Below are 69,312 nucleotides of genomic sequence, written 5' to 3' on the forward strand. Positions count from 1 at the left end.
TCAGACTATATTTATAAGTAAATTTAATGGAAGGATGTATTTAAATCATCCATTCCACAAAATTGGGGACTAATAGTTAATCTGAAAAGATGATGAAAATATCATCTATATAACATTTGTATATAGAGAGCTTATCTCAATATGGATTTAAATTATAAATTAAATTGGTTCTAGTCTTCTAATAAATAAATTGGCAATGTTTGGAACGATGCCAGACCCCATGCTGACCCCTTGGATTTGATAGAAAAAGTCCTGATTGGACCTAAAGTACCCCATCTCAATAATAATATTGGACAACTCAGTAAGGAAATAAGTAGGAGGTCTTAATTCCAATCTTCCTTGAAAGATTTCAGTCAGGACTTCACAGACTTCATTGTGGGGGATATCTGTATATAAAGATCCCACATTCAATGTCATCATTATTATGCCTTCCAGGCAACTAATACCTTCTAACTTGCAAATGAAGTATCTTGTAATTTTAATGTAAAAATCCATTCTATTTACAAATAGCTAAAGGAAAAAGTTCAGATATATTACAGGGAGCTCAAAGAGTGATCCAGTGCCAAACACAATCGGTCTGCCAAAAGGGGGAAAGCCAAGTTTGTGTATTAAGAAATATATAGAACACGGGAACTCTAGGTGATGTTTTAATTAGAAATTTAGACAAACTCTCCATAATGAGAACTAATATTAGAGTTTTATCAAGAGAATGACAGCTTTGTCATATCCATCTTGTACACTGCAAGGCCTAATAAAATCCTTTTTCCCTTGTCACCATTCCACATAGCTCAGAAGTCATAGCTCAGGTGTTAATGTTTGGAGATCAGTGTACTTTACTCCAAGGTCATCAGTCCAGTTAGCTGGTCTGAGATAATCCTCATTATTTTCTTCCAGCTGTAACTGGTTTCTTGGTGCCTAATTGAATGAGTTTCTGTTTAGGAATGAAAGAGGAAGAGTCAGCCTGTTTTCAAGAATAGTCAGACTAATATGTAATCTGATTGGTTCATTGATAATTATTTAATGTGGCTAGCTAGAGGCATAAATTAGTTACTCAGTTACCTTTCATTTTCTTTGTCAATACTCTGCCTCTATTTTAAGAACTTTGCACACGTACTAAGGACTTCTATTGTAGTTTTTAAGTATGCTTTCTAGTAAGTAAGCTATATTCTTTGTTCTGTTGTGTACCTGAAATGTTCCTTATGTTTTTGTGTTCTCTGTATGCTTTTTAATCCTGTTTTACAACCATTCTTTTAATTTAAAAAAAATCTGTTTTGAGTTTTGAGTACTAGTTTAGGGCCCAGGGCTTCGCATTGCTACCACCCAAAGGCCAGGTCGGGCCTTTGGCAAGCTTCCTCTATAGTAATCTAAATTAGTGAAAAAATGTGATCCATGGGGTCTTTATCTGTTCTACTGTTCTACTCAGTGACATATAATTGTCTATATACTTCCTTTGAGTTATCCTCTGTGGTAAGCACCACCACAACTCACCCTTTATTGACTTCTTTAATTATAATGTTGTTATTAAGAATTAACTTATCTTTAAAGGAACAATTTTTCATCTGCAAACTCCTATGCTCAGATTTTTCTGAAGAAAAGATATCCCTCATCGTCACTTTTTCAAAAGCGGTGATAGGTTTAAATTTAGGTTTTAATTTAAGTTTAAATTTATTGTCAACTACTTAATTGTCATAGCCAAGGAAAGCATTTAATTTTATTTGCCTAATTAATTTAAATGTCCACCTAAGTTTGAAAGCCATTATATTCTGGGGTGGGTCCAAAGCACACACAACCACAGCAAGGTCAGAAACAAGTAGACACATTGCATTCACACAGGTTTAAATTTGTCAACTCCTTAATTGTCATGGCCAAAGAAAGCTTTTAATTTTATTTGTTGATGGAGAGGGGGGCGGCCTCTGCCCCTGCAGCTCTACAGCATTGTTTGGAGTCGGTCGCTGGTTGGTTGAAGCAGAGTAGGTTAAAACTTAATCCAACAAAGACGGAGGTCCTCTGGCTGGGCCGGGGGGAGAGACCAAGGGAATTCCAGCTGCCTATATTGGAGGGGGTCGCTCTGGCCCCGGCATCCCTGGCTCGTAGCCTGGGGGTCCGCCTGGACTCTGCCTTGTCAATGGAGAGCCAGGTGGCCCATGTCACCCAGGTTGCGTTCTTTCATCTTCGCCAGGCACGGCGGTTGGCCCCCTATCTCTCCCAGACCGACCTGGCCACTGTGATCCATGCGACAGTCACCTCGCGGTTAGATTACTGTAACTCGCTTTACGCGGGCCTTCCCTTGCGATTGATCCGGAAGTTGAAGCTGGTCCAGAATGCAGCGGCACGGCTTCTGACAGGTGGTGACTACTCAGATCATATCACCCCTGTGCTGCGCCGTCTGCACTGGCTCCCCAGTGGAGTTCCGGATGCGTCTTCAGGTGCTGGTAACAACCTTCAAGGCGCTTCGCGGCATAGGGGCCCTCATATCTGGGGACGCATCACCCTTATGTCCCACATTGAGCCCACTGCGTTAGGCAGTGGCAGAATTGCTGGTGACCCCTAGCCCCGCGGCGGTGGGTGGCCTCAACCGGGCCAGGGCAGCTACGGCTCTGGCCCCAGCCTGGTGGAATCCTTGCCTCCATCAGTCCGGGCCCTGCGGGATCTTGGCGAGTTCCGCAGGGCCTGTAAAGATTCAGAATTATTCCACGGGCCTTTGGTGAGGCCGGCCAGCGGTTTTATGCCCCACTGAAATGCTGCGAATTTCCATCGTTGTCATCTTGGTTGGGCCTGCTATGATTCCATCTGGGCCCTGCTCCCTCCCTTCCTTCTTTCATTTTCTCTTGCTTTTTAGCCTTAGGGCGAGCCTGTTTGAACTGTTTTATACTGTTTTGTATTGTTGAATAGCTTGGATCGTTCTAAAATTATTTTTAAATTATTTGTAACTGCTGCCGGAGTTTTAATGTTTAAGTTATGCTGTTGAGTTGCTGTTAATAACAGCCATGTTGTTGAGCCGCCTCGAGCCCTCCGGGGAAGAGGCGGCCTATATAAATCTAAAATATAAATAAATAAATAAATAAATTTGCCTAATTAATTTCAATATGTCCACCCAAGTTTGAAAGCCATTATATTCTGGGGTGGGTCCAAACCCTACGCTCAGATTCAGCACTCTAATCTCGTCAACAGACAGTACTCTTGAAGAAAGATTGGCAACTATGTCCTCCACCTCACTCACCAGGCAGAATGGAAAAAATTAGGCCTCCTCCTCTTTCTATTCATTTTTCTCCCTGATGTGGATCTATCTGGTAACCACTCCCTGGCCCCTTCCACACATGCAGAATAATACACCTTCAATCCACTTTCAATGCACTTTGCAGCTGTGCGGAATAGCAAAATCCACTTGCAAACAATTGTGAAAGTGGATTGAAAGTGCATTATTCTGCCTGTGTGGAAGGGGCCCCTGTGAACGCTTCATCTTCCGAATTGGAGGTAATCTCATCCCTGTCTGTCAGATCAACATCAGAATAACTATAAGCATCCTGCCATGTTACCCTTTTCTGTCTCCAGCTATTATCTTGATTCCATTTATATATCTTATTGGAATCATAAGCTTTATTGTCTCTGGTAATTGTTTAAATTTTCAGATCTTTAGTTTTTTTTTCAATTTTGTTTATCATGTGGATGTGGCAGCAACAGTCCTTTATACTCTTTTAACTTCTATACACTCAGTTAACTGGGTCACTGCCGTCCCTATCAGGTGTGGCCATTGAGAGGAGATCTTGCTTTACATAGCAACCGGATACTAGCTCAGGAAAACCAGAAAGCCTTTGGAAATGTGAAATTCAGCCTTGAATCCCTGAATACGTTGGTGCCACTTAGTTTTTAGGTACAGAAAAATGCAAGAAGCATCCTTGTTTTAAAAGGAGCACTTTGGAAAGAATGGCATTTTATCTACTGAACTAAAAGATTTTCTATACTGCAGGTTTCAAGATCATATCCTATATTCAGCCAGCTTTGTCTGGGGCACCCTTCTCCTAGGTAACTAGCACTTGTACTATTCAAGTATTGTCTTGTATCGCTTACTTCCATTAAACTGCATTGCTGTGGCAAAAATAAAGCCATAAAGCTTGTGCAGAGAAGAAGGGAGTTCAAGGAAAGTCAGAGGATGAAAGATTGTCTGCAGTTCAGAGAAAGAGCTCATGTTGTTCCTTTAGAGTATGTAACAAGTTAACTCACTGCTGGAGTAAAATATTAAAAAGAAACCACCCCATAGCAGAGTTTTGATATTGTTTAGATGTTATTACAGTACAAACTGGTACACAGCACACATTCCTGCTCCCTGATAGGCTGCTGAGTTGTTGATATCAAGGAACCTCTAATAAAATTAAATTGCACTGAAAATTGTAAAAACAGTTTAGGAAGATGTAAGCAGATGGTTTAAAACTTATTGTAGCCACAATCCCATCATGTCATGAGAACTCCTACTTTATAGTAAACTACAGTTTAGTTTTATGAAGCTTGAGGGGCAAAAAAGTAGGACGGGGGGGATAAGTGTGAATTGCCGAAACATCTATCACTTAGATAGAAATTTCTTCTTGGGGATACAGAACCAGAAACCTCACCAGCTGTATATTAATATAGTCTTCATTTAGCTTTGCAGTGGGAGTACCAGATCCAGTAAGCTCATCAAGATGGGGGAGATGGGATTGCTCTTGTGAATTTCTCAGGCCCCCACTTGTCTGTATACTAGCAGCAATGTTGGCAAAATCTGAGGTTATGAGAGAGGAGGCACGTTGGGGCAAGAAATTTTGTCCCAGTGTGCTGCTGCCTTGTGGTGCACCAAGAGAGGAGGCACGTTGGTACATGATTTCTAGTCCCGATGGGCTTCCTCTTGCCTCATGTGTGCTTCTTGCTTTCTTCAGAGAAAGCAAGAGCACTTCTGGCATGACTTTTCATGCCAGAGCAGGGCAAAGGTGGGGAACAGCTGGCAGTGGGCAATTGGTCTATGCAGACCAACCTCTGTGAGTCTCTTGCCTTGCAAATTTTACTGGGTTGTCATAAGTAGGCTGAAGTTTGACAGCACTTTACAAACATAGGAGAAGGGAAAGAGGAAATAGTGTGGGGAGGGAGATACAGGGGAAAATAAGGTTCCCCTCCCCCCAGTTCTTGAGGGTTCTATACCATGCAAATGGATCTTGTCCAATGGCTGGCACCACACTACTGGGCCATAGTTTTCCTGGGTATAGTCTGCTGGAGAGGGGAGAATAAAAACTGAAGACAGAGAATCAGATAAATGTTGTTTGGCTGTTCAGTGGGAAGGAGATAGACAAGCTGGAAAAGAGGCGATGATATGGGGGCTTTCAAGAAATGGAAAGAGTGGAGGGGAGTATGAGATGTCCCTAGTAAATCCTTGTAGATTCCCACTTGTCTATCTACATTTAACAATTTAAAATGACAGTTAAGCAAAATACATTAAAAAGATATTCTTGCTATACATAAATATAACAGTTCTAATTGGAAAGAATGAATTACTTTCAATGGTAGTATGATTAGCATTCCTTCAGTGTGGATACATTCTGGGACCCCACCCAAGCCTGATACAAATACTAGAGCCCAAACAGGCAAGAAAAATCAACACTGTGGAACCATTCATCAGTCCCTACACCTAATACATAACCAGATCAGGAAATAAACCCTCTGGCCTTGTTAACAAGCCTTGACTGATTGCTGCATAAGCCTGTTAGAATATTATTACATTTACTGACATGATCTGATCGGCATATTGAGGTAATGTCAATCTAAACATTTACTTAAGGCTGCTTAGTAGCATTTCTCAGCATGCATCAGTGTACTGTATTAGGGAAACATGGCAGTGATAAGCAACAGAGCAAACAGAGTAAACAGTTGTTTACAAAATTAGAATGGCAATTTCTATGCTCTGTAAAGTAGCATGTTTGCTTTCACCATGTGTATTTCTGGGTGGATTTTCAATGGAAATGGTCCCTGATCATAAATATTAAGTTCAGCTGCAGTATGAGCTAGGTAGAATACATTTCAGGCTTCATTGGGAGAAGGAGATTTGTGGGACACTATAAGATTTTCAGAAGCCTTTACATAGGTGGGTATGGATGAGGACTTGTATAGGTGAATATATATCTTGTGTTAATGTTTGTATTTGCAAGTGTAAGTGTAATGAAGTTGTTTTTAGGTGCTATATAATTTTTATAGTACACTTTATGTTTTGTTCCTGGTTTTTTGTTTTTTTAAATAAGAAAATCTCAATAAAATTATTTTTAAAAAAAGATTTTCAGAAGCCTATTACATCATATAGCTGAGATTAAATTTTAAAAATCAATTGAATTAGAAGGGACAACATATGCATTTCTTCCCTATGAAAAAAGCATGGACAGACAACCAGCAATCTGGCTCGCATTCTGTTCCCCGGTTACTGTCATCACCCCTGCAGGGCAGTCCATGGACCCAGAGTCCTCAGAAGAAGAGCTAAAGGGAATAGTAACATCACCTAAGCAGAAATAAGGAAGAACTCTACGAAGCAACAATAACAGTACACTCAGCAAATCCAAGGGCAGATCTCAAGGAGCTGGCTATTGTGGCAACATCACCAGAACTCTAAGTTCCTGGGACAACTGCATGTCAGTCATGTCATATCTAGGATCCTCCCACAGCTGGCAGGAATGGCAGAAGCAACAGATTTACACAAATGTAGCTGGGGAAAGATGCTGTGCCTCAGTGGTGAAGCTACCAGGGGAAGGATTTGGGTCACGTTGGGGGTGCAAAATTCCCCTGCCCCTCTCCCTTCCCCCGGACCCCCCCCCCGTGGCGTTCCCACTACACTTTAGGAAACCAAGCTGGCTGGAGAACAGGCCTGCCTGTTCTGATGGGAACTACATTTCCCAGGAGACCCTGGGAAATATAGTTCCTACCAGAACAGGAAGGCCTGTTCTCCAGCCGGCTCGGTTTGCTAAAGTAAGTGGGGGGGGCGTGGGGGGGCATGATTTTGACAACTCAGTCCAAACCTCCGGATCAACCTGGCAAGAGGGCACATATATGCATTAAATAAAATTGGCAAGGGAATAGCCCCTTGCAGGATACCCGTCGCCAACCCCTCTGTCCTCAGTCTTGAAGGAACGAGAACAGCCACTGCAAAGCTGTCCCAGATATCCCACTGCCAATTAGATTGTTGGTGAGAACATTATAATGGACCAAGTCAAATGCTGCCATTTAGTCGAACAATAGCAGCAGTGCTGACCCATCTTAATCCAGGTGTTTACAGACATAATCTGTTAAGGCAGCTCCAGCCATGTCTACCCCATGGCCAGTGCAGAAGCCAGATTGGAAATGATCCATGATCAATGACCCTCCAAATAAACTGGAGCTGCTCAGCAACTGCTCTCTTGATTACCTTCCCCAGGAAAAGTAAATTAGACACCAAGCAGTAATTGAGTAGACTGAAAGGATCTGAAGATTTTTTTTTAAGAGCAGTCCCACTACAGCATCCTTTAAGCTACTGGGGAAGCTCTCAGTTCTGAGGAAAGATCAATAATTTTCCTCAAAAGGGCCTGTTCCTCATCCAGGGTCAGCTTCACGTCAGGATGGGCACAGGCCCTGGAGGCATATAGGGGGCTTGGCTGCTTCCAGGATTCTGTCCTCCCAGCAGGGGCGGAGCAAGGGGGAACTGCGCCAGGGCACACGCACGCTCTGCACCCTTGCTGCAGCGCTGCCTGCCATGCCCCAGAACGCCCCAGAACGCCCCTGCCCCAGTGCATTCCTGGAGCATCGCACACACCCCCCCCCCCCACATGTGAGCTCCCAAAGGCACCTGGTGGGCCACTGCGAGTAGCAGAGAGCTGGACTAGATGGACTTTGGTCTGATCCAGCTGGCTTGTTCTTATGTTCTTATGTTCTTAGGGTCCTGACACAGTCCTGGAGGTCTTTCACAGGGCTTCATGGTGCAGATCTTTTCACAAGCCTTTCCAGTGTAACTAACATTTGCCGTTTAATTCTGGAAATCCTCTAAATCCAGTGCAACACAGTTTCACACAGTCCAGTTTAGTTCTTCTCTTCTATCATCTTTGCTGCATATCTGCTCTGCTCAGTGGGCAACTGTTTAATAGACAGTTTAATCATTCACAGGTCATATAAATCAGTCACAAATAAATCCTGTTTCAATAATATCTTGCGCTTCAGTGTTTATCTAAGTAGTTGTTATTGCTGATAGCCACGAATAGTTCATATCAGCAACATCCTTGCACATGCACACTTCTGTGCAAACTCGATACAAACCAATTCTACATGAACCAAATACACACTTTTGACTACCAGATGCATTTGTGATGAAATTTGCAGCATCCCTACTACACAGTGCCCATCTGGTATAGCTAGATTCATACCACTGCTGCAGTAAATAATCGGTTTAATGTGCAACTTTGTGACTGTGCATTAGCATTGTAGTTGAGAGACTTTATCTTAATAATAATAATCTCTCACCTTTAGAGAGCTTGGTTGATAGTATTCCTTTCCGGGGCTTTCTTGGAGGTTACTCTTGTAGGCTAGAACAACCTGCAGAGTTAGGACTACCCTGTACCAGCCTATATTTAGCAGACTATAGGGTATTTTTATTCCAAAGAGCTTTTTGCTGATTTTATATTGCCATTTTATATTTTTGTGTAATGATTTGCATTGCACTGTGTATTTATGATTTTATTGTTATGCTTTGTGCATATTTGTAAGTTACCTTGAGTTCACATTTTAGGGACATGTGGTCAAAAAATATGATAAGTAAATTATTATTTTGCACTTGTGATACCCTTTGAGTATCTCAGAATGTTCATAATATATATTTACACATTCAAATGGAAGAGTTTTTATTTTGCAGACAAAGCAGAACTAAAGAAAAGACACTGTCCTGATGACAGCATAATGATAATTATAGAAACTCGATAATTCAACTTCCTTTTTCTATGGAAATATGCATTGGATTGAAGTTTTAAAGCCAAATTTTAAGCCACTGCAAAACCGACAACTGCTTCTTTGTGGAGTAATTTATACACCAGCCCAAAGAGGACCCCAAAAGAATTATTGTCATTCAAAAACAAGGTCTAGGATCACTGCTCAAGTAGGTGTTGTTTTTGTTGGTTTGTGTCCTCTAAATTCCATGTCATTAAGCAACATGGATTCCTCAGTTACATATCTCTATACCAGGGGTAGGGAACCTGCGGCTCTCCATATGTTCAGGAACTACAATTCCCATCAGCCTCTGTCAGCATGGCCAATTGGCCATGCTGGTAGGGGCTGATGGGAATTGTAGTTCCTGAACATCTGGAGAGCCGCAGGTTCCCTACCCCTGCTCTATACAATGGAAGTAGCAGATTGGAACAATCATACGGGGCAGTTTCCCAAGCTCTTAGGTCGATTCCGCACTTGCGTTATAGACCTAAATTCGAGCTGCATTCGACCTAAGTGCTCCGCACAACCACTGGGATCGACGTGGTTTTGTACCAGCTTCGCCCCGTGTAACGGTCAAATTTCCGACTCCAGTTGGGAACTACTACTTTTACAGGGAACCACGTTCGAACTCAGCTCGATTCCAGTAAAGTACAGAATCTCTGGTGCCAGGAGTCCCCCATTCAGCCAATCACAGCTGAGTGTTTTGGGCATGCGTACAGCTGGCCAATCAAAAAACGCCACCTTCGTCCCTCCATTCCTGTGGCAGGTTTTTTTTATAACGTATGTGGAGATAGACGGAACATGGCCGTAGAACAGTAGCCAATCAGAATGGAGCGGTGAAGAGGCACAGGATGATTCCGCCCTCCGAGCTGGGATCAAGCTGGTTGCAGTGGGGAACAACAATGGCTTTAACCTAGGTTAGTACCCTTCTCAGGGAACTGGGTCGAACCTATTTTACTCGTGTGTGGAATCGCCCTTAGTTTGATGCTGCTAAAGAACTTGAACCATCTCAAAGGCAAGCTAGCTGGGGAAACTACTACATCAGTGTTAATGCACCATGTTCCCCAAGGATGAACAAAGTACCAGATTGGAATCAGATGGCACTCCAATGGAGGAGGAGGAGGAGGAGGAGGAGTTTGGATTTATATCCCCTCTTTCTCTCCTGTAGGAAACTCAAGGGGACTTACAATCTCCTTGTCCTTCTCCCCTCACAACAAACATGCTTCAGACCCCAACAGGGGAGGAGAGGACTAGGAATGCACATCCTTGATTTGAGAACATTCTCAAATGACTGGTTCTGCTAAAGATGCTTAGATAGAGAAATTTATCATAAGAGAGGAAATTCATTTTCTCTACAATACACCTACAACACTGACAATGGCTTTCAAGAAAGATCTGAAGATTGTACAATACTAACATTGCCAACAATGTACATATTTCTTTGTTTCCCTATTATCTCTAGCCAAACAGATTTTGCAAGTTTAAATTACTGCAAAGCCTCCTTTCCAAAGATGACAGAGATGGCTTTATTATATCACCTTTATCACTTTGAAAAACTATCATTTTCTCCTCTTTTGCACAAAATGCATGCACACACACACCAAGGTTACATTGGAATTAATCTTGTAACCACGCAGTTCTTGGGAATGCCAGAATATAACTGACTTTCACACACAACTGTCTCATGTTCATGAGCATATGCATGACTGAGTCAAAGGTGAAGGCAGTGTTTCACACATACATAAAAAAGTTTTCACCCTGTCTTCTCTTTCAGTGATTATGTGAGGAACTTCAAAAAGGGACAAAAATATTTACATGAATATGTATCTGAGCATCAGTGCTCTCAAGCATCAGTATATCCCCCCACACAGTTTGAAGAGTTATCTTCCAAACTGGTTGGGGCTAGATGGGGCTTTTGCCCAGGAAGGTTTCTGATTGGCTGTGCAAATTTTTAGAATGTTCGTTTAGTATCTCCCACCACAGCACAAGGATGTCTGAAGATAAGGTGCATGTATATAAAACAATATTTTAAGCAATATGTTCCTTTTTTAAAGATAATCTGGTAAACAGAGTTTCTGCCTGAAAGAATGAAGAGATACTATTAGATATATGCATGGCCTAATTCTTGAGATTTTGTGGTTGGCTCCATCTCTTATGACAGACATTTTGTGGCTGAATCCACCACTCTCTGTCAGAGTTCCAAAGGTGCCTACAGGCTCAAAAAGGTCGAGAATCCCTTTTTAACTTAAGCCTGTTTGCAGTCCCCACTGGAATGCTGAATCTATATCTTTTTTTGTGCAAAGCATCCTCTCTGTTTTTGCTCAGGCGAAAAAATGCCTTTTTTTTAAACAATCCATAAGATTTGGTTATATGCTGATACCATAGAGGGAATACCCTACCTTGAATCTACTTCATTTGTTCTCAGTGGCATTGGTGCATGTGACGGATTAGTCTCTCATAGAGTTAATTTGCGGGGGTGGGGGCAGTTAGCGGGAGCAACAGCACCACAGTAACAGCCAGAACACAACCTGATGGGCTGGGCTGTAATGGTATAGCTGGCAGCCACAGATAGGGTGTGCTGTCTGCTATAAAAGCAGGAAGAAGCCTGTCAGTAGGAGAGAGGTAACTGACAGTCTTCAAAGCAGACTGAGAGTTGGTGTGACAAAAAGAGATTCCTGTCACTTCCTTAGAATCAGTCTAGAGATCATGTCTAGTGGCAGTGAGGCCAGTGAGAGACAGATAGAGGAAGGCTAAGTGGCCAGATAAGTGATCTCAGACAGACTGAGAGGAAGGATCACTGAATACCAGAGGCTAGAGGCCTAAGTTGATGAGAGAATAAAGGGAAACCCATTACACGGAGACCCTCCCAAGCCAGTAAAATCCCTTTGGAGATAAGGGTGGGTGTTTAAGGAGTGGGTTCTGGACCATGTGTGGAAGGTTTACTCAAAAGTCTCTACTAAAAGCCAAATCTTACTCTGTAACCATTAATAAGTACCTGCCTAAAGTAATGCTTATGTGCCTCTCTGAACCATCATCCTCAGAAGAGAAGTCTGTTAAATAAAAAAATCAAGTTTTTGTGTTTTAAACTTTCAAGAGCCTCTCTATACGTTCCATTTGCTTCAGTTTCTGGTGACAGTTTTATATCTATAGTTTAGTGTCCCCTGACAGGATTTTCTGTTTAAAGGCCTGTGTGTGCGTGAGGTGAGGGGAGTGCCTTAGACCAACTAAGTCAGCTACCCAAATATCCACTCTCAATAACAGGCTTCACTCCCTTTTTGGGGCCTCTGTCTTCCCTCAGGGAGTGGGTGCACAGCCAAAACTTAGGACAGAAAACAAAAGAAAATATAATGATGATTCAGCAGTCATTAGCCTAAAAGCATGTACAAAACAACATGAAAAAGACTAATCACTGGTATGGAGAAACATTTTACACCCTACTCCCCAAACACACACATAAAACCAAGTAGGTTGCACAGTTGAGGAGGAAGGCATGTCTATGGAAGCTAATAACTGCTGCAGACCAAAGCTGGTTGTGTTTTATATGTAAGGTATAAAGACAGCTAGGGATTCTGCTTGCCAGCTGACACCATAACTGAGCTGATGGTGTTGATCTTGGAAACTGTGTGGAGGAGTCCAAGGATGATTGTCCATGATGACTTCAGCATACATCTGGAAGCCACCTTGTTGGGTCAAGCTCAGGACTTGGCAGCTGCCAGAACAGCCATGTACCCACTTCTGGGATAGACTCGTTACATGAAAGAAGATACGTGGAAGGGGGGTTGCTGTACTGAGCAGCTTTATGGTGATATGATTAGGGCTTGTGGTCAGATCCTTTTTTTACTGAGGCAATAAACCTCTGAATACTAGTGCTAGGAATCAACATTAGAGAAAGACCTTGGTCTCCATACCCTGTTGGCTGGACCTTCAGGAAAACTGGCTGGTCAACCACTATACAAAGAAGGATGCTGGACTAGATAGACCATTAGTCTGATGCAGCAGGGCACCTGTTACATTAGACTAAACTACTGTTTAATTCTCATGATCAACATATAATTGAGCCATTCAACTGTGGCTAAATCTGATCTTGAATTTGAGCTTTAGAACACTGGGGATCGCAGATGTAGCCACAACAGAGGCCTGCAATGAACCATGGAACTTTTCATAAAATAGCAATGTTTGAAGAATTTGCAAAAGTTAAAAATGTATAACATCTGCATTTCGCTGGGAGAAAAGCATCACATTTGGAACTGTTACACGTTTATGACAGACCCTTCCATGACTACAATTGAACAAGATTTGCAGTGGTGGATTTTTTAAGCTGATTGCTTTCTTAACTCTAATGACTATTTCCACTGAAGCTAAAGGCTAAACTAGCAGGCCAGGACATTAGGGAAATTATTTGTAAGTCCTTCTAGAATCAGGAAGTTCGATATGACAGAGGCTATTTTTGGATAAGGTTGACTGCTTGTTGACTTCAACCCAGCACAGACATTTCACATTTTATAAGCCAATATTTATGGTTCAGCGTGACTCTCTATTATGAATACCAATTTTAGTTTACTGGAGGAAAATAACACAATTTCTTCACTTTTTAAAAATACTTTCCCCCTCTGCATTTGTATATTTTTGCTGTTTATCAGCATCCCGGATCCATTGCTTTCCCGCTACTTAAAATTCCTTAAAAGGGATTAAGAAAATGGTTGCATCGCTAATGAAGCTGCTAGCCAGTGTTCCAGGATGCGGTCTTGAATGAAAAAACTGTTCTCATTCATATCTACAGGTATTTCTACATTTGCTCTAGTGTTCAAGTTGATTACATTTATTAACCACTGAATAACATAAATACTAACTAATCACACAATATGTTGTCTATTGAGTGAGTTTGGATCCAAAGGCATTTTATTTATGCAAAGATGACAGCACAATTTTTGCAGATGTCCAACCTGAGCTTCCAAGTTCTACACTGCTCGCAATTCCTTTGACCTCAGAAGTCAGGTTTTTGATGGTGCAGAAAACAGGAAGAATCATTTGACTAGTGGAGCTGCAATGGCAGTTCTAGGGATCTAACCCTACTCCCCAGAATCTATGTATACATACACATACAAATCCCAACACAGGAATTCTATGATGTTGATGTACTTGGAAGGATATTTGGTTGTGTTACATGCTATTAAGGGATTTCTGACTTATGGTGACCATATGAATGAATTAATGGCCTCCAAAATGTGCTTTCATTAACAGAAGAAGAGTTTATAAAGAACTATACCCCATCCATATTGTAAGATAGACAGGAAGCTTCATTCCTGACTATACCTTTAATGAGAAGGGAGATAACAATTAATACCTTACATGGAGATGATGATGATAAAGAAAGAAAAGGAAGAAGAAAGAAAAGGAAGAAGAAGAAAAAGTAGTAGTTTGGATTTATACCCCACATTTCTCTCCTGTAAAGAGAATCAAGATGACCTACAAGCTCCTTTCTCTTCTTCTCCCCACAACAGACACCTTGTGAGTAAGTGGGGCTAAGAGAGTTCGGAAGAACTGTGACTAGCCCAAGGTCACCGAGCAGGAATGTAGGAGTGCGGAAAAACATCTGGTTCACCAGGGCCATTTCTGCATGCCCAAAATATCCCGGGGAAAAATATCTCTCTGCAGCCAAAAATTCCACATGGTTCCTGGTGCTAACGTGGGCCTGCCCCAGTGTTGCCCTGTGATATTTACCTTAGCCCAGAATTTTCAAAAATTGCCAGTTTGGAGGTTCTTTTAAAAAATCTCAGTGTGAACCTGCTTGTGCCTTCTACCATGCAAAAACCAATCGGAAGCAGGACTGGTTTGTTTTTTCCTCCCAGCTGCCTCATCTCCCCCTCCTGATGTTCACTAAAAAAACAACAGCCAATCAGAATGCAGGACATCGGACATGCTCAGAGGCAGGGCTGGAGCAAGGGGGAACTGCGCCCGGGGCATGCATGTGCCCTGTACCCCTACCATGCCCCCACCTGCCCTTGCCATGCCCCCGCACCAGCACTCTCTGAGTTCATTGCGCGCGCACCCTGCCCTTTTGGCGCTACCCCACTGCTCAGAGGTGCTTGCAGCTGCCACTCAAAAACAACAGGCAATTAGAACACAGGACACTAGGCATGCTCAGAGAAGCTTCCGAAGTAAATACAGAAGTCCTGTGCTTGTGTGGAACAAACAGGAGCATTTCATTCCGATCCCAACTCTGCTCCTGAGAAGAAGTGGGGAGCTGTGTGGAAGAAGAAACAGGGATAAATTAGATGCAGTATGTAAGACCACTGTTCAAACCTGGTATAATTGTACTGTGAGGAAACATCCCAGATAAGCCTCTGGCTCATTCCGCACATGCAGAATAATGCACTTTCAAACTGCTTTCAGTGCTCTTTAAAGCTGTGCGGAATAGCAAAATCCACTTGCAAACAGTTGTGAAAGTGGTTTGAAAACGCATTATTTTGCATGTGCGGAAGGGGCCTCTGCCACTCCGGTGGGAGAGTAGGGAGGAGATGCATATTTGCATCTACTCTAAGAGCTTCACACTCATCAAGAAAACCAGATGCCATAGACATCCCTTTCTGGATCAAGGTGTGGGTATGCAAGGAATATGCACGTGGAGCTCCTCTCACCATTTAAAGGAATGGGACAGTCCTGAAGGGATCCATATATGCACCATATCAAAACATTTTCTCCAACGTAAGTCAAGTGCTACTGGTTGGGTGAACAGATGGACATTCTTGAACTTGCTCAAATCGTAACCTAGCCATGAATAAGTCACAATTTCAGTTACTTTTCTGTAAAGTGGGAGTTACAAGCATCTTCCTGTTCAATTTTTGGATGAATGAGGAAAAGATTGCAACCACTTCATGTGTAGTAGAAATTATTAGTGTTAATAAATAGTTGACATTTCAAATTATTAGTTCATATAGGCATAGAGAAACTCTCAGTAACATAACTCTTCCATTACATATTTATTTATGGTGAATGTGGTTTTAATATTATCTATATCATTCCTCTGAGAATAATCATTCGTTATGTCAGGAACCACCATACGCTGGGGAAGTTTTCTTTTTCCACTGTTTTCCTTCCCAAATGAAAAAAATATATCCATTCTGACAGCTCCGACTAGAGCACAGAAAGCCCCATCTAGTGTTGCTCATATTTATTCTGAATTCAATATAAGCAGAGCGAACAAGCTTGGAATAATTGCTAAAAATGCCATCCATTTTTAATGTCAGGCATCGTAATCTGATTTTTCTCTACACTGTGTCATATGACGGCTCAGAGACAACAGGATTAACATCTTTTAAATCAAAAGCAGTTAAACTATGCAAGCGCATAGGGACAAAAAAACTACACCTGCCTATCCCCACCCACATAGTCACATTTTATTGCTACTTCTTAATGTTAAATTTCATAGCCCAGGCTAACCTGATCTCAACAGTTCTCAGAAGCTAAGCCAAGTCAGCCCTGGTTAGTACTTGGATGGGAGACCACCAATAAAGTTCAGGATTGCTATGCAGAGGCAGGCAATGGTAAACCACCTCTGAACCTCACTTGCCTTGATAATCCTATGACAGTGGTGGCGAACCTTTGGCACTCCAGATGTTATGGACTACAATTTCCATCAGCCCCTGCCAGCATGGCCAATTGGCAGGGGCTGATGGGAATTGTAGTCCATAACATCTGGAGTGCCAAAGGTTCGCCACCACGGCCCTATGAGGTCACCCTAAGTCAGCTGTGACTTTATTTATTGATTGATTGATTATATTTCTATACCGCCCTCCCCCGAAGAGCTCAGGGCAGTGAACAAAACAGAAATAGAGCACATAGATCAAAAGCTAAAATCCATTAAGTATTAGTTAATTTTTGGCTCTATATAAAATAACCCCATCCCATTAAAACGCAGCATTGATGACACTGTCAACTTTTTTTGGATTGGCAAAAAAGTTAGCCCTGTGTCGGAGTGGTTGCCAATTCCCGTCTATTTATTCAGATAACTGAGATGGAAAGTGAGAAGATATTTCAGAACTAGAGTACAGTTCGCTGAAAAGATATAGTTTGAAGTGACACTACAAGAATCTTACCCCAGTTATACATTCCTGTCAGTTAGCTACCAATCACACAGAAGATAAACTGCTGAAAAGAAGATTCAAGGAGATTGTGAAACTTTGCAAAGTCAAGAAATAAAGCAAATCTACTTGACCAGGTCACTGTAGCCTCAGAGGCAGATTCCTAAATGGTGTCAATTTATCATGTTCAGTGACAAAATAGAAGAAAACATCTGTTTCACAGGCCAAGGATGGGTTAAGTATAAGGTAGAGGGGGGAAGTTCATGGTGTCTGCACCAACTTGTAATTTATCAAACATTGCTATTTGATTACATAGCAAACCTCAACAGAATACCCGGTGCCCTGGATGATTTCTGCCTTCAAAATATATAGCATTTTAATTTCCAGGCTGTCCCACAATTGGCAGCTGATACATTAAAGTTAACTCTGGCATAATATAGTTCTGCTTCTATATTCAGCCAACAGCAGAAGGAAATAGCACAACATTCATGACTGTGGGCAGGATGGTGGGAAAGTTAACATAGCAACAATGACATCCACAAAACATTACTCATCATCTTTTAATCACAATGCTGCACACCTTTGACACTCTCCACATTACTCATACAATGGAAATAATGGACAAATGGCAATGACTGCAACATCACAATGATTTCATTGTCCACACTACAGACACAAAGTGCATAAAAACATTCCCAGGAGAATATCACAGAACCTCTTCCTGTCAGAGTGAGGCCTCCTATAAGGTGCTAGGTAGGAAAGAAGCAACTTGCAGCCAGGTGTTATAGTGTTTCCCTCAGACTGAAAAATCCCATAAAAGAATAAACAATGACCATCTACAGGCAATACATTTTGCCAAGCAATAGTGTCAGCATTGAGCCAGCTCTGTACACTGGCAAATAGGATGGGTTCCACTTTACACAACCCACCTTCCCATTATGCAACTCACAGAATGAAGTTCAAAGCCATGGGTCTTACAGAAGAAGAGGAAGTTGGGTCCAGTCCCTGACTAATGCCTCCACAGATTAACTGTGTGCTACAAATACACTTTAACGCACTCTGGGGGCAGGGGAACTTTATAATATTAGTAGCGGGGCCCAGCCAGCATTGCTGTGGCAATTGTCCTTCTCATCACAGTTCGCAACCTACACAGATGTCCATGCAGGTCCAATGATCCCCAGCATTGGACCTGCATGGGGGTGGGGGGTGGTCAAATGGAATCCCTCTTTCCCTTTTCAGTTCACATTGTTATATGGTGGTGTCTTGTTTTTTTAGTATAAGGTAACCCTTCCAATTCCACAACGGAACTGTCCAGAGTGCGAATCCCGCTGTCCATGAGGCTGGTTGACACGCACAGTCCTGGCTTGGGTAAGGCAGAACTGGAGCAAGGAGGCTATCCCAGTCAGGCAGCAGAGGCAGGGTGGTGGGTGCTCAGATCGAGGCCAGCTCCCTGGGTTCTTAAAGGGCCATGTGCAAAAGAAGCAGAGCCAGTAGTGTTGGGTCGCCCCCACCCTATGGATTTTCTTGGAAGAAAAAGGCAAACTCCAACTCGCTTTTAGTAAAAGAGAGCTGTGGTGAATATGGGTGAGGAAGTGGGTAAGTGGTGGTTGGATGTGAGGGAGGGCAGAGTGAGGTGTGTGAGGATGAGCTGGATGTGTATTGTGTGGTAGCAGTGGGTGAGGCACAGAGAGTGAAAGTTACCTGCACGTGTGTGGGGGGGGAAACCCCACCTGACGTCTCACACGGCAAAGTGTGTATGTGTTTCACTTCCACTCGTATTACCTAACAGTATTACCTATTTACTGTTTTCACTGCTCATCTCTGCCCATCTGCACGAACATCCTAAGCCCTCATCCCAAGCCCTCAGGCCACAGACAGACAGGCTGCACGAACATTCTAAGGGTGACAGTTAAACAGAGGCAGCTTCATGGCCTGGTGCACCAGGAAAAAGACGTTTTACCTGGCTCAGGTATGGACTTTTGGCGATTTGAAGGTCTGATTACCTGCCCGCAACAGGGAGGAACGTCATGTGAAAAATTGGGGGCGATTCGTCCAGCCGTTTCGGCACTAGGGAGTGACTAACAAAGTCACTGTTTGCTTTTTATATATATAGTATTATAACATAGGGTCTTGAAAATCCCAGCTCAGTTTCTGTTTTCTTGCAGAAGTCATTGTATTCACCAGTCCACGAACAGCAAATATGATTACTTTCCCTCACCTCAGGGTTATACTCCATTACAAAGGAGAAAAGGGGCAATATTGCATCCTGCCTCTGTCTTCTCCCTTCTTTTTCATTAAGCTTCCTCCCATTTTTTCCTCCTTTTTAAAGCTCCAGCTTCACCCCCTGGTCCTTAAAATAATCTCCACCCTCCTCTTCTCAGCTCCATGCTCCACCCCTTGCTCTCCACAGCCACATCCTGCCTTAAAGCACTGGGGCTCAGAGAGTGCTTCCACGCATTTTTAGCCTCTTTGAGGTAGACTGCTAAAGCTGCCTTGTTGCTGAGGCTACCCTGGCCCCATCTTCCTGCCCTGGTGTCATCCTGTTCCACCCAAGTGAGACTTGCAGCTGGGACTAAAGGCATATCCTGCTCCATCAGTCAGCTCGTTGCCAGATAGCCCTCCATAACACTAAAGACAATGGCCATTTATGTACTTGTGGTCTATCCTGCAGTGAATGTACTTTGCCTTTGGGTCAGATTCACCCAGATTCACCTCACCACGCCACAGATCAAATAAGCCCAATGGTTTTTGAAATGTGGAAACTGGCAGGAGGCTCAGTGGGGCGGGACACGTAAAATACCAGCCCTCCAATACCATCATATCATCACTGCTGGCACAAACTGAAATTGATGTCTTTAATTTCTTTTTTTTTTTTTGTCCTCCGGCACCTTGGCTCATCTCTTGCAACAAAAGAAAACAGTTCAGGGGGCTTTAGTCAATGTAGCAATAGAGTCTTATGGTCTTTACAAATAGAAGTTTTCATTGTACATACTGGGACCGTGCCTGCCTTTGACAAGCTGTTTGTAAAAGGGACCATTTGATGGCACCCTGTCTCCAGACCTAGAAACTAGGGACTTAAAGTTCATACCCTACAAACTTTTAACTATTATTTTTGTAATGTACACTTTGGGGGATGCTTAGCTTTCTATGCCTCAGTGAGGGCAATGCTTGGGCTCAGGGTACTACTCAGCATTCACTTGGCCTATTATGAGTAGATTATACTCTTGAACTAACCACATGGTAGGCATGATTAAAACAACTAAGAATCAAACTCATTTCAGAGGTTTGGCTGTTTATCTGTTTTCCTTTTTTCTAGTCCTACTGGAAAACAGGAGATTTAGAAAGTGTAAGGCTCATTCCGCACACGCAGAATAATGCACTTTCAAGCTGCTTTCAGGGCTCTTTGAAGCTGTGCGGAATGGCAAAAACAGTTGTGAAAGCAGCTTGAAAGTGCATTATTTTGCGTGTGCGGAATGAGCCTAACAGTTACAAAGCAGGTTTCTTGCTTGACAGTGTCAGACTTATAACATGCAGCAGAAAGGATTTTAACTTCTAACTATTTTTGACAGGGATATATCACCCAACTCTTTACGACACAGAACAGATAGGCCTCTCCCCACCCCCTTCATTCGTTTTTGACAGGAACAGCACTCAGATCCTACAAATCTTCAAAATACCTGAAGCCTCTGATGGACTCCTTGCCTAAGCAGCAGACCTCCTAATCCTTCTCCCGCCAAAATCCAACAGCACTAAACTCTGTCCATCGGCCTGCAGTTGAACTCCCAAACTCTTTCTTCCCTCAACATTCAAATCCCCCATTTGACAGTTGTTGGCTGGGACTCCTGGAAGGAGGAATCTGAAACCATCCATCACAGTCCCTCATTGTAAAACACCTTTGCCCTATGTAAGAGACATTACTGCCACCTGCTGTGTAATGGAAGATTGCTTAGGCAGGATGCAGCTTCCTCTAACTTCAAGAGAGGGAGGCATTCTGTAACTACAGATGTGCTCTGCATGCAATCTGTTTTCTTAACAGATAATAAAGAGGGTGCAGATGTCCTCCATTCAAGTATGTTTGACATATTCTTACAGAACACCTTTCCCCCTTCTCACCTATGTGGAAATTTTGCACTTTAGTCCCCACTGGAGATCCCTAGGGCCTGGCAGTCTGAAGCTTTGAGGGAAGGTTGCTTTAAGGACTTTAAGGAAACATCTGACCTTTGATTGTATTCCTTTTTCTTGGTGCTACATCGCTTTATGCCAAAATCCAAACAAAGTCAATGCTGCAGTCTCAAAGGGTTCATTTGCTGGCTGAAGATCTGGGGACAAAATGGGGAGGCTCTGTGCACATCATCTTAATATCTACAATTGCATTGTCTGGCTGTGGCTTCTACGCACCTGATAATTTGATATGTGACTGGCTGTGTGTGTTTCAGTGGGTGGCAGACAGGGCATACACTAGTCCTGTTGCTCTTTTGGTTTATGAAAATTACAAATGTGCATCACTGGAAGCCACTGGCTTAGGAAAATCGTTTCGGAAACTGCCATTCTAGCTTGAACATTTTAGCTAGAATGTGACCAACCACAAAATTCAGTTTAAATGGTGATTCATTCTCAGGCTTTCTGTCTCATTGAAAAGAGCCACATGTGCACAGGAAGGGCATTTTTGCTGATTTTGCCCCATGCTGTTCCTGAGGTGCCCCTAGCATTCCCTTTCCCACTGCAGCCCAAAATGCTGCTGAGGGGGGCAGAGAAGACATGCCGGGTCGGCCGGGCACCGGCGCTCCGTGGCGCCAGCTGCCCGGCTGTTCCCAGGACCGTCCATGCGGACGGTCCCAGTGTCGGCGGGTCGGCGTCATAAACGCCGACCCGGTCGTTTCCACCTTTGTGCGGAAACGGCCCTTGAATCTCCTTACAGAAAAGGTGGGGTATAAATCCAAACTCTTCTTCTTCCACTACTACTACTACTACTACTACTACTACTACTACTACTACTACTGTTGCTGCTGCTGCTACTACTGCTACTACTGCTGCTGCTGCTGCTGCTGCTGCTGCTGTTGCTACTACTACTACTACTACTACTACTACTACTAATACTACTACTACTGGGGAAAAGTCCATCCTAGGCATGATACAATGACTTCTCTGCCCCCTCAGCAGCATTTTGGGCTGCAGTGGGAAAGGGAATGCTAGGGGCACCTCAGGAACAGCATGGGGCAAAATCAGCAAAAATGCCCTTCCTGTGCACATGTGGCTCTTTTCAATGAGACAGAAAGCCTGAGAATGAATCACCATTTAAACTGAATTTTGTGGTTGGTCACATTCTAGCTAAAATGTTCAAGCTAGAATGGCAGTTTCCGTGCCGGGTGGGGGAGGCGGGGTAGGGGAGGCGGCGTGAAGCCGCTGTCGTTCGCTCGGCAGCGGCTTCACGGCGGCGTTTCCCCAAAAAGAGCACTGGGAAGCGCTCTGGAGAAACGGCGGCTTCAGGCCGGGAGGGCGGCGCGAGGGCAGCGCGGCTGTGTTGCAGCTGCACCCCCCGTGCGAATGGCGGCCTGGAGACGGTGTTTTTACCGTCTCCAGGCCGCCATGAATTGCCTGTGCAGAAACGGCCAACGTGGCTTACAAGTTCCTTTCCATTCTTCTCCCTACAACAGACACCTTGTGAGGTAGGTGGGGCTGAGAGAGTTCTGACTAGCCCAAGGTCACCCAGCAGGAATGTAGGAGTATGGAAACACATCTCATTCACCAGATAAGCCTCCGCCACTCAAGTGGAGGAGTGGGGAATCAAACCCAGTTCTCCAGATTAGAATCCACCTGCTCTTAACCACTACACCACGCTGGCTCTATTAGATGTTCCAGTAACAGAATGGGACATTTATGTTTACACACACACAGTCTCCAAACAGCTGCTCCTGCTGAAGGAGGTAACCTCAGGAAGAATATATCAGTCACCATGGGAGATGCAACCACTCACCCCTACTTCTGTTGATCTAAGCACCTTCTACCTGCAGAAAACAAGCTTTGGATTCAATGGAGCATCTTTATAGTCACACAAGATTTGTGCTTCTGCTCATGATGAACAAATTCTATGATCACAGCCTTCATGAACAAAGAGATAGGAGATTGCCAGAAACAGTGGTGTTATTTGCTTGCAGGACAGTGCCCTTGGTTGCTGGGCAGAGAGGATATAAGCCACAGCCCTGTTTTAATTATGGCCCAACTTTTTAAGAGAACAGAGCAACCTATAATTTTATAGTTTTATAATTCTATAATTTTACTTTGAGTATATTTGCTATTCTGCAGATCCCTTCCTTAGCTCTGTTGCTTCAAAACTAAACATTCTATAAGATAGGATTCTAATGTAGCCAAATGGATGTACTGCTAATGGTTGAACCATGGCAGAAAGAAAGAGCTCTGCTTGAATAACTAAAATTCTGTTCCTTTACATATATCTCCATTGGAGCTTGATAACTTAAGAAGACCTGAATCACTGAATGAGTCAGTAAGAGAGAGGAAAAGCAGCAAACCTCCCCAACATTTTTTGTGCTGCAGAGATCAAACGCAGTAGCCTTTGTACATGAAACAGTAACTGAGCAATGAAAAAGCAGTACACACGACTTCTCAGATAACCTCTTAGCACAGGGGGTGCAAATCATATTGGCCTGTGCATTAACTATTCCTTTTGCAAAAGTTCTGTTGTAAATGAAGACCTCAAGCTTTAACAGCAGCAAAAATGTAATCTGGTGAGGCTCTGTATTTCAGGCACAAACAGTCCTAGATTGGCACAATCAATCCTAGACTGACATCGTGTGGTGAAAGATATATTTATATTATGGTAAAAAGTATATATCTATAATGGTGGTGTACAGCACCCTCTTGTGGAAGTAAACATGTTTACATGTGTTTTTTTTAAGCTGTTCTTACAAAAGGAAAAAAAAACATGTCAGGTTGGTGGAGACCAGCTCTGTTTCATTTATCTACCAGCCTGTGTGGAAAAGCCACTGTTAATATGTTTGAAACATCACCAGTTGGAGTTATGTCTGTAGCTTAGGAGCCTCCACCCAGTTAACAACACCTGCAGCAGTTAGCAGGCATGGGAGCAGCTGCTAAGGATCAGTAATTAAAGAAAGTAAATGGGAGGAGGTCAGGAGAAGGAGGGGAGGAAGCTAAGCTGGTGGATGCTTGACTCATAAGGAGGGGTTTTTTTGCCCACCCGAAGTTCTTGGAGACTTTAATTGGTGTACCGAAAGGGATTGATTTTATTTGCTTTGTTTCCTGTTGTTTTGGACTGTTGTAAATAAATGATGTAATTTATTTATGGACCCTGGCTGGTGTAAACCCTTTTTTTCTGTGAAGTGGCTGGAGAGGAAGAAAAGTTACACTGACTGGCAAGCCTTTATCAGTCTCCTTGGAGATGAGAGGTCTGGGCGAGGGGCCAGAAGGTGTTGAACATTTCTAGCTAGCAGAACTTCTGTGCACAGCCCACTTAAAGATACTTTATCTTAGTTCCAGCTACTGATTTAGAATTCAATTGATTACCCAGTGTATTTCGAAAACTAATCTTGAGGTTTATTAATAGGACCAATAAGTTCTGCTTTATCCATTTTCCATCTTCTGCAACCCAGTACTAGGGAAACAAATATGTCCTTTTCTAGACTGCTGCACCTCCAAAGTATTGTCACTTAACTCCCAGAGAAAAATCTGCAATTTGTGTACGCCATGACAAGGCTAGAAGTTTCCTGAATTAATTTGCTATTTCTTAGAGTAGTGGACAGTCCTAAGTGAACTAATAAGGTGTTTTCAGTACTCTGAAATACTAAGTCTGAAGAACAATTCTATTATTCAAGTTGGCTTGTTGTACCTCATCTTTATAGGACTCCCCATTTCCCCTCACCCAGTGGACAAGTTCCAGCTTTCCTTGTTCCACTCCTTGGCCGCTGTCTATATGCCTCTTCCTCACATGCACCTCCTCTTCCCCACTAGCAACTTATGCATCCTTCTCAGCCAGCCATCTCAATACTTCTATGCCCTGGCCTAGCCTAATAGTGCTGGGCAAAACATGCACCTGGATTTACTGCTCAGGTGTTTACTCATATACCATCTGCAAACTCTTCTCTGCAGTGCTAGGCAGAGTTTACATCCTGTAGTGTGGGTGGTAAGATGGCTCACAAGCAAGCAGATGGGCAATAGGTGAGGCAAGCAAGTGTGGGTGACAGCAGTGGGCCCTACCAGAAGCCCTGGGCCTCAGCAGCCACCCAGAGTGTAACCCACTAATTTAAATTTCTTTATCCTATTAGGGTAAGTCTGCAATGATTTTACATTAGATAAGAGCCAAACAGGTAGTTTCAAGTAATGCTGGCTTCTGTTACTATTACTACATTTTTGCCATGATCACCTCCTTTTACAATAGCAAGGTATTCTCCAAAGGTATTCTCCAAAGCAAGGTATTCTCCAAAGACCACGCCAGACCTTCTGAGATCTGGAGGGAGGGCGGGGGGGCTACAGATGAGAATTCCTTTTTTGCAATGGTGGCTTAGCTGTTCAAATTTCTAAGGGGGTTGGACCATGATTAGTGGTAGAGCATCTGTCTGACATGCAAAATGTCCCACATCTGATTCCTGGCATCTCCAGTTAAAAGGATCAGGTAATAGCATATATGAAAGACTTCTGCCAGACATCCTGGACAATCAACTGCCATTCTGAATAGACAATACTGACTGTGATGGACCAATAGTCTGATTAAGTGAATGGCAGCCTCATGTGCTCATGAGATTTTCATCACACCATCTTCACTGTTACTTTCCCCAAGTATTTAACAATAAAGGCTACTTGATGGGTCTATCTTCTTTTTTCAAACCTTTAATACTTCATTCACTGTTAGTTCTATTCTGCCTTTTATTAGATGTTCTGGTCCTTTAGTGACCTTTAATCGGCATGTCATGATTTCAACATGTTTCAAACTAGGGGAGTTTAAACTATATATATATATATAAATCTAACAGTGTGTTTGTCCCTGATGGTGTGCCTCAAAAGCTGCTGGACGGATCGCCCCCAAATTTTCACAGGACGTCCCTCCCTGTTGCTGGCAGGTACTCGGACCTTCAAACCACCGAAAGTCCATACCTTGAAGCTGTTTGTGTTTAACTGTCACCCTTAGAATGTTCGTGCAGCCTGTCTGTCTGTGGCCTGAGGGCTTGGTATGAGGGCTTAGAATGTTCGTGCAGATGGGCAGAGATGAGCAGTGGAAACAGTAAATAGGCAATACTGGTAGGTAATACGAGTGGAAGTGAAACACATACACACTTTGCCGTGTGAAACGTCAGGTGGGCCCCCCCCCTCACACGCAGGTAACTTTCACTCTCTGTGCCTCACACAACACACATCCAGTTCATCCTCACACACCTCACTCTGCCCTCCCTCACATCCAAACACCACTTACCCACTTCCTCACCCAGATTTGCCACAGCTCTCTTTTACTAAAAGCGAGTTGGAGTTTGCCTTTTTCTTCTAAGAAAATCCGCGGGGTGGGGGCGAACCAACACTACCGGCTCCGCTTCTCTTGCACATGGCCCTTTACGAACCCAGGGAGCTGGCCTCGATCTGAGTGCCTCACCACCCTGCCTCTGCTGCCTGACTGGGATAGCCTCCTTGCCCCAGTTCTGCCTTCCCCAAGCCAGGACTGTGCATGTCAACCAGCCTCATGGACAGCGGGATTCGCACTCTGGACAGTTCCACTGTGGAATGGAAAGGGTTACCTTATACTAAAAAAACAAGACACCACCATATAATGATGTGCATTGAAAAGGGAAAGAGGGATTCCATTTGACCACCCCAAAAGGCTATGCTGGGGATCATTGGACCTGCATGGACATCTGTGTGTGTTGCGGACTGTGAGGAGAAGGACAATTGCCACAGCAACGCGTGGCTGGGCCCGCTAGTCTTCTATATATATAAAAATCTAACAGTGTGTTTGTCCCTGATGGTCTCCCTCAGAAGCTACTGGACAGATCGCCCCCAAATTTTCACATGACGTCCCTCCCTGTTGCTGGCAGGTACTCGGACCTTCAAACCACCGAAAGTCCATGCCTGAGCCAGGTAAAACATATTTTTCCTGGAGCACCAGGCCATGAAGCTGTTTGTGTTTAACTGTCACCCTTAGAATGTTCGTGCAGCCTGTCTGTCTGTGGCCTGAGGGCTTAGAATGTTCGTGCAGATGCGCAGAGATGAGCAGTGGAAACAGTAAATAGGTAATACTGGTAGGTAATACAAGTGGAAGTGAAACACATACACACTTTACCATGTGAGACGTCAGGTGAGGTCCCCCCCCCCCGTCTCACACGCAGGTAACTTTCACTCTGTGCCTCACCCACTGCTACCACACAACACACATCCAGCTCATCCTCACACACCTCACTCTGCCATCTCTCACATCCAAACACCACTTACCCACTTCCTCACCCATATTCACCAGAGCTCTCTTTTACTAAAAGCAAGCTGGAGTTTGCCTTTTTCTTCTAAGAAAATCTGCAGAGTGGGGGCGAACCAACACTACCTGCTCCGCTTCTTTTGCACGTGGCCCTTTAAAAACCCAGGGAGCTGGCCTCGATCTGAGCACCTCACCACCCTGCCTCTGCTGCCTGACTGGGATAGCCTCCTTGCCCCAATTCTGCCTTACCCAAGCCAGGACTATGCGTGTCAACCAGCCTCATGGACAGCGGATTCACACTCTGGACAGTTCTGTTGTGGAATGGGAAGGGTTACCTTATACTAAAAAAACAAGACAGCACCATATAACGATGTGCATTGATCACCCCAAAAGGCTATGCTGGGGATCACTGGACCTGCATGGACATCTGCGTGGGTTGCAGACTGTGCTGAGAAGGACAATTGCCACAGCAACGCGTGGCTGGGCCCACTAGTTCAGTATAAAGCCCTTTCAGTTTACGGTTCTACACTGGACATCATCCGTTGATCCGAATCCAAATAAAGTGATACAAGGATGGGTGTTTCATACAGCTCGTTTCAGTCTGTCTGTGAGCCATCTCTGAAGCGCTCTGGTCATTTCAAATATTTTCCTGGTTTTTTGTGCATAATGTTCTTTTTTGGCTACAGCAACAGGCATGTTAATGGTACAGCTATAGTGCAAATCTTAGAATTTAAAAAAAAAGCTGGAAAAGAATGCCTGACAGAAAAAAATAGTGGTCCTTTCAGAAGGTGCTGTAGGCAGTTCAGACAACACATTGGAGCGATTCAGAAACACAAGAAAGAACTGAAAACAGGATAAAGCAGTTTTCATTTTAAAAAATGGCCCCTGGATACCAATGAAATGCAAGCAGTTTTGTGTAAAAAGGTTTTTTAAATCCACTAGCAGTTATGTCTACTGGCACCCCCTTGGGAGTGAGGAGTTCTCAGAGGAACAGCAGGGCCAGGTTGAGAACCAACAGGGACTGAGCTCAGAGCAGCCATAGTCCCTCCAGGGTGAACAGCAGGCTAGCCAGGTTTCAGAGCCCAAAGTGCCTGCAGAAGCAGGCTGTTCACCTAGTCCTGCCCCAGCTGAGGTGCCTCAGGCAAGTAGCTCACCTGAGCCCATTCATCATCAGAGACAACTCTGCAGAGATCTGCTAAAGGCTAAAAGGCAAAGTGTGTTTGCTGGCTCAGAGAAGGCACCTCCTTCAGCAGGAGGAATCAGATTCCTCACAAGATGAGAGCTGGGCTCCTGGTAGACCCTACATCAGGGACGATTGCAGAGCACACCAGCCTGGATGCAACGAAGCAAGTTAACTGCTGCATTGCATCCTCTTACTGCACTGACTGTGTGGACTCTGACCCTCAGACCTAACCTTTCAACTGAATCTGCATGACGGGTCCTTGATTTGGCTTTCTCGGACTGTGGACTTCTGTTGTCAGCTCCCAGTTCCCGTCTTTTCTCCACAGTTCTGTGCTGTAACTTCAAACCTCAGGCCAGCAGCCTAACTCAGGGCAGGCAATTTGTGGTCAATTATGCAGCACAGATACAGGCAGTACTGACACCTGAAATAATTTCATCTACAAGAGGGAGCAGCAGTGGCATAGTGGCTAAGAGCAATGGCTAACAGCAGGTGCACTCTGATCTGGAGGAACCAGGTTTGATTCTCTGCTCTGCTGCCTGAGCTGTGGAGGCTTATCTGGGGAATCCAGATTAGCCTGTACACTCCCACACACGCCAGCTGGGTGACCTTGGGATAGTCACAGATTTTTGGAGCTCTCAGCCCCACCCACCTCACAGGGTGTTTGTTGTGAGGGGGGAAGGGCAAGGAGATTGTAAGCCCCTTTGAGTCTCCTACAGGAGAGAAAGGGGGGATATAAATCCAAACTCTTCTTCTTCTTTTGTGCATAAACAGAAGGCGAAGCTACAAGGGGACGAGGGAGTGTACGTTATTCCGGGCGCACGCCTGGGAGGGCACAAAAAATCAGGTTTGTGGGTTTTAAAAATGTTTTTCAGTTGTTTCAGAACTATTTTAGCCTTTGCAGAGGCAGGCAATGGCAAACCAGCTCTGAAAATGAGAAACACAGAGAGGGAGAGAGATGACTCATAACAACCTCCCATTGCCTTTGTAAACAATGCAAGAATTTTGAGATGGGCTTTTTGCTTACAGGATTTCCAGTTTGAAATTTCCCCCATCAAAGGATCACAGAATATAGCGGCTGATGCGCTCAGCCATTGCAATGAAGAACAGATGAGTACTTTTGCAAAGTGCTCAAGGGTATTGCATTTCTTGTTAGTTTGTTGTGTGTATTTTATGTTAACCTGATTTTCTTTTATTCTGTGTTGCTATACTAAGTGTTACGAATGTACTGCATTTGTAATTAGCAGAACTGCGTATTAGATAGAGATGGTTCATATTGCCTTAACATCTGACAATTTCTAGGTATGGATAGATGTAATGTGTAGACATTGGGGTCTACAAATTTCATCTTTAGAGGGGGCATGTGGAGATGTTGTTCCGTCTGATCCAGGCCGGGCAGCAGCTTCCAACCCAGGTCTGCAACAAGACATGTTTTGGAATGATGCTGTAGCTGAGAAATCTATGTATTAGAACATTTTCTTATTTTCTGTTTTTCAATAAAATATTTGAAAAACTCAGCCGTTTTTGAATATCTGGAAAAAAGAACCCAGGATTTACAAGACAGGCGTGGACTCCCTCACTCCGGGTCTTTGGCAGTACCCAACTAGTATGCGTTACACCAGCTCTGAACATGGAGGTGTCATTAAGGGCAAATCCTCAATGAATTCACCCAGTTTCTTTTTAAGGTCATTTAACCTAATTACAGTGATGCCATGTGTCATTAAACTCCGTAAAGGTATATTGTGTGGTAGAATGATTTCAGTCTGTCCAAGATACACTGCCTGATATCAAGTCATCCAACTTCCATTATGGTACAGGGACAAAAAAAAACATAGTTTCTACATAATATGTCCCACTAGGGTTGCCAACAGACCTGGATAAAGTGTCCCATCCCTTCCATAAAGGCTTGACTGGAATTTATTTACTAGGTGACATTTACGCTTATACCCTGAAAAACTTCAGCTGGCCATTTCCACACATTAAGTCTTTGCTAAAAGGACAGGTGGCAACCTTACACCTCACACTCAGTTGTCTCCCCCACCACCCAAAAAAATCCCTCTAAACCCTTTTAAAAGCTTTAACGTTACTGCATAACAGGACGTTCTCCAACCTCTTGATCATTGTAGTTACTTTTCTATATCTGTTCCAGTTCTGACATGCATTGAAACTGTACATATTATTCCATACGAGACACATCATGCATTTATACAATGACATTTTAATAAAAAATGTCTTCCCCCACTTCCCTCAATATCCCCAATGCAATTTTTCCACTGTCATAAAGTCTGTTTTCATGTAAGTTTTTACTATGACCAAGATCACTTTCTGTTACTGTCAGTTCAGCAACAATCACTATTGATATTAAGATGAGATTTCTTTTTTGCATCAGTGTACACCTTTGTGACAGTCACAAAGGTCACATTTGACAATGGCCACAGAGACCTAATTCAAAACCCATGCTCTGCTATGAAGCTTGCTGTGTGACCTTCTGCCCATCACAGTTAGCCTAACATATCTCGATAGGCTTGTTGTACAGATAAAATGGAAGGGTGGAGAATAATGTATGCTGCTTTGAGTTCTTCGGAGAAAGAGCAAGGCAAGTATTAATACCCCAGCAGCCATCCTGCTTCAAAGGTTTCTTGAGAAGTTCTTTACAGTCCTCTTAGTTTTCACCATCCTGAATTATTTTGCATCATTTGTAGACATGACTATTTTGCCCCAACAGCAGGTTGTTTTGAAGAATTAGCACCTCTCCCAATTTAGATCCCTGAACCTGACAAAACTGATTTCTAATCTGTAACCTTGCACCCTCACCCCATGACTGCCAGACCGCCCACATTTCCATGCATCCCTCTTTTCATCCAAGAAGCTCAAAGCAGCATACATGGGTTTCACCAAAGGATTAGTGAAGCATGACTTCTATTTGCAGAAGCTAGGCAAGGCTTGTTCTTCTAGAACAGGGCTCGGCAACCTTTACCACCCAAAGAGCCATTTGAACCTGTTTTCCACGGCCCCGAAGATCTACCGAGCAGGAGAGGCGGCTCCACACGGAGCCACCTCCAGTTTGGCTCCTCCACTCACCTTTCCTTCCAGCGCTGCTTTGGAGGGACACACCCACGCTACCTCTGACCTCCAGGCCACGTGGAGCCACAGTATAAGGCTGAAAGAGCCACATGCGGCTCCAGAGCCGCGGGTTGCAGACCCCTGTTCTAGAACAAAACAGTATCAATAATAATGCTTTCTGCACATTTCCTGGAGAGACATGAGGTTAAATGATTGGTAATTTCTCTGACCTGTTCTAAAAAAATCAGCATTGCAGTGGTTACCCTCCAGTAACTCTGGAAAAATGCTTACTAATAAAACTGCATTTTGGTTAAAATAACAATTTAAGAACTCTCCGATATATGAGGCCAAGAAATGTTGACTGGTTAACTTTTCACTTTCTTTTACATGAACCATCTCATGACTTCCACTTGATTCAGTTCTTAAGGTGATCTCTGACCAAAATGCAATGAACTGCAATGAAGTTTTGCAGTGCAATTAAGCTTTATTCAGCTTTAACTGATTTGTCTTCTAACAGACCAGCATTCTCCCCGTTTAAGTTTGGCAACCCTAGGGAGCCACCTCAACCCTATTTCACCAACCCCTTTCCACAGCTTGTCAGTTAACAAAAGTACAAGTAACTCAGATACTATCTGTGAGGTATCACAGATGAAATTGTTCTTCACAAGGCTTGAATGTTTTCAAAGGATTTATGCTCACCAATCACTTCTGTGAATAAAAGGAAAACAAAAATACTGTGAAACGCACATTTTGAACATTCCAACTTTAATTCAATTTGAAGATGGTCACAACTTTGCATTTGGGGCAAAAACCTACATTTACATAAACCACTAGCATGGCCTTGTGAAGTATGACAAACTATCAGAAATTGTGTTTTATTCCTTCTGTCAGGATCAAGTCATAAATTGTTCCACTGCAATTTTTTTTTGTTATGCTTTGTATTTGAATAGTTTGTATTAATGTGTCCATTTGCATTAATTTTCTCCTTTCAAAACAGATGATAATTCTCCATTTTCATTCAATTCCTGTAAGGGGGGGGGGGGCGGGGGGGAAGAGAGAGAGAGAGAGAGACAGAGAAATAGATTAATCAATGTTTCAACAAGATCAGGTAAACAGTGGTATCCTCCTCCCGACAAACTACTTTGTTATTTGGCATTTTACAAGTCATGATAGTATATCTATCATGATGATAGGGATTTTCTCTAGAAGGTTACTTTAGAAGAATCCCTCACTATGGAACCACCTTCAACTGGAAATCATATCTGGGTCAAGAGCCAGACACAACACAAAAACAAAGCCTTGCTGGAGAATCTCAGATTTTTGGACTGAGGCAGCAAAAGCCATGGCATACCTTCTATCACCAACAGCAAGTCATTTTCTGATGGGAGAAGACACATAATACTGTAATATCACTATGATTACAGACTTCTAGAAGGGGAACATGTCCTAGAAGAAGAACATGCCCCAGGCGTCATGTCAACACATGGCAAAGATTAATCGTGTTGTAGTCTTTGACTCTGATCACTATCCCTGTTTAATTCCTAGGTCAAACACACTCCCTAGAAGCTAGGAGGGTGGAGCAAGTGTCCCAGCCAGGAGATATGCTTTTGTATCTTTCTGAAGATGCATGAAGAAAGAACATGTAACAGAGGATTAGCAGCTGTTGCCAAAAGTTCTAATTCTCCCTTACTTCTGCTGCAACCTCTTTCGCAGTGCAAACCAAATAATGATGTTGCTCTTTGCAAATGTCTGCATCCATGTCAAAAGCAGCCACAAACAGTATTCAGAGGGGGTAAAGGAAACCTCACAGTGGCAACTGCTTTGCCAAATATTATAGGGAAGAGAAAGGGAGGAAGTATTTTAATGGTCCCATCCAAAGGACGGGGGGGAAGGGGAATCCGCTAATGGGAACAGCACACAGCTGCACTGGCTGGGTAAAGGGACAAATCTGCTGGCATGCAACCATCATGGCCCTCCCTGGGGCTGGGACACCACGCTGGATGCTGTGTCAACATCCCAGTGCCCCTGCTGCAACTGGCATAGTGAAGGCGTGTCTGGGGAGGAGCCAATGTTAGTCAGGTTGCTCCCAGTCATTCGCTGTCTTACACCGGCAGCCAGCAATTTAGACTTAAGCCATCAAAAAGGTGGCGTAAGTCTATTGAGCCTCAAGGGAGCTTCTCAGCGGTGGGGAGGCTTTTTTGCTTTGCAAGCATCCCTTCGCCTCCAGGAAACCTCTATGGGAGTGATGTGGCGGCACAGACAGCTGCCTGCCTGCTTGTTTGTTTGCATGGAGCTGTAAGCTGCCAATTAAATTTTAAAACGCAAAGAAATTCCTTATCCAGAAATAACGAAGTGAATATGAAGAGATCCTTCTCTTTAATGAAATACATCCAACTGCAGCCTTTGGCCTGAGTGTTGGATCAATTTCAGCTAATCCATGGTCTGTAAGATCTCCCTTCTTCCAAAAGAAGATAAAAACAAAGATTACAGAACACACATTAACCAACGCCAAATGCTAATTTTGCCACTGTTTAAAAAACATAAGGATCAAAAAATAACCTGCAAAAGCAATCCATCTGGAAATATTTTTTTAAAAAGCCAAGATCAGCTACACAAGCTAACACCAACTTATTTTTAAAACCTAATGAGATTTATTGATTCTGTCTTCCCAGGAGTTACAATGCCTATGGAATTGGCTATAAAACATTCAAGACAAGAACAGGCTCAAGAGCATTTGGGTTGAGAAGCCTGTGCCTGTTGTGTTACCGGGGGGCGGGGGGGTGGGGGGCGACGGACACCCACATATACACACCCCAGAAGACACAGTAAAAAAATCAGATCTATTTTTGTTGCTAGAGGGGTTTTCCCAAAAAATATACAATAAAATCTTACTTTGCCTCAAGAACAAGACAGTTTGCTAGGTAAAATGTCATCACCTTATTTGAGAAAAAACAATGTCAAAAGGCAAAACTAAGAAGCAAATGAAACCTGTAAATGCACCCACAAGGGAGAAATGGTTCTTATAGAAAGGTAACTGACTGCTGTCAAGAAAATACATTTCAGTGCTATGTTAGTGGGCAGTACACTGGAGATTTAGGACTCCTTTCACCAGTACATTAAAGCTAGTGACAGTCACAGGAAAGCCAACAAAGTCATTCCATTTTAAATCAAGAGAGGAATCAGGAAAAAAAAAGCTGTGCATATTACAATTTTCTCACACACAAGCAACTATCCTCTATGCCGAGGATGCCCAGTATTCCAGAATCTCTGGTGTTTTGACAAGCAGCAGTCAAGAAGACTTCAATATGTCATCCAGATGACCCACTGTAATGGTAACCCAAACTGTACTTGGCCAGGTCATGGTAGTATGCTGAGGGGATAACAGGAAAGCCAAATTTCTGAACTCCATACAGTAAGAATTAAAACGGGAGAGGTCCATCTCAGATTGTGACGGTGCAGTTCGTAAGAACTTTTGTGAAACTGAGGATTACACAGACCTGTAAGTGAAGAGTTCTTCTCTTACCTTAACAATATCAAGTCCTCCGACAAGTTCACCTTTCACGTACAACTGTGGATAGGTTGGCCAGTTCGAATACGTTTTTAAACCTTGCCGCACCTAAGGACAATACCCTGGTCAACATTGCACATTATCGATTTCCAGGCAGATTAAAAAGAATGAACCAATGAAACATTACCTCTTCATCCTCCAATATATCAAATGTCTCATAATCAGCACTATAAAGGCAAAGGAAAAACAAGAAAGGTTTTATTATGCAGGCTAGGGATATTCAACCAAGTTGGGCAAATTCCTGTCACTTATTCTTAACAGTTTAAAAATCTCAAGACTTGTTGTCCTCAAACATAAGTGCTTGTCATGCTACGGTGCTTGATCTGTACATGGTACTCAGTTCTGCCACTGGAACGCAAAAGGATATTTACTGTAAAGATCTAATGCACTGATTTGTTTAAGTCAAAGCACATCACAATCAAAGATCCATTAGCCACTAGTGCCAATGACCCTCTGTGATGGGGTGCAGGGGAGACCCCAATTCTGCTTCTCATATTAGAGAAGAGCCAGCAGAAACTCTTCCACCACACACACTAGGGAAGTTGGAGCTCATCCCAATTTACAGGATCAAGAGAGTTACAGAAAATGCCAAATTTGCAATAAATGCTTCTTTAATCCTTCCACTGCCTATCACATGTTGAGCATTCTGGCTGCCCTGATCTCAGTCTGGGGAAGGGGTGGGGGGGAAATCCATAAACACAGTCACAGGCCTTCTACAATGCCTGAGATTTTATTACTCCACATACGCAAAGAGGCGCTGCAGAGAACAACATGGGCCAGAGAACACTAAGGAGAAGGAGCAGGTGGACAACATATGGAAATGGACCTGGAGATGCACGTGTGACACTGAGGATAAACAACTTGTCAGTTTAAGAATCAATGGGATGGTTGTTTTATCCTCATTTTTGAAAGAAACAATGCATTTAAGACTGAAAAAGACCTCCATACCCAGAATTGTTTAGGATTTCTATGATTTGCTTGCTGAAGCCACACTTCGCTGCCTGCAATAAGAAGAAAATACTGAGAATGATGCTTAATGTACTAGAAAATATGATAAGCATCCAAAGTTAAATTTTAGAACCTATGAATGCCCTTTCCTTGAATCATCAGGATGAGGGGCACTCAGGCACGCCAAACATCTCCCCAGACATGTTTTATTTCATTTGTCCTTGGGGACAGAATGAGCAAGAATTTGAACCCAATTATCCACTACCCATTTCTTTAGCCACAAATTTCAGAGGTGGCTGCCTGCACACTGAGCACCCAACCTGGTTTCCAGCAAGCTTTCTATGTCATCCCAAAGTCAATGAGGAGAACTTGTTGGTGTCAAGTATCCCAGCTGACACTTCCTTGTTTCTCACCTGTTTGTTCCCTTTCATAAACAGCATCACTCTAGCTTTATTTATCAGCTCTTTGAGTCTGGAACAGGAGAGAGAAAATGCATATAAAATTAATCAGTTAAAAACTCAACATTTCCTTTTTGCTGCTTACTACCTTTCCAAACACTGCTCTATATAATGTACCATCAAATGTTACCCTGGTATGTACATACTTCAAATAAAGATACTTCTTGTAAAATTAATGGCTATTTATCATTATGTAAAATTACCTTAAATGCAGGTTCAAGAATTCTGTAAAACAGATTTTTAACTACTGAGTTTCACCCTAAAGTCACAAAAATTGACATTTGGGACAGTTAAGCACTGCACTGAGTTTAAGTAGCAATAAATATTGCTACTGTAAATATCTTATCAATCAACTAAAAATAAAAATAACAAGAGGATCACAAGCCAATACACAGTAATACTCTCAATGGTACCCTCAAGCCCACTTAAAATCAATGATTTTCAATGTGCTTCTCTATGAGCTGGACTAGGTCATGGATATTATTGTGCTACAGATCCTAACATCCTGCTCCCTTTCAGAAGAACTCCCCTTCTTGTAGAAGTGCTTCTCCAACACACACAAAGAGAATTTCTCAGGCAAGGCAGAGCATAGGGGAGGCTTTTCTATGATTACAGCTGTACTCCCATGACTTAGGATCCTAGCTACTGATTATGTCTTCTTGATTATCCTAGTTCTCTAAATCCTACACAAGTTGCTCTGCAATCCCAATTTATGGACTCCATAAACTATTTAGAGTTTTCTACATTTAAACTCCTTCCTTTAACATTTGTCAATCATGTCCCACAAGCAATTGGACATGTTGTTTTTGGTACTTGGAAGACTGCAAAATAATAGCATGGCACTAAAAGTTTTAGCTCTTCAGTATGCTGAGCACTAAAAAAGGGTTATCTTCAGCGTGCCACCAACCACTAGCATTTCAAAATATCCTGAAGCACCAACAGTGTGCCCCATAGATAAAAACAGGGCATTTTGCCAAATTCTCTTCATCCAGTGCTCCTGCCAAATGATATAAAGTATATCAGGGGACACCAGCAGTTAGATTTGCAGGATCAGTATCCAAAAAACATCTGATTTCAGCCCATTTCCATATTTATGAAGTACATAAAAGATAAGCAGACACTAGACTTTCCCCAAAATTATGCCTAGTGGTGGTCAAGAAGCATCTCAGAGCTGCAGTGATCCCACTATACTGACCATGAAGTGAACACACACACCATAGATACCTTTTAATTCTTGAAAGAATTCTTGAAATTCTGACTACTGGAGTAACCTGATATGCTTACACACACCCCTATACTTTCTCTTTACGAATTTCATCAGCCCCAATCTGCCCAAAGCCCCATATGTACGAAGTACAGATATAGCTAATCATCTGTTCTTATGCCGATCCTCTTATGCAGCTGGAATAAAGGGGAGCTACTTGCTAAAACTGACAGCTAAATGGAGAGGGGCAGATGATGCTGGGTCTGCCCAAAACCAAATAGTAAATTTGACTTAAGCTCTATAGGCTGATTTGGCTTAACCTCTATAGATTACTTGCATAGTTTTATTTGCTAGGCCCAGCAAACCTCTGTGTACAGCGCTAGAAGGTAACATAAGGATAAGGCCTAGGTCTCTGTGCTATTTGCTGGACCTTCCAGATAACTGGTTGGCCACCATGCGAAACAGGATGCTGGACTAGATGGACCAGTGATCAGATCCAGAAGAGCTTCTCTTATGTTCACAAAAGCATAACACAGCAATAATTTCAATTTTCAAAAACTGACTGACAGGATACATGCCACTCACCTTACATGACAGTAAACCAACAGAAGATAAAATACACTGTACCTGTCCTCCAATTTGTGTGCCTTGGGACAAATGGTATCCAGTTCTCCAGAAGCCTCCAGCTCCTGAAAGTAAGATATTTTGAGTTCACAGTGGACACATTCTGTTGTATAAAATAAAACTGACAGGGTTTTTAAACACAGATTTTGCATTTTCTGACCTTGACAATATCCAGCCCACCTATTAGTTCTCCAGCCGCATATAACTGTGGATAAGTAGGCCAGCTGGAATAGATTTTCAGACCTTGACGTACTTCTTCATCAGAAAAGATATCAAAGCTGCTATACACAATGTTATGCTTGTTAAGAAGCTCCACGATTTGTCTGCTGAAGCCTAGAGGCAGAAAATAAGAAAGGCACACATTTGAATAAGGCTGTACCAACCTTTGACCCAGGAAGTGTCCCAACATCTTTAGCATGACTTATATTAATGATGCACAATCTGTACAAAGATTACTTGCAGATGATCCCATTCACCCATCACAGGAATAAACACCCCTTACTTAGGGTAACTTGCCTTTTAGATTTGTCGATAACTGAATTTACATTTTTGCCATTCTTTACTGTAGTGCTATGTTTGTCCGTAGGATTTAACTCTAACCAGACAACATTTTGCTAGGATGTTCTATAATCAGGATTTTATGAATCTGTGCAAGTATGGAATGGGATCCAGACAACAAGTGTTGGTTTCCCAAGAATTCGTACCAAGAATTTTAAAGTCATTTTCTAGTTGCCAAGACAAGCGTGCAATGGACAAGCAGAGACCCACACTAGCAAAATCACATCGCACAGTGCCATTTTGCCGGTGTAGAACATTCTTTCAGATCATCATGTATCATCTAAATATAATCCAATTTCTGATTTGTTTTCTCCCTTCACAACACAATACCATCAACAAATGATTCCTGAATTTGCTTTTCAGGAAAATACCTTCCTAATGACATCTAGCTCTGATTAATCCCAAGAAATGTTACTAGTAATAACTTCTAAACAAAATGTGCTTAGGATTGCATCCAAGAAAATTGAACTCGTTAACCACAATGGACCATTTCTGAAGAACTGCTTGCCACAAATGCAGAAGGCTACCCAACTTCTTCTATGCAATGAAGCCCAGTTATTCAAGGATCAGCTCCCATACTCCATGAAAAAAACCTCCACATCAATACTTTTAAAATCAAATGTTTAAACCGACAACCTAGATAATATTGATCTTTCTATTGTCTTACAGTGTAAAAAAATCTTTCTTAGCTAACAAAACAGCTTATCAAAGTAGCTTTGTTTGTTATTGAAAAAAATCATAACTCATGTTCAAAACATTCCAAAAACTAGAGTTTTAAATGAGACTTTAAAAGTTTCAGAAGTGTACGCACAAAAGGACCTTTACATGATCTCTGCCTGGCAAACACATCCATTATACTTTTGATTTGTACTATAGCTTAAGGTCTCCAAATCTACATTTGAGCCATGAGCAACTAACATTTATTTATACAGCTAGGCTGCTTTTCTTCCCACAACTGAAATATTAAGTTCTTGTACAGCCTGAAGTGAAACAAGAATCCTGAATTTTTTCCCCCCTCATTCATCTGGGGAGTTCATTAGTAAACAGCTACAGGCTGATTGCTGATGGTTATTCTGCTGCCGATATATTAACTCCTTTCTACTGTAAAAGACTGAGAGAAAACGCTTCATTTTAGCTGTAGGCAACTACATGCAGATAAGAAAGATTGATTGGTGGGGTTTCATTTGTAAGGGTTAAAGCGGCATGCTGGAAATGTTATGCTTAGGGACAAAGTGACAACACTGCTTTATTCCATTAGCAAAAAAAAGACTTTCGGCACAGTCACGATCTGAGCAATACGAAAGCTAATGAAAGCAGAAGTGTAGACATGTGAGCATGCAAGCCACTGTATGAGTAAAGCAGATGCTGCTCTGGCTAGCAACAGACAGTTAAGTATAATTACAATACTAATGATGAAAGCAAGCAAGAAGCCTGTGAACACAGAACCAAGGGACTGGACCTCTTTTAACACAATTACGAATTGGCTTTCCATAGGAAAGCCGAAGATACAGAACATAAGAAGGATTTCTGATCCCATACCAAGATGAAATTTTACAATTGACAATCTGTAATCAGTATGGAAATCAGTCTGGCCACAATCCATCAAGCAATTCTCCACCACAACCTGCATTGTGCCAGAACTCTTAGTTGCCCTTGCTTGGGCCCAGAGCTGCTGTTGCAGGCACAGAAAAACTGAAAGGGCCAAACTTCATTGGAAGAAAGAAGCAAAGAGAGGTGGAGCAGCTACTCTAATGTAAAGCTAGAGTTTACTCGTTCGGATTCTACTGCAGTCACCTTTTGCGGTCCTCCTGTGGGAACCAACCAAATGTGAGAGTTGTTGTGGTTAAAACAGGTAAGAACTGAGGTGCCGGAATGAAATGTACTGGCTAGTAATGTGCTCAGGGCTAACACACAGTCCAGCCAAGGCAATTTCATACAGAAAAAACACAAACCAAGGGGAAAATACATCTAACAATAGTCATCTATTCCTAGAAAAACTTAAGTTAGGATAGGAACTTTTGTTCAACCTTACAATTTTAAACTAATAGAATACAGAAATCATACCTAGCGCAATCTACCACTTACTTTGGCAATTTACTGTATTAAGTAGAGTACCAGATTGAAGAGTTGCCACCTGGAGACATGTCCTTTCCACCTCTCTCTGATTAGCATACACTGGTGGAAGAAGGACATACCACTTGGTGGAAGGACATACCATTCTGATTCTCATTCTTGTAGAAAGCAAAAAGTGCATGCAGGACAGTGTCCTGAGGACACTACATGTGCACCCATCACTTAAATTGGCAGTAATTAAGTGTAATGCTGTTGTGCATGTTCATGCACCTATTCCCAGGAAGGCTTGTGCGTGTGCAAAACAATAATTCTATGTCTGCTAGAGCCAAAATCACAAACTTGGATCGTACAATCATAGAATTGGAAGAGATCACAGGGGCCATTAAGTCCAACCTCCTGCCATGCAAGAATACACAATCAAAGCACTCTTGACAGATGGCCATCCAGACTCTGTTGAAACCCCTCCAGACTCTGTTGAAACCCCTCCAAAGGAGACTCCACCACACTCCAAGGCAGTGTATTCCGCTGTCAAAAAGTCCTTATTGTCAGGAAGTTCTTCCTAATATTTAGATGGAATCTCTTTTCCTGTGTCTTGAATTCATTATTCCTTGTCCTAGTCTCTGGAGCACCAGAAAACAAGCTTGCCACATCTTCAACATGACATCCCTTAAATATTTAAACATGACTATCATGTTCCCCCTTAACCTTCTCTTCTCCAGACTAAACATACCTAGTTCCCTAAGCCTCTACTTAGGCATGGAATCCAGAACTTTTACCTTTTTAGTTTCCCTCCTCTGAACTGTTCAAGCTTGTCAGTATCCTCCTTGAATTGTGGAGTCCAGAACTGGACACAGGTGATGTCTGACAAATGCAGAATAACTATTACATCCCTTGATCTTGACACTACACTCCTATTGATGCCGCCCTGAATTGCATTGGCTCTCTTGACTGCTGCATCACACTGCGGACTCTTATTCAGTTTGTGATCCACCAAGACTCCTAGATCCCTTTCAAAAGTATTGTTGTCAAGCCAGGTAGCACCAATCTTATATCTGTACATTTCATTTTTTCTGCCTTAGTGTAGTACCTAACTTTCCTCCCAGTTAAAATTCATTTTGTTAGTTTTGGCCCAACTCTCTAATCTGTCCAGGGTATTTTGCATTCTGACCCATCCTAAGGGGTATTGGCTAACCCTCCTAATTTGGTGTCATCTGCAAATCTGATTAGTGTGTCCTCTATTCCTTCATCCAAATCATTGATAAAAATATTGAATAGCTCTGGGTCCAGGACAGAACCCAAAGCACCCACTAGGGTATGCCTTCAAGAAATTCCCATCCATCATGCACTCCCTTCTCTTTTAGTATTCATAACCACGGAATCACACCCAGTAGTTTCCTAAGTTTACTTAAATCAGCTTTCTTAAAATCTAGAATACATGTCTGACTACCCTTTCCATTTTATAATAAACTCCAGGAGAACACGGTCACTCCCACCTAAGGGTCCTACGACTTCCACCCCATTAACCAGGTCATCATTGTTGGTTAGGAGCAGATCTAAAATAGTTAATCCCTGTGTTGCCTCTTCCACCTTGTGGACGATGAAATTGTGTGCAAGGCAAGTGAGGAATTTGTTGGAGTTTGCCGAGTTTGACTTCCAGCAAATACCAGGATAATTGAAATCTCCCATTACTACTACTACTCTCCTATCTGAAAGTTTGGTCATCTGTTCCAGGAAGGCATCGTCCAACTATCCAGCCTGGCTTGGGGGTCACAACGAGATCACTGTTGTGTCTGTCCCCCTTAATTTTTACCCAGATGCTCTCAATCTGGTTTTCAGAATTTAAGTCATGGAAGCCGCTGCCTCACTAAGGCCCTTTCTGGAAGGATGCGAGCGGGGGTGCATCGGCATAAACAATGCCAACGCACACACACACCCCACCCGGGACTGTTCACATGGACGGTCCCAGTAAGGGTGCAGGCGGCAGCGCAGCCTTGCACAGGCTGCGCTGTCCCTGAACGCTGTCCCTCGTCTCCTGGCTTCCGGCGTATCGCAGAGGCCAGGGGACACCCCGGTGCCGGCTGGAGTGGCAGCTCTGGAGTCATAGGCCAGGGCGGCGTGTCCCCTGGCCTCTGCAATGCACCAGAAGCCAGGAGACGAGGTACGGCGTTCAGAGATGGTGGAGGGGAAATGGTGCCTTCCAGCCGGTTGGAAGGCGCTGCTTCCAAAAAGCAGCGTCTTCACGCTGCTTGGGGGTGGCGAGGCCAGTACTGCTGCCATGTGAACCCCTCCCCAGGGACGGCGTTTTTGCCGTCCTTGGGACGCTCTATTCCGTCCATGCGGAAAGAACCAGAGACTGCTCGAAAGAGCTGAATGATAGTTAAATAGAGCTGGTGACTCACCAGAAGCTCCACCTCTCAGAAGTCTGTGGTTAAGCACACAGCCAAAAACAAAGAAAAATTCCCACACAAACAAAAGCACTCCCAAGCCCTCAAAAATAAAAAAAACATACACAGTTTAAAGATTTGGTTTTAAGGTTAACCCTCCAAAAACAGAGCTTATCTTTTGATCTCTGTTCAGCTTCCTGAACAATTCTTGCTTAATGTATTGTCGAAGGCTTTCATGGCCAGATTCAACTGGTTGTGGTGGGTTTCACGGGCTGTGTGGCTGTGGTCTGGTGGATCTTGTTCCTAACTCTTCGCCTGCATCTGTGGCTGGCATCTTCAGAGGTGTATCACAGAGGGAAGTCTGTTACTGTGTATCACAGAGGGAAGTCTGTGATACCAATTCTTCCTTACTCTCCAGCTTTACAACCAATTCTTGCTTTCTCTCCAGCCTTACAACACAGCCCTACATGCACTTTTGATGAATAGTATACACTGCACAGAGAAGTCTTCCCAGCTGAGATTAAAAAACAAAAAAAAACCCAGCCTAACTTTGCCCTAGTTTACATTTTCTGCAGACAATGCCACTATCAATAAAACAGGTTCTCCTTGTTATAATACCTTACAATTCTGGAACCCAATAATTATGTAAAGGATTATTTGGGCCAAAGAACCCATTGATCTGCATTGCTTAGATCCAACCAATTCATTAATTACAGTAAACCCTCACTGTTCATGGATTTATGTTCTCAGTTATTCAGTCTGATCAAATGAGGTCTCCAGCCTGTTCTTACTCATATTGTGTCATCATTGTAACCACTGTATCATTAAATCTTGCATGAAATTGGGTTGTTTTGCTACCAAGAGGCAGAAGCACCTTGCCTCCCGCTATTCATGGATTTCACCATCTGTCATGATCCCAGGAAGAGATATTATCACATAGGATAAGGGTCTACCTCTGCAGAAAAATAATGAAAAACCTAGATATAAGGATCAATAATACAAAAACAGTCTTCAAGCTACAATACTAAATTGATGCAAAGAATCAAACATTCTTCATAGTGCTATCCAAACATTCAAGGAGTCCTTGAACAAAAGACAACATTTTAGGTTTTTCAGTAGAAAAACATTTTTCCTAAGCAAGATACATATAAGCATAAGCATTTTATTGTCATTGTGCACGCACAACGAAATTTACAGCAGCATTCCTCGATGCACACAATTTCAGACTCATACCCCCTCCTCACTTTCCCCTTCCTCCACCCCTTCCTCCACCCATATAGAACACCAGGAAAAAATGGTGGTGAACTTCTAGGGCCTTGAGGTAGGTGGGTAGGTTAGAGAAATTAGTGGATTGGATGACTTCTAGCAGAGGAATCTCACTGATCAGAGTTGAATTTGAAAGGGTGCCTGTTCTTCCATTTGTCCCATCTTTCAAACCTGAAGAGTTCCAACTTTGTTTTAATGACTCTACTTGTGGTGTTCTGTAAAGGTTATACAGTCTTTTTTTTTGGGGGGGGGGGGAGGTCCCCCTTCTATTTACAGCCTGTGTTAGATCAGGGTCCTACTCCAGATTCTCACATGTAGAAACAAGCTATATTCACAATGGACAAGAATTTCTGATGATACTAGACTGAAGTCTAGCTTTAAAGGTTTCTGTACACTGCGTTACACAACTTTTCATTGATGAGTTATAGGTAAATTTCAGAAGTGGAGTTTAAGTTAATAAAGCCTGGAAAACACTGCTTTAGCTCAAAGCAGTCCTAAATCTGTACTCACTCATGCAACACCTCTACATCAACACAGCTAGGCTTGGAAACTTAAGACATCTTTGACAGGATATTTACACTAACCCTAACTGACCCCACCAGGACTTAACTGCAAAGGCCTGCTGTTTCCTCACATCACATATGTATTTCCTCAAGCTTAGCAAAATGGCAGGGCAGACTACAGCCCAGTGAGCTGCAGCAAGTTAGAACTGAAGCGATCAAGCAAAAAAAGGAAGCCGAAGCATGACAACTAACATTTGTATTGAGGTGACCAGGACAAAGAGCCCATTCAACTCAAGGTGGCCAAGAACATCATCTCAGCAGCTCTAAAACTTACAGAAACTAGGTAGAAAAACTCAGTGCATTCTGTAGTTTTTTCTTTGTGAAACAGTCCTGCCACATTAAACAGAAATGAAAAGCTCTACTTACCACATCGAGGCTCCTGAGGTGTTCCCTTCATAAATAACATGCAAGGGGCAGCGCTGATCAGTTTCTTGAGTCGTGTGTTAATGTCCTCTTTAGCCCCGTCATTAGAACCAGGTGGAACAGATGAGCTAGTGGCATGGCGCTGAACTTTCTTGGTCAGTTCAGGTGCATGAGCTCCATCTAATCGGTCAATCTTTTGGGAATTCTACCAATAGAGAATAGCACAATATAGTAAGTATTACTGCCTCCTGAAAAGTATCTAATGCTGAAAATTCCCTTCATCTCACACCCAATACATCTTACTGTGGGATCTGAAGCAAAGCCAGTTCAAATTCTCTAAGTGCTTCCATTGTGCAACCCAACTTCAATCAGGTTAATTTTCTTTAAAAAGGAAATGTGAACCCACGACTAACATGTAACGCTTTAGTTAACCTAAGCTCTATTTATTCTGTTAGAAATTGTCCTCTTAGCAACAGAATAACCTGCCAAAGTTTTCTGGGCAGTTTTCATCAGCTAAGAACTGTAGATGACAGCTTAATCAAAAGCAACCAAATAATTTTCATTTCCCATCAAAATGCTTGTGAGTTTTAGCACAAGGGAGCCAGCCACACACATTTTAAACTAAGCTCCATGTAAACAAGACATTCAAAAGTCCTACAATTAGAAATAAACTGTTTCTTTCCACACACACACACAAATCCATTAAACTTACCTTAAAAAACAAGAACGTTGGAACAGAAGTAATTTCATATTTCTCAGACACTTCAGGAACCGCTTCGGCTTCCAGCTTTTAAAAAAGGCAAGTCATAAAACATGGTTTTATTTTCATATTCTTATTTATGGTTTAGACTGTGCTGGCGGATCTTGTCTACACTGTACCTTTTAGTCATGCTAAATGTTTTAAAAGGATTTCGGTCTAAACGTTTGTGACACATTTGCATTTAAATGAAACTCACAGGGCAGGCTTGTCATCCACTGAGCCTCCAGTGTCAAAACAGGTTCAGAGGTTTTTATTTTGTTGCACATTTCAAAAGATGCCTCGAGGCTGTGAATAAAATTTTTGGTGCACTAGTGACCTAGTAAATTTTCAATCATATGCAGCTACTACTATATTGAAATCCATAAATCACTGACCCCAGTTATGTCATGATTACAGTGCTTATTTTCTGCCCACAGCAATTCTTGCTGTTTGCTCTATTGACTAATTTCAAGAGGCAGTACATCACGACTGACATTTGCAGCCTTCTGCAAATTATGAAGCAAAAAGGGAGTATTTCTTCAATAAACTATTGATGCCTGCTAAATTTTAGCTTTTAACTCCTACAAGGCTGCTAGATATTAATATACTACTGATTGTGGAGCCTGGACAGATAATCAGACATGAAATGACAGAAAATGCAAACAGATTTTCATTCTTGCACAAAAAAAGCACAGGTATGGGTTCAGTTCACACAAAATACCAGGCAATGGTGTAGTGTTAGATGAGCCATGCCTCCAGTTCATGCAGCTCCCTCCTCCCCTTGCTGCAATTCTCTGGCTTGTTTGGATGGCAAATGCAGACCATAGCTTGCCATCATAACTGGAATGACCAACAGCAGTTTGCTTAAAATGGGGAATGAATTATAATGCATAATGGGAAACACAGGAAGGAGCACAACAGAGTAAGATTCATGCACATAACAATTCATGACTAGCGTTATGTCTACATCCCATGCTCAAATATCTAAACTGCCAATGAACAAGATTGAATGTTTGTGAGAGGGAAGATAAAATAAGGACAGTTCAATTAAGAAAACAGTGGTCTGAAATGGAAAACAACAACATGATAGTTAACCCCGACAGCCCAAATAAGCTTCATGGACATAAAGACAAGATATGCATTTACCCCACATTTCAGATTACCACACAAAAGCAAACGATGGATGGGGGTCCCAACATGGTTTGCAACTATCTTGACAAGAAGTTCACAAGACCAGGAGAAAAGGCTCAACGGCAATTTTAATTTGTATGTGTGTAACATGTCAAACAGTCACACAATATAGCTTGCTTATTGATGCTATATGTTTAGATAATACACATGAAAAATAAGGTATAGGCTGGTTTAGTGTTTTCGTGGGAAAGGGAGGGAATAATGTAGAAGTATTTTGCAAGTGGGTCCTGAAATGTATAGTAAGTTTAGAAGTGGGTTCCACTTCAAGATGTTTGAAAAACACTTCATGGACTCAACATTTACTGGAATACTCAAGTCCCCAAATCATTCACAGAATACATCCATCAACATTCACGTGGTAACACTGCCAGAAACTGAACACAGGTCATTTTATATGTATTGTACTTTACAAGTGTATGACACAAGTTCAGCACTGTACTCGAATGCACTAGTTAAATAACATCTACGTTTCAGAACAGCAGGAAGCTGGAAGTGAAAATAAATTATCAGATATAAGAAACAGTTTCAGTTTTTATTTGGAATACATCAGTTTTTAAGCGCTGACAGGAACGATGAAAAAGGCACTCAAGAAATAATTGCAAATCACCTTTAACATAAGATGACTGACAGGCCAATCTGAAGCAGAGTTATTCTACTACAAACCCAATGAAATCTATGGGCTTGGACTGGAGCTAGCTCTACACAGAATTGAACTGCAAATTTTCTCACAACTCCTTACAATTGATTTGAAAGCTCCCCAATGCCAACATGCCAGGATTTCGTGGTTGTTTTATTTGGGAAGGTTTTCTGTGGTACTTTGTTTTAGTCTTTGTTTTTTATTGTGATTTTTCCTACTGCTTCCCTGTATTTTTCTACTGTTCCTTTGATATTTTCCTTTAGGGCAGTCCTCCTCTTACAGAGCTAAGACCAACCAGATTTCATTTTTGAAAAAAAACCCCAATAATGAAAACCTCTTACCACGAGGAAAGCTTTCATGTCATTGAAAAGGGTGGCCATTCTGAGGCGACACAGCCACTTCAGAGGACTATATTAGACTGAATTAGCTCAGTGAGTACAGCTAAAGAGACCAATATGCTTTCTGTTTTAACATGACTGATGATATATTTTCCTATTTCTTTTTTTATAATAATTCATTCTAAGCCCCATCAGTTTTCTTAATCATTAGCATAAGTAGGCAAACAGATTAGAGTCTATAATTAATTTTACTTGACAGCACAGTGAAAGGCTTGAAAGATAACATAACTTTCTGCTGTAGCTATCAATTATTAGTAGAAACCTAATATTTACCACTCTGCTACACATAATTCTATTATCCCAAATGCAGATCTGTTCCATACTATAAGTTCTCTTGTATGCTATGCTTCACTCAGCTGTTTACTATTTAAATATGCCTGTTACATATTATGACACGAAGGTGCAATCTTCAGATTGCATAGTATGTTTAATGTTGAGTTTCTTCAATAATACTGCATTATCCTATTGTTTTGATCACTAAGTAAGCACTGCTGAAAGAAACTTACTCCCAGGTAAACAGAATAAGATTATAGATGTATAGTTTTTAACTGAAAGCAAACCCCTACTTCAACTAACGATCCAGCAAACCAGTTTTGTCGGCTTCAAATTTGTCTCAACAGTTCTGGTTGTAAACTATCTTAAACTTCTATGTCTCCACTCTCCTATTGCGGTCTGAACCTCTCCCGCTGCAAAAAAAAAAAAATACTGCTCGTTGGGACCCCTAGGACCAACCTGGTGGGAGAGCTGGAGGACTTCTGGAAGAGTTAAGAAACCAGCAAAAACTACACACACCTTTCACGCATGGATCTTTCCCATGGGATTCGATCCTATTGGCGTATTTATTCTTCAACATGTACAAGGATAAAAACATAACAGTAATACACTCTTCATCTAATCCTTCAGTAAGACTCTTACTGAATAATCAGCACTCTTCACGTAATCCTTCAGAACCTCACATTCCAAGGATGAAAACAACCTGGTAACCTTGCAGCTCAGGCCAAGTTCCCTGGTTCAAGATTAAAAATATTTATCTTCTTCTTTCCATATTTGGCCCTGCCTGTACATTCCACTATGCCAAAACAATTCCCAGCATCCGTAAAAGTAAAAGCAGTTCCAGGATTCCCTTTGGAAAGCTGGTTCGGAGCTTAAATAAAATCATATCAATTTCTGTGACATACAGTCATAACTAATTATCCTACTGCTTCTTATCTTTATCCCAAATAATCCCCCTGACAAGAAAAAATATTTTTGAAATCTAAATGCTGTTTGTTTAGTGTCTTTGTTTTATCTTCTGTTACTGGGGCAAATAAAAAATTTTTCCACATAACATACCTCCCAGTTTATTCAGAATGCTACTTCCAAATAGCTTCAATATCTGTAGAAAACCCAAATGATTATTGTATTATTAGTTAACGGTTACTTCTTCTGAATAAAAGTACGAGTAAATAAATAAGAGCATTTATTTGCCTAACCAACACCCTCCCTGCCTTGATTAAAAAAATGCTTAGCACTTAAAAAAAGTACAACTACCCTAATCTCAAATCCTTGTTTAAGAAGAGATTTAAGCTTAAAAGAAGATTTAAGCTTCAAGAAGTAAGAACATTAACATTTAGCAAGATCTGGCTAGTTATTCCAAGGCAATTTTTGGTACTGAGCGCTTTCCACATCTGTTTCTATCCTCAGATCTATGAGCCACAGTACCTATGCATCCATAATCCTCTTGACACCCATCCCAGAAATAGCATTTCCCACCCCTCACTCTGCATCAGGGCCCCCCCCCCGCCGCCTTCCTTCAGTCTCATTCGACTAATTTCTACTCTACTCCCCCTTCATCTGTTCTGTTGGACCCCATGAAGTTTTCAAAAATCTTGTCTTTGGACCTGGCAAGAGAGTCCAATCACCTTCTGTTTTCTTTACATGAACTAATGGTCAACATTTTTGCAGCCATTTCTGTCAGCAGACAGTTTTCGCTTAGTCTGATATTCACATGGCAGCCTTAGAGATGGGAATTGGCAGGAAAATTTACTGGCAGTCCAAACCATCATGAACAGAGTAGTATCCACACTGAAGACCTTATTCTAGTGGCAACAATATTTGAGGGCAGAATTGCACTGAGACTTTCTCTTCCAGAGTTGTTGTTTTTTAATGTGTACAATTAAGACATTGTGACTAGTGTATGAAGTGGGAAATCAGCCTAGAGAGAGAGAAAGGGCATATTTATTCTCAGGCTGTTTTATGATGAAAGTTGGGAGAAGAAGAACTAAAAGAACCTGAAAAGAATAACCTTAAAACATTAATCTTCGCCATATAAGTACAACCACAACCATTTCACCAAACCCACCCCACATCTGCCATCCATATCAGCCTCTGCTAAAATAGAGCTAAAAGGAATTTTTGACTTGGAAAAGCTATCCAAACATTAATTGTTGTATTGGATAAGGTTCACATTACAGTAATAAAGATGCCAGCCTCCAGGTGGGACCTGGGGATCCCCTGGAATTACAGCTCAGCTCCAAACTACAGAGTCCAGTTTCCCAGAAGAAAATGGATGCTTCAGAGGTTGGACAATATAGCCCTGTACCCCACTGAGGTCCCAAGCCCCATCCCCAAATATCCAGGAGTTCCTAACATGGATCTGACAACCTTACCCCTGCCCCTTCTATAAACTGCCAGGGGGACCTTGCAACTCCGTACAGTAACCATCACCTCAGCAACACTTCTCAACGTTTTCAATCTAAGACCATTTTAAACCTATAGCATGCAAACTTTTATTTTTCCCTCTCACATGCCCTAAAGATTTCTCCTCTCCCCATTACCCTGGCCACCATTAAAAGCAATGTGTCTGTCCCATTTTCCAGACCTAAAAGAACTTCAAACGGAGGCTACTGAAATAGAGCAGGAAAACATGAGAACGGCCTTCCTTCTACTTCAACCTCAAACAACTTTTCATTTCTATCTAATGCCAGTTCAATATCCCTCGTGGTCACACTGCACTGCCAATGGAAGGCCTTCTCCCATGTACAAAGCACTCAAGCACTGGAAATTTCACAGGACAACAATAAAATAGGCGGAAGAAGGTCTGAGTTCTCTCCTTTTCTCATCAACAAAGTTCAGCTGCTATGAACAGCTATGCAAAAAGTTTATAAGCCAACCGTTTTCTCTCTTGGACTGTGGAGCTTCTGCCCCCCAGTCTGCCAATGACAGTGTCAACCAATTAGTTCCTTTTCTATAGAAATCCAGTTTGGGATGCCAATTTCACTCCTACACGAAAGTGAATAGGGTTTTCCGCACCAACAGGCACTTTGCCAGTCCTCACAAATCTCAACATTGACCATCACCAAAGGCACTCTTGGATCCCTACCACATAATCAAGCAGACGAGGCTATTTGTTTGGAGAAGAAAAGACATTCTGATATCAAGTACACACTATTTAAACTGAGACTAGGCAACAAATAACATCAATAGGACCCCCATGATAGCAAAAATGTATCCTACTTGCCCAGCTTCTGGTTCTGGAAATTCTGACAACCTGGGACAATTTGTTAAGGCAGCATTTTCATCTTCCCCACTATTTATGCACATAGCCAGCAATCATGCTATACCATAATGTATTTTGACAGGCTAACTTACTTTCACAAATGTAACCCGTGGGTGTTCTTTTGACAATTCAGCCATGACAGTATTCATTTGAACACACTGAGGAGCCCATGGGGCCCAAAAGTGAACCACCACCAGAGACCTGTGACAAAAGAGGGAACATACAAAGGTTAAGTATTGACAGTATGACAATATGACTGACAATATGAAATAAAACTAACTGAAACCACAACAATACCTATTGTTAAAGAATATTTAGCAAAAGCCTAGGAAAGATCTTTCTCCACCTGAACCTTTGAAGAGCTGCAAACAATAACAGCTGGCAGCTGAAGCATATCACAAATCTCAGAGTCTCTCCCATGACTCTGCTGAGGTCCTACATTTAAAGTTTGATACTTCAATTCCATTAACTCATTTGGGCTTCTACAGACTTTTTACAGTCACCTGAAAATCCACAAAACCAGTTCAACCAGCCCCTACTCATGACACCAAGCACCAGAAGAGTGTCAATCCAGCAGCTTCCTTGATGAGTATAGTAGATATTGTGATCCAAACCAGAACATGTACTTTGTTCTGTGTGCTAGCTTTTGCCACACCACAACCACCCTCTCATGGCTGGATAATCAGTCATGGAAGCTTTTAGAGAGAAAATTCTCTGCACAAAAGGGAACATCCAGGAAGAAGAGAATGTCCCAGGATATTTGTTCTACTGAAATCTTTGAGCACAACAGCCCTGATGTCAGCAAAACCTGGTAAGACAGAGAATTATTCACAATGCTAAATCCTAGTGGGAATCTGTACTTTAAGTGTGGCTACATGATTTTTTAAAAAGCACTACCATGGGGGGGGGGGGGGACACAGAAACAACTCACAGCAGCACAAGAGCGGAAAGGTTTAGAGCCCCTTCTTCTCCTGTGCTGTTCTTCCTCTTTTATTTGCAGCCTCTACAGAATGTTGTTTGAAAACGCTATTCCATTTCTCTCATGTACAATATTTTTCATGAAAATGAGCACAGATTTGTATATTATTTGAAAAATTATATTTGAGCAAGGTTTAGTAATATGCAAGGGTGGAAAGTGCCGTCAAGTCACAGCTGACTTATGGCAACCCTGTAGGGCAGCGGTTCTCAACGTGTGGGTCGTGACCCCTTTGGGGGTCGAACAACCCTTTCACAGGGGTCGCCTAAGACTCTCTGCATCAGTGTTCTCCATCTGTAAAATGGATAAATGTTAGGGTTGGGGGTCACCACAACATGAGGAACTGTATTAAAGGGTCGCGGCATTAGGAAGGTTGAGAACCACTGCCGTAGGGTTTTCAAGGCAAGAGAAGTTTGGAGGTGGTTTGCCATAACTGCCACCACATGGGCTGGGAGAACTGTGACTGGACCAAGGTCACCCAGCAGGCCTCATGTGGAATCAAACCTGCTTCTCCAGATTAGAGTCTGCCACTGTTAAGCATTACACCATGCTGGCTTTTTACAACACATGCAAACTAAATAATTCAATGTGAAATAAATCTTTGCCCCACGGAAATTAGTGGCAGAATTCTTACATAGATTTTAGCATTGTGTTTTCCCTGAATGCTGAGCTGGTGCTACTAACTGCCTGTGCATATCCAAGCATATTCCTAAGCTGGAAGACTTCCACAGCAAGGTCAGGATGCGTAGCTCACTCATTTTACTCAGCAAAAACAAATCTAAAGAAACATCCAATGCAAGAATTTTAGCATACACACATTCAAGTTCATTCCTACAAGAAGAAGAAGAGTTGGATTTACATCCCCCCTTTCTCTCCTGTAAGGAAAATCAAAGGGGCTTACAAACTCCTCGCCCTTCCCCCCTCACAACAAACACCCTGTGAGGTGGGTGGGGCTGAGAGAGCTCCGAAAAGCTGTGACTAGCCCAAGGTCACCCAGCTGGCGTGTGTGGGAGTGCACAGGCTAAAGATGCACCTAGAGATCTGAAGGATGCTATAGTGGACTTATTAAATATTTTATTTTTATTGTATTTTTGGACAGGCCTGAAGTTGAAAAAATAGATATAGCAGTTCAAAACCACATTTTCAAATGTTCACACAAGACAGGCTACTGTTGGGAATATTACTGCCCAATCCAGGGGTCGGGGGTGAAGGGAGCTTTGGAGGTGGCAAATCCCTACACGGGTGGATTTGCCTTCCCCATGGCATTTACCCTGGTAGAGAGGCAAATTCATTGGCAGGCAGCCACAGTGGCACTCCTTGACAGCCAATTACAGCTCTGACTAGTAGGTCATTCCAGAGGGGTGACCCATGGGTGGAGCTGACATTAGTTGGCTTCCACCATAGCAGCGCCTCCCCGGGCTCTGGCATCTGGGTAGAATAAGCCCACTGAGCCCAATGGAGGGTCTCCCCATGCCACTGAAAAGCCCTCTGGAGGCAGCAGGGCGGCAACACAGCAACGCTATCCCTGCCTGCCCCAGAGTTCTGGATTTGGCTGCCCATGCCATGTAGATTAAATTTACAGGCTTCAGGCACAGCACTAAACTCTAGCAATTGAAGCATCCCTTCGGAAAAAGTTCTTAGCACATCTGCTTAACTCTACTAACTTTGGTTTGCTAGATATCCTTTAAAAATAAAGGCCAATCCTAGTGCCAAAAACCTGCATATACCAGAAGGGCTCCAAAAGCCATCTCTATCTTCAGGAAAAGGAGTAATTTTTGAAAGAAAATGCACAGGTATTTACATAAAGAGAATACAGAGGCCAGAACACGGTTACTGAGCCCTCAACAAGGTCCTTATCTCTTCTGCAGTTTAGGTGCCATTCTTTGGAAGCATAAACTTCTTGAACTCCGTTAATAAAAGGAAGAATTTCTAGAAGAGAATTTCCTGGACTTAAACTTCACTGGGAGCCACATCACCTAAGTTGTAAACTTAAACTTGGAAAGGGCACTGCACGCTTAATTTGTATTTCACACACCCCTAGACTGGGATCTGGAGTCAAAAACCCTGATAATATATTATCCTCCTCCTAGAAATGATTAAACTGAATTAACACCCCCCACACTAGCAAACACAAAATGGACAAGCAGAATAGCAAAAAGTCCATCCCTGGACCATCCCAATGACTGAGGAGAGACGCGGGAAAGTAATAACATGCAGGTAACTAAACCCAGAGGCAAGTGATCGTGTGCAGGCAGCATCCGTGTGGCCTTGCCAACATGTCCCGCACGGCTTTCCCAGGCCGGCTTCTCTTCTTTTCCCTTCCATCGGTCACCAGTCTGTAGTAACCATAAGCAGATCAGGGAATAGAGAATCCGACGTACTTTCCCGGCTGCTGCAGCAGCTGCTGGAACCGGTCGGAGGATGTCGCTTCCACCACGGCAGCCGCCGTCCCTCCCTCCTCCGTCGCCGCCATGGCTGGTGTTGATCCTCCCCACCGGGGCAAAGCACAAGGCGTTGTTAAAAGCGCATGCTACACCTCAGCCTATCGCCTTGCCCACAGTGCCTCATTGCGCATGCTCCTCTTCACTTAAACGCTCATGCCACCCTGAGCCTATCACCTCGTCCGCAGCCCCTCATTGCGCATGCTCATCTGTCGCTTACTTGTCGAACCCGATACCATTTCGAGAACGGGTGCTGAAATCTCGCGCATGCGGGCTGAGGCGAGAGCGTGAGGTTTTGTTTCCGCCCACAGTTCTGAAGTGCGGTAGCTGCCTCGAGCTTCGTCATGCAATCTTACCTAAATTAATAGATTTTACTCACTCCCAGGTAAGATGTAGACAGCAGAAGATTGCCATTCTTTGCACTATTTACTATTTGGTAGTAAATCTTATTGCTGGGACTGCCTTCCGCTTAAGCATGCATAAGGATGACCCATGCATTCCATTCTTCGAGCCTGTCTTGGGAGTGGGGTGAATCCACTGGATTCTTTATTTATTAGTAGTAAAAGAATCCCGCATGCGGCAAGTATGGATCTAAATTTCTTGCTGTAATAAGCGAAATGATCACTGTCAGAATTCTGTAGTCATGTAGACCATATTGCTGTTTTTCGAAGTGTTTCATCAGTACCATCAGGCTATCTTGAGCTTGTACCACATTTTCAGATTTGCTTATACAAGCAACAGCTTCCAGAGGTGCCGCTTCTCCAATAGGTTCACCTGCATTCTCAAGTGGCATAAGGTTGCCAACCTTTAGACGTTGGCTGGAAATCTCCAGGAATCACAACTGATCTTCGAGTTGCACAGATAGGTTCCCCTGGAGAAAATGGCTGCTGTGGAATCTAAATCCAAGTGAGGACCCTCGCCTCCCCAAATCTTGTCCTTCCCAGGCTCTCCTGGGCTCGCATCTCCAGGAATTTCCAAATTTACAGCTGGCAACCCTACTGTGGCTCAGTGGAATGCCTGAGCAGATCAGAAAGGCTCCCACAGTCAATGTGCAAAACAGTAATGGATCCCAGTGGCACTTTTAAAAAGAGATTAGAACTGACACCAAATGAAAGAGCCCAATAGGACATTTTTAGGATGGCTTAGGACAACTGGAATTATTATTGTAGATATCATCTGCTTTTTACTTTACCTCGTAGTCCATTTTTTGTTTATAGTGTACCTTCCTTTAAATAGTCTGTTTGCATTGTTTTATAATTCTGTAATCGTAGTCCATTGTATTGTCCATAGCACTTTCAACCTGTGAAAAAGACAGCCTATAAAGTTAAACAAATGATTTAAAAAATCTTCTGTTGCACTGTGATCCTTCATTTCAAGGAAATACTAAACAAATGTCCCATTTTCATGTTTTGGAACTGAGATACCTTGACAGATGTAAATGACAGGGGTGCCACTCAGTCTACAATTTCAGTTACTTCATAAAACTCAGATATTATTTTTCTTACTGTTCCCATCCAGGTTGTAGGCTGTTTTTGTAAAGTATTTTCCATGGGAAGCACTCTCAGATAAAAGTGCATTTATTGAAGCCACAAAGGTAGAACATATAGTAAGTGAAAAAGGACTACTGCTGCTGCAAGGAATTTGTTGGGATGTTTTAATGTTATGCTGCAGTTTTTAATGGGAATGTTTTAGTCTGCCACGTAGAGATCTGGTATACAGGCAGGGTATAAATTTAATGAATAAATAAACAGCCTATGAGCAATTGACTGACAGAATGTGCTGTTCTTGGCTGCTTCTGCTGAAGTAGTAATGTTCACTAACACTGTATTATGTATTGTATTATGGGATGAGTTCTCTAGATATCTGAGAAGTATAACGGGAGAAATTTCTCACAGTATAAAGTTGCAGGGTTGCGAATGCATCCATATGGAACCGTTTCTCTACCTTCACTTTCAAACAGCAGCAGGTTAGAGAGCTGGAACATCCACACACCATCATATTCTAATTTCCACTTTCTAGGGTTTCTGCATCCTCAATATGTTTTTCTCAACCCTGTTTTGATATGATCTTTCACTAAAGCATGCAGTCCAAGTGCCTCAGCAAGTAATTTAGATGAAAATATGCACATTTTCAAAGGTTTTGCTCACATTAGTGCCATTTCTCCTCCATCAGCCTCCTCACAACTGTTATTTTTACTGCCATGCCACTGGAAGGCTTTTTTCCCTGATTAGTATTTTTTGTTCCACAGTCTTTTGGGAACTTGAGAATTAGCATGTGTGGTTTGCTGTGCTGCTTTAGAAAAAACTGGATGAGTGGTTTAAAAGGATCCTTTAGGACCCAGGCAGAGGCAGCCGTCAGGCCAATAGGCAGGTGGGTGGACAGTGAGTGGAAATCACTGATTCCCCAAATCAGCCACACAAAATAGGGTAGGGAGGGGGAAGGGCTCATCATCTGGTCATGGTCCATCCACCCTGGTTTACATCAGCCAGCGTGGTATAGTGATTAAGAGCAGGTGCACTCTAATCTGGATAACCTGGTTTGACTCCCTGCTCTGCCAGTTGAGCTGTGAAGGCTTATCTGGTGAACTAGATTAGCTTGTGCACTCCCAACATGCTAGCTAGGTGACCTTGGGCTAGTCACAGTTCTTTGGAGCTCTGTCAGCCCTACCCACCTCACAGGGTGTTTGTTGTGAGGTGGGAAGGGAAAGGAGTTTGTCTTTGAGTCTCCTTACAGGAGAGAAAGGGAGGATTATAAATCCAACTCTTCTTCAATTAACATTTTAACATCACATTTCCTTTTCCTGTAATGCCTCCCTTGAATTTCTCTCCACTCTGTTTGCTGTGCATCGTGCTTAAAGACTAAAGGTTCAAAAGAAATTAGATTTTCAGGATTTGATGCAAAATCAGTTTTAAGTGACACTGCTACCCATGCAAAAAAGCCCTGCATATATTTTATGTATTCATTTAAATATTCCTATTTAACTTCAAGTACTCTGTTATCTTTTTAAACTGCTGACACTCCATTTCATTAAATTGCCTTCAGCTTCATTGCCTTGATTGATTAGGTACAATGGATATATATTAACACTGTGATGTATGTATTAAGACACATTTTGGAGGAACAAAGTAAGAATGAAATGAGATGCTACTTCTAAGAATACCAAATCTAAACATCAGGTAGAGAGCCACAAGCCACAGGGAGAAAGAGGTGTGGAGGTACATTCTCAAACTATGCAGGAAAACCAGTTGTATGATTTCCACCCCTACCACCCAGTTTTTTTTCATGTGCAAGACATCCTCACAGTCTGAGCAGATGAGCAGTGGGAGGAAGCAGCTAATTGACCCTTTTCATCATTTGCTTTAAAATCACCTATTCCCTTAAGCTGCTTGTGTACCCAAATATTGGGAGTTGACAAGGTTTCTCATGCTTTGTTGTTTATGGAATTGTAGAGTCCTGAGGCACTTATATTTGCCCTCTATAGCTGAGGAGGAAGAGGTGGAGTTTGGATTTATATCCCCCCTTTCTCTCCTGTAGGAGACTCAAAGGGGCTTTTAATCTCCTTGCCCTTCCCCCCTCACAACAAACACCCTGTGAGGTAGGTGGGGCTGAGAGAGCTCCAAGAAGCTGTGACTAGCCCAAGGTCACCCAGCTGGCGTGTGTGGGAGTGTACAGGCTAATCTGAATTCCCCGGATAAGCCTCCACAGCTCAGGCAGCAGAGCGGAGAATCAAACCCAGTTCCTCCAGATTAGATACACAAGCTCTTAACCTCCTACCCCACTGCTGGTCCTGCTAAGTGAGGAATCCCCAGTTATACAGGTGGTTTTGTTTGCTGACCTGGGGACGTTATGTGTGAATAAACTGCACTACAATCAGTGGGACATTTCCAAGCAATATGTAGAACCATGGCGTTCAGCAGCTGAGAAAACCAGGATTTCAGTCCCCTTCCATCATTGTTTTTATTGTGACATATCTCTGATCCACAAACCACTTAAACCCTTATATACGCCATGCCCTTATTTTCATTTAATATGGTAATGACACTATTCAGCATCCAAGCACAAACCTGATGCCACTGAATGTTAAGGATCATCTGGATACGTGGATCTCCCTACACCAATTATAGAAAGAATACTGCTTCCTAAAATAAATACCCTCCCTAGTCTCTTATATCAACTACAACTGTTTCAGAAAATTTAAAACCTCACACTTTAATAAGCTCCACAAGACCTTTTCAAGGTTCATTTAGTAGGCAAAAAACAAGAATTGTCATTAAAAATGTATAGGCCCATTGAGACATGGGAGAACTAAATCTCCCTAATGTTAGGCTATATTTCTGGGCATCCCATATGGAATATCTGGCAGCAAGGTCCCAGAGGGCTTCAGTGGCTCCAGATTGAACAACAGGCAGCAGGCCAAATTAATCTGGCAAGCCTCCCAGACAATATAATCCTCCAACCGCTCAGCCAATACAAGCACTACTGAAATGAATGGGACAGCTCTGTAAGCAGGAAAACCACAGTTTCCAGATGTGCAGGTACTCACCTCAAATTAAAAGGAAACAGATTAGAGAGTCCATATCCAAATCTACATAAAACACATTAAAGACGACAAAATATCTTTAGGACCACATGGCCTGTCAGTTGCAGTTGCGTTCTGTAACCAGCTACACATAAGTAATCCAATTGAAACACCTGGGATTATACACTTGCAACTTTTTAGGCTCATGGTTCTTGACTGCAGCTGCAATCCTATCCACACTAGCCCGACAATAAGCCCCACTGAACAAATTGAGACCTCTGAATAGAATTGCACTGTGCTTCATCCAATTTTTTCTTCTGTAATGGTTTAAGAAGGGCAAATTGCAAATTATTATAATATGGCAGCCCCATATTATAAAAACAATTTGAGAGGAATTGTTGAAATAGTTAAAACATATTCCTGACAAAATCAGTTTTTATTTCAATGTATTCACAAGAGAAATTCCCCCATTAAAAATTAACACAGTTAAACAGAATTCTGTTCCAGTACTCCCTTTGGAACCACTATTTTTATCTGAAGGAGGAAAATAGGATTTACTTCTTTAAGCTCTTTGGCCTTAAAACCGCTTTCCTCACACAGAGCCAGTCAAAGTCATCGCAGTGGACAGAGGACGTGTCTTTTCAGATCACAGAAGCAAAATGATTGAAGTCAAGGGAAAATGCATGACAACAGAGTTAAAATTAATTCAAGGCAAATACAAGGTTACATTCTATACATAAATTTTATTTCTCCATTGCTGTATAATAAAATACATAAAATTTAACCAATTGTCTACAAGGAATACTTTAAAACCTTTTCTCCTTCATTTTCTCTGGTAATACATTCTCTTTCAGATCTGGGAAACTGTAGCTCTGTTGGGAGTATCCACATTGTTTATTATGTATTAATTGGGTTTGGGAGCTCATATATACAATCTCTTTATGAACAAAGTATTTTTGTAATATTTTGTCAGAAACATACTGTGCTTTCTCAGTTACTGATAATTCACTATACAAATTATACCTAATTTTCAACAAGGCCAATCTGTGGACGCTTAAACTCAGAGACTGGAGTCATGAAAAGACAGATTTCTCTGCAGTTCTGAAAAAGCCCAGGTTTGCAGAAAAATCTGAACTCCTAAAAGGCTAATCTTCACCCCCACTGATAGAAGCTGTGCCCATAACTTCAACAAATGAATGTCTGGACAGTACTCATTGTAGGGGTTACTAGTCAACAACAATAGTATTGCCAGCCTTCAAGCCTTGGTTTCTCTCAGTGAAAGGCAAAGAGAAAGAGTGAGGCCCCTTCTGGGGTTGCTTTGGCCTTTGATGGAGGTCATGTCAGGGCCAGGCCTGGCAGCAACCACAACAATACTTGATACTACACAACTAGCATGACTCACACAGGCCTGACTGCTTGCTACTGTTTAACAGTAGACCACCCCACAAAAGCCAGTATGCTGTAGTGACAATTTTAGAATAGAATCTGGAAGACCCTGGTTTGAGTGCCCACTCATGTAAGTTTATTGGTCCTTAGGCCAGTGATACATTCTCAGGGTTTTTGTTGAAGATAGAGGATATGTGAGCTGCTCTGGGTCACCAGTGGGAAGAAAGGAAATTAATAAATGAATAATGAATATAGCTGAAGATTAGGAACAGATAAAAGGTAGATTGGGTAGTGAGTGGAATGGAGAGAAAGAATCAGGGAAATGTGAGAATATAAGTGTTGCTAGGAAGAAGGAAAGAGGAAATAATGTAAGAAGGATACACAGGAAATAAGGTGCTATTCAAAAGTCTTTGCAGGTTCCTTATTGCATAACTGGATTTGGCCCAGTAGCTGGCACCACACAACTCAACCTCGTTTTTCCAGGGAGATTACCAGGGAGAGCTAAAGACAGAGGCATATAGGTTGTGGGTGGGAAGAAAAAGAAGCAGAAAAAGGAGAGATGTTATGCAGGCTTTCAAAGAAGGGAAAAATAAAATAATGGGGGAAGGAAAATGTGGATGTCTTTCAGGTGCCTGCTTGCTGTTTTTAAACATTTACCATGTCATCATATAATTTTAGAAGTAATTAACACTGGTGTTTATTTGGTGGTTAAATATTTGGTGTTTATTTGGTGGTCAAGTCACAGCTGACTTATGGTGACACCATAGTGTTTTTAAGGAAGAGTTCAGCAAAAGTGGTTAGCCATTGCCTGCCTCTGTGTAGGAAACTGGGAGTTCCTTGGTGATCACCCATCCAAGTACAAACTGGGGCCAACCCTGCTTCGCTTCCAGGATCTGATGAGATTGGGCTAACCTAAACTATGATGTTTATTTAGTACCTTGAGAATTCCATGGTTCCAAGTTAGTGGACTTAGAATGGTATAACTGTTTGGAATTGCTCTGTTTGTAGCTTAAGTTACTTATTATGTACCTGGTATAGAAGCATATTTGGTTTCTGCCAGCAAAAGCATATTGCAATTGCCTTGCATTGTGATGAACATCCTCTATTTGCAGTCCTAAGAATGTTTCTAGGAAGTAAATTTAAGTGAATCTAAAGGCATTGATTGCAAAAAAAAGGTTATTGTTATTTATTGAATCTACCAGCATGTAGCTCTCAGAATATCTTACAAAACAAAATGTGAAAAATGAAAAGGATAAAACTTAATAACCAATTTTTTAAAAATGAAACATCAATAATACAAGACAAGACTAGCAGCAGGATTGAACATGTAGGTTTAGATCCAATGACTTCCTTCCATGTAGTGAAATGTTGCAAAGACATTTTAAGGTATTTTGGTACTACCACCATCCCCACACACACATTACCTTCTGAACAGAACATTTTGAGTTCCTAGGATATATCTCAGTTATTGTAGAATATAAAAGCAAATCAGATGTAAAGGTGAGACACAGTAAATATACCCAAAAAAACCAAATCTTGTGAATTCACTATACATGTGATATTTGAACCAGCATCTTCTCACAACACACATAATCATTACAGTAGACCAGTTTTCTAGATTACCAGAGACCCACAGTTCATCAGAAACAGCTAGGACATCAATCCTGAGCAGGTCTACTCAGAAGTCTATAAGATCTATTCAGTGAGCCTACTCAGTGTTCTTAGGATTGCATTTTATGTGTTCAGAAGCATTTCCCACATTTCAGTATGGCACATAAGTGCAAATGAAAACTACATCTGTGTGTATTTGAACTTGCTACCCTACCAGCTTCACTGAACTTGATGCCCCAGGACCAAAATTATTTCTTTCCTCTGAGTGCTAAAAAATTTTCATAGTTTAAAATGGAACTGTACAGGAGGTAGTAAAATATTTAGAGCTCGCACCATGGCTCAGCTAATTTTGTGACAGAAATGTGTATATCAAACAAAGCATTACATCCAAGTATGAATGTGAAAAGGATATAAGAAAATGCTAATGGCAAAATGTCACAAAAGGTTTTTAAAAAACCAGTCAAATCAGGGCCATCAGGTCCAACCCCCTGCCATGCAGGAATACACAGTCAAAGCACTCCTGACAGATGACCATCCAGCCTCTGTTTAAAAACCTCCCAAGAAGGAGGCTCCACCACACGTCAATCCAGTGTATTGAACTGTCGAACTGCCCTTTCCATCAGGAAGTTCTTCCTAATATTTAGGTGAACTCTCTTTTTCTGTACCTTCAATGGCAAGAAGAATATATGTCCAATCTAAAGAGTATGTGTATAAGAAGAGTATATGTTCAACTTGATGTAAAAAAATAGCAAAAGTTCTGATTCTGTGCACTCAAATATATTCGAAGTAAATAACACCAAATCCCATTTTTTAAATCCCAGAGTTATAATTTCCCATGTCACTTTAAATTATGCATACTAATGTCATATTTTACTTAAAATATGAGAACAGAGTCATACTGTAACTGAGCTTAGGAAATTTCTCAGAAATGAGTCTTTTTACACATTCAAGTTGTAAAGATAGCTGCTTGTCTGTAGATGGCATCCAGTCTCTGAAGATGAGCAACTGTCCTGCTATTAGAGACTTTTACTAGCTGTCTTTTTATTAACTGTCTTGAAAAAGGGAAAGTTTAAAATGAGCATTTATTTCAGAACACCAACACTTTTTTCTTTCTTGTTACAGGGCATTGGCATTTGTTGTGTAGGATCAAAACACAGATGCAGATTATCAGCTCTGAAATAATATTTAAAATAAGGGAAATCTTCAAAATTAGCACAGAAAGAATAACCTATAATAAAGTTGTATCCATCAAAAATATTCTGAGCAGTTTCACTTTATTTGACTTTTCCCTGTTCTATCCCAGCAAAAGTCAGGCTAAGATCAATTAACAATACTCTACATCAGTGTTTCCCAACCTTTTCAAGGTCAGGGTACCCTTGACCACACTCTTCATATCTCACGGTACCCCTGCCGCCACCCTCTACCTTCTCCTCCCATTGCCCCTGCTTGCCACACACCCCACCTTCCCCTCCCAGGGTGAAGGGTAGCACTGGGGGTGGTGATGGCTGCTGACCTTGTGGCAGGCCCTGCCCCATGGGCCAGCTCCATGTCCTTGCTGGCGCCGGTGGGAGACACCACAAAAATGAGGGGGGGCGGTAGTGTTGCCACGGTACCCCTGGGACATGCTCACAGCACCCCAGGGTACCAGGGAACCCTGGTTGAGAATGGCTGCTCTATATCATTAATAAAACAAGAGCATACAAACCAATGTAGGACCATAAAACACGAAATTAGTAATATATCTAAATACTTAAAAGAAGGCATCTTCAGTTATGTTTGAGTGGGCAGATGTGTGACACAGCTGAAACTTATTTTATTAATCAAAAGAATAATCCCTGTTTAAAAGACTTTGGTTGCTCAATTCAATATAAGGTGACAAAAAGTGAAGAATCATCTGTAGTTTGTGGTGGTTACAAGAGCTGATTTCGAAACACCATGTAATGAAACAGCCCTATCAGCTTTACTGTGAGCTTTACTAAGCAAGTTTACTATCAGCTTTACTAAGCAAGTTTACTCAGAAGTAAGACCCATGTTATTCAGTGGGGTTTATTCTCAGAAAGGATCCTCAGGATGTTAGCCTAAGCCAGCAGTTCAACTTGGGGGTCGAACGACCCTTTCACAGGGGTCGCCTAAGACTCTCTGCATCAGTGTTCTCCATCTGCAAAATGGATAAAAGTTAGGGTTAGGGGTCACCACAACATGAGGAACTGTATTAAAGGGTTGTGGCATTAGGAAGGTTGAGAACCACTGGCCTAAGCTATCATGGACGATTATTGAATATGGTCCTACCTTTAGAATGCTGGACACATCAAATACAATGCACCCAGATGCATAGAATTCAAACAATTGCCTTCTAGCCACAGAGAATGCTAATATTTCCCAGTCTGACTCTAATTTCAGCCTGTGATTACTCAGTGCCACAATTTAGATTCAGGGATCTTCTTGGACAGATCTTTTGTTTAGACCTTAACAATTTCAAGTCCTGATTATTAGGGTGTTCTTGTTCTTCAATTCTTCCCAAACCTATTATACAAACCATACAAAAGCTACTTGGATCACAGAGGAAGGAAATTTTCTTCATCTTTGTCAACTGTGAACAGTCCATCCATTAAATTAGCAAGATTTTTGTTTTTCCATTGCCTTTGGTCCTTGCTCAACCACATAAGAAAGTTACCGTATCTCTAACAGTACACTCTTATACAGACTTACTCCAGTATAAGCCTGTTGATTTCTGTGGACCTGCTGAAGCAATTCTGCATAGGATTGCTCTGGATATAAACTGCATGACAATATAATCTGCAGATGTGATGGAATGTAAAACGCTGTTATTTTACAAAGGAGTGGGACAATTAATTTGAAAAGGAATGCCACAGACTCCGAGCACTGTTAAAATGCTGAAGTTTTACTTAGCCATTTATTCATTAATTAATAATAAGAATCTCCATAATAGAAAACTGGTGTAGCATAGCAGTGGTTGAATTATGAATCAATCTATCCCAGGTTCCATATAACTATGCAGAAACTTAACTAGATGTTCTTAGAGCCTGGCCCTCTCTTTTTAGTCACACATCTACAATACAGGACAAACAACAAGAGAATATAAGTGAAGCACTTTCCAAAGCAATCCATAAATAAATACTAATGGCTACTACAGTTACTTTAGTAGGCAATTGTGCACAACTCAACAGTCTTTCTCGGGATACTCTGCCCCCAAAACACTGTGTAATAAGTAGTGCCTTATTTTGGAACCAAATCATTTCTTATCTTGGGTGCTGTGTGGTTTCCGGGCTTCGACAATACATTTCTTATCTATTTTTTATCTAAGCTTGAGATTCAATAACAGAATGCATGTTCACCAACTATAGGCACAACCGGCCAAAATCCCTAGGAGAATTCACTTTCTAGATGTTTTATCACAGTTCATGACTATCTGTTAAGAAATGAGAATAAGGAGGATAAGATAAATAGTGGTTACTATATTGGCATGTTAATTGATTGTTAACAAGGAATGAATATGCTGCCTGTGATTGCTTCCCTTCCCCTCTTTACCCCACCCCCACCACATTGTGTGTCTGTCACCCTTTTTGAAGTTTGTTTACTCAGCTGTCATTTTTGAAGTCTGCTTACTCAGTTTTGGCCCCTCCATTTTCATTGCTGCAACTGAATGTTTGTTTCATTTACATGTTTTACGCAGTTATACATATGGCAAAATTATACACACACACACACACACACAATGTGTAATGCTGATATACTAATACACAAAACAGGGAAACGTTATGTACATTTCATTTAAAAATCAGTGCAAGAGAACAGAAAATGGTGCAGTAAAAACTTGTGGGTTGTTTAAATACAATTGCATCCCCACTGTTATCTCTGACAGCAGAATGATAATTCTATGTTTGCAGCAACCTGCTACACAATTCCTCTGGCAGAATTACATTTCTATTGATAGAAGAAGAGGTTGCCATTTACATCATTCCTTCATCTCACTTGCCCCCTATGCTGTTGAGGGTCTCCTGACCACTAGGAATAAAATGGGGGCGGGGGTCAGGGGGCAGAAGCAGAACAAGTACCACTCAGCAAAGTCTGAGGATTTGAACCACACACCAGTATACCTCTGAGCCAACTGCCAGTGGCGACCAGCAAAGGCTAGCTACAATGGGGATATCCCGGGACAAATGTCCCTGATGCCTCCTTGTGGGGGCGCAAAAATTGCAAGCTTGTTTGTGGCTTTTTGTATTTTTAGTGTTTTTTCCATTTTTTGCCTGCAGGGGGCGCGGTTTTTAGGCTAGCGGCACCACAACTTCAGGCTATCATCAGGTGACTCTCCTGATGATACCAGCCAAGTTTGGTGAAGTTTGGTTCAGGGGGTCCAAAGTTATGGACCCCCAAGGGGTTACCCCATCCCCCATTGTTTCCAATGGGAGCTAATGGTAGATGGGGCTACCCTTTAGAGCCGTGGTGGCGAACCTTTGGCACTCCAGATGTTATGGACTACAATTCCCATCAGCCCCTGCCAGCATGGCCAATTGGCCATGCTGGCGAAAGACTGATGTAATCCACTGCTTATCTGGAAGTCTCCTACTATAGGAGTCCCATAACTTTGGACCTCCTAAATCAAATTTCACTAAACCTAGGTGGTATCATAAGGACAGTCTCCTGCTGATACCACCCAGGTTTGGTGAAGGTTGGTTCAGGGGGTCCAAAGTTATGGACCCCCAAATGGGGTGCCCCATCCCCCACTGTTTCCAATGGGAGCTAATAGTAGATGGGGCTACCCTTCTGAGGGTCCATAACTTTGGACCCCCTGAACCAAACTTCAGCAAACCTGGGTGGTTTCATCAGGAGGGTCTCCTGAAGATAGCCTAAAATTTTGGTACTGTTAGCTTAAACATTGCTCCCCTGACATGCACCCTCAAATTTTTCCCAGGTTCTCTCTTTAAATCCACGCCCTTTGGAGTGGATTGAAAGGGAGAATCTGGGCTCCCTACATTCAAAAAACATTGAAAGTATTGCTGAAGGCTTTCACAACCAGATTCAACTGGCTGTTGTGGATTTTACAGGCTGTGTGGCTATGGTCTGGTAGATCGTGTTCCTAATGTTTCGCCTGCATCTGTGGCTGGCATCTTCAGAGCTGTATCACAGAGAGAAGTCTGTTAAAAGAGAAGTCTGGACAACAGTGTATAACAGACTTCTCTCTGTGATACACCTCTGAAGATGCAGGTGAAACATTAAGAACAAGATCTACCAGACCATGGCCACGCAGCCCAGAAAACCCACAATAACCAACAATAAAATGATGCTGTTTAGGGGGGAGAATCTACCCTGAAACAGCATCACTTTCAATGTTGTTTAAACTTGGGAGCCCAGAGTCTCCTTTTAAGGTGGATTTAAAAGGAGAATCTGGGCTCTCTAGTTTAAACAACATTAAAAGTGATGCTGTTTCAGGGTAGATCCCCCCCTTCAAAAAATAGCATAACTTTCAATGTTGTTTAAACTAGAGAGCCCTGGGTGTGTACAAATTTGTGTGTTGGGGCATGTTCTATAATGTGATGGTGACTTTGAGACGACCTGGTGCAAAAAATGTTGTTTGGTCATAGTGGGGGAGGGTGGCTGCCCTGATTGGGGGGCGGGGCGCAAAACTCAGATTTTGCCCAGGGCTCCATTTTCCCTAGCTACGTCTCTGGCAACCAGGGAGGAAAAGGCACTACTTTCAAGCCTTGCTTATGAGCTTCTAAAGGTTTGCGAACACGGGTACTTTTAAAAACCAAATGGCAGACTAGAAGGCCCATGGCTTGACTCAACAGGGCAGCTTTTATGTTGTTGTCACTCTGCTTTCCTTATGTGAAACATATCAATAGCAACCAATCAAAGGAGCTGCTGAGAAACCCAGGTTGAGTCAAAGAGGAATGCATCAAATCTGTCACTTTACCATAAACACCTTTATATTAGGATAGTAGATGATGATGTCCCTTATAAAGCCTCATGCCAGCTCTGACAGTGACCCATAGGATAATAGTGCTCTCGGGAAGGGATGGATTTTTCCTTGAGGAAAGGAAGCCCAAATATTTCCTGGTGTCATACATTGGTTTTCCTGGCTCCAGATTCTGTATTATTATAGCTTTCATTTAGCCTTAAGAATATATGGGGTTGCCTTATTCT

The 69,312-nt window shown here is 42.2% G+C and overlaps 1 protein-coding gene across 1 annotated transcript; it reads right to left on the reverse strand.

Annotated features, from left to right (window-relative positions):
* Nucleotides 1-32,450: 32,450 nt before the first annotated feature.
* Nucleotides 32,451-55,805, reverse strand: GLRX3 (glutaredoxin 3). Its single transcript, XM_048505545.1, has 11 exons — nt 55,572-55,805; nt 52,307-52,415; nt 46,424-46,498; nt 45,715-45,916; nt 38,665-38,837; nt 38,508-38,569; nt 36,632-36,689; nt 36,219-36,271; nt 35,398-35,437; nt 35,226-35,318; nt 32,451-32,727 (listed from the first exon to the last, which is right to left on the reverse strand). Exons 1-11 carry the CDS (start codon nt 55,661-55,663, stop codon nt 32,677-32,679), a joined length of 1,008 nt encoding a protein of 335 aa, XP_048361502.1. The 5' UTR covers nt 55,664-55,805; the 3' UTR covers nt 32,451-32,676.
* Nucleotides 55,806-69,312: the final 13,507 nt, after the last annotated feature.

Source organism: Sphaerodactylus townsendi, linkage group LG08 (assembly GCF_021028975.2).
Source record: "Sphaerodactylus townsendi isolate TG3544 linkage group LG08, MPM_Stown_v2.3, whole genome shotgun sequence".
NCBI classification, from domain to species: domain Eukaryota; kingdom Metazoa; phylum Chordata; class Lepidosauria; order Squamata; family Sphaerodactylidae; genus Sphaerodactylus; species Sphaerodactylus townsendi.

Bases quoted from the DNA above. Each gene is read 5' to 3' on its own strand.
- GLRX3 (XM_048505545.1), bottom strand. From the start codon at position 55,663: ATGGCGGCGACGGAGGAGGGAGGGACGGCGGCTGCCGTGGTGGAAGCG. The intron at 36,690-38,507 runs GTACAGTGTATT...CTCCTGTTCCAG, and splicing joins GCACACAAATTGGAGGACAG to ACTCAAAGAGCTGATAAATA. The intron at 35,438-36,218 runs GTATGGAGGTCT...TTGCCTTTATAG, and splicing joins GAAATCCTAAACAATTCTGG to TGCTGATTATGAGACATTTG.